The sequence below is a fragment of the Triticum aestivum genome, chromosome 3A (genome assembly GCF_018294505.1).
Source record: "Triticum aestivum cultivar Chinese Spring chromosome 3A, IWGSC CS RefSeq v2.1, whole genome shotgun sequence".
Lineage (NCBI taxonomy): Eukaryota > Viridiplantae > Streptophyta > Magnoliopsida > Poales > Poaceae > Triticum > Triticum aestivum.
In genome coordinates, this window is record NC_057800.1 from 733,959,884 (window position 1) to 734,031,972 (window position 72,089).

At 43.4% G+C, this 72,089-nt stretch overlaps 2 protein-coding genes and 1 pseudogene across 2 annotated transcripts; 1 reads left to right on the forward strand and 2 right to left on the reverse strand.

The window, feature by feature from the left end:
• Positions 1 to 6,884: 6,884 nt before the first annotated feature.
• LOC123059560 (uncharacterized protein At4g00950) lies at positions 6,885 to 8,639 on the reverse strand. Its single transcript, XM_044482102.1, has 2 exons — positions 7,673 to 8,639; positions 6,885 to 7,113 (listed from the first exon to the last, which is right to left on the reverse strand). Exons 1-2 carry the CDS (start codon positions 8,453 to 8,455, stop codon positions 7,057 to 7,059), a joined length of 840 nt encoding a protein of 279 aa, XP_044338037.1. The 5' UTR covers positions 8,456 to 8,639; the 3' UTR covers positions 6,885 to 7,056.
• Positions 8,640 to 23,864: 15,225 nt separating this feature from the next.
• Positions 23,865 to 43,398, reverse strand: LOC123057320 (uncharacterized; annotated as a pseudogene).
• Positions 43,399 to 50,063: 6,665 nt separating this feature from the next.
• LOC123063591 (uridylate kinase) lies at positions 50,064 to 53,776 on the forward strand. The gene is made up of 7 exons (XM_044487424.1): positions 50,064 to 50,361; positions 50,829 to 50,976; positions 51,060 to 51,113; positions 51,370 to 51,461; positions 52,113 to 52,339; positions 53,100 to 53,276; positions 53,353 to 53,776. Exons 1-7 carry the CDS (start codon positions 50,144 to 50,146, stop codon positions 53,508 to 53,510), a joined length of 1,074 nt encoding a protein of 357 aa, XP_044343359.1. The 5' UTR covers positions 50,064 to 50,143; the 3' UTR covers positions 53,511 to 53,776.
• Positions 53,777 to 72,089: the final 18,313 nt, after the last annotated feature.

Consider the following 72,089-nt stretch of genomic DNA (forward strand, 5'->3'; position numbering starts at 1 on the left):
GGGGATCAACTCTCGCTTCCTCAAAAAATTTACCGTGCCAGAAAAATGCGGGAAGTTGATCGAGAGGAAAAAGCATAAAAACGGGAACTTCGGTCGCGGGAGAAGTGCACTGAGAGAAAAACTCCCATAGCGAATCGTAGAGATCTATTCTTAATGTCTAGTCGACTGTAATTTAGCTTTCTCGTTCTTTTTAACATAGAAGAAATGCAGCCCTATAAGCACCTTCAATATACTGAGTCGCTACAAATTTTGAGATTTATAAAGTTGTCACAGACGTCTTCGTAGTCGACAGGAACGTTTCCTTCACATGAATGCACATCATCAGATGCCCTAAAATAAATCCAGAAAAATACGACCACTAGTTCTAGTACTTAAACTCTGGTGGGTTTGGTTACACCATAAGAAACCTAAACATCTGAGCTATGCTCAGTTCGCGATCAATGACAACGTTAGCCGGAACAACATCATACTCACTAGCTCGCTTAACCTGTGTACCTCCCATGTTCAGGTTATCCGCAGGCAGGATTGTAGTAGCTCGTTATCCGCTGGTAGGATCGGAGCTTCATGGTCCAGAGTGAGAGGGCAGACTCTCCAGCTATAACTCCGTGTGTTCGGCGCGTTGGGTACGGTGGATTCCAAGGAGGCACGGTTCAATTCCAGTTCGGTAGTCTAGGTCGCCTCATGTTAGGTGTAGCATCTCATGTTTCATGTTTGACTTCGGGTGGGTGGCGTTCTTGCCGTTTGCTTGGTTGTATTTTTTTATTCTTTGACTTGCTTGTATGGGGATCCCCCCATCACCTTGGATCTGTTTTTATTCTTTTTTTATTCTGTTTCGTTAATGTAGCAAGGATGCCAGAAATAATGACAACACATTGTAAGTGTAACAATTATGTTGGGTAGACCCAACATATGAAATACTGGGAGATCGATTGGTCAATATGTTGTCGGTTCTTTTATTTCATATTAAGTGTAAAAGTTTACATGCATCCTTAGAGCATGATACCGGATGATTACTTCGGGATTGCCAAATTTCACTCCTAACTGAGTGATTATAAAGGTAGCTTTCGGATACACCGGAAAAGTATACCCTGGTGCTTGGTATCTATACTGGGATTTGCCGCTCCGGTGGTGGAGAAATAAACTCTAGCCCGACATGGTACTAGGGTGTGCATCATCGCCTTGCCATGTATGGTGACTAAGGAGTTATTCATGAGGACATCGGAAAACAAAAACGAGAAAAGAGTACAAACCAATAACGAGGATAACTATGTATAGTGAACAAGATTTGATCACGGGGATACTGTAGAAGTCCCGCTTTAGGTTTTGTAACATATCGTGAGACAAAGGGAATTATAGACAATGACAAAAGGTTAGTTCGATAATGATCTAAGTTGATATGTGAGAATAATTATGGGTGCCAGACCCCGCTAATAATTATTAACCAGAAGGTGTTATGGGCATGTCCACATATTATCAAACATGTAGGATCACACACATAACGACTAGAGGTATGCAGAAGTACTATGAAAATGGAGAACAAGACAAGGGCTTCCTGAAGTGTTTTGCATGATCCTAGAAGTGCACACCCGGGAGCATCCCCGAAGGTAATAGAAACTTATAGAAGGGACTAGAAGGTTTTGGAAGGTTCCAAGCGGGCCTATCCCTCGGGCCTTGGTGGACAGACGCCACCAAGGGCTGAATTTGCAGCCCATTGGGTTGCTTTGGGGGGGGGGGGGGGGGGAGCCACCCATAAAGGGGTCCTAGGGGCGGTCAGCCCCTTCCCTGTCCACCTACATATGTAGGTGGGGCACACCGCAGGGCACTCAGAAAGCCCCTCGTGGCTAACATGCTTTCTTCCGTTTTCCTCTTCTATCTCTATGTCTAGATTATTTCTAGTTCGGTACGCCACTAGGTTCTCTCTCTTCCTCTAGTTCTTCCCGTTGTTCTTCGTGGCCGTTCCATAGAGTGTTGTGGTACTACTAGATCGGTATGGCTGGATACCACGAAGGTGTCATTTCTTCGACAATAGAGCGGCGTATCGTCCCGGAGAAATATCTAGTGGCTGGAAGGTATAACCTAGTTGTAGGAATCGGCGAGCTTCATCAGCTCTTCTTCCTCATCATCGTTACGTATAGCACCATAGTGATCCTGGGCTTGATCATGCATGGAATTATTATTTTTTGCGTAGAAAATTGTAGTGGAGATGTAGGTATTCTATTATTTTCCAAACTCCCAAATCCACCGGGGGTGAACTTTTAATCCTTTTTTCTTGCATTTTTTAACTTTGTATTTTAGTTTTTATGTGAACTTACTTGCGTTCAACTTTTTAAATTCATGAAAAATTTAGCCACATGAAGTTCGTTTTGTGGTGGAACTTCATTGGGTTTTATTTTGGACTTCTCAAGTTAGTTTTGTGAAATGCCTTCGATGTTTTTGCACATAAACTTCAAGAAGTGATGGTATGGACTTTCTGTGACTTCGAAGGTGAATTTTTCTCATGCCTCCAAATTTTTGCAAATTTTGTCTCTCTAACTTCCTGGCTTTTTTGGTGAATCCACATGGGTTTATTTTTTTATTGAAACTTTGTTATTTGAACTTTTCTGGATGTTATCACTAAACTTCCAAAAAAATCCACAATTGGTTTTTGGACTTTCTATTCTTTTTTGGCAACTATGAACTTCCATCTTTTAGTCTAGTGAAATTCCAAAGATGTTTCTTCAATCTCCCAAGTTTATTGAATTCTATATTTTAAAATCTATCTGGTATTTCATCTAGACTATCATAATTTTGCAATATGAACTTCATTTTATTTTAACTTCTGCCATCTCTATTTTAGTTTTTTTACCTTTTCTATTTGAGCATGTGAAATTCTAGTGGCAACCTTTTTAGAGTTTTAAACAAAAAGTTCACGATAGTAGGGTAACTTAAAGAACAGACCCCAGCCAAAAAAAACTTAAAGAACAGACATTGTGACTTTTTAAGTGAATTTCTTGAAAAAAATCCCAGAGTATATGCATTTTTGGTCCCCAAACTCTTGGACCCTTTGTTGTGCAACCATCCCGTGTTTTCCCATGTGAACTTTGAGGGTCTTTTAGCTATTTTTATTTAGTGACCTTCTTTTTATTTTTCACGTGACTTTTTCTAAAACATCAAAGTGCTTAGTTATTTCAGCTTGAACCTCTTTGTTTAACTTGAACTTCCCTATTGGTCCGTTTGTATTGAAAATATGAACTTACCTTATCAGATGCCAGTGTGTCCAATTCCAGAAACAAAAGATTTTTTTCCCCCATGCATGAACATCTAAGACAAGTGATTTAACAGAGCATGTAATCACAAAGGACAAAATAAGATATTTCTTAAGAATGTTCTCCCAGTTTGTTCCACAGTATACCCAAGAAGCACAACAGAAGGATGGGAATGAAGACGCCGGTGAAGTAGCACCATGGGCGGTGGCACAGGAGATTGGTGGTACTTGGGGAATTTACAGTGTTGCGGGTGCAGGACTGCCGGAGTAGTGCCATGGATGGGGGACAAGGGCCATGGTAACAGGAGCTCCATAGTGTAATTGGCTTGGGGGCCGGAGCTAGAGCAGTCGACGGGTGGGGGGAGATGATGGTGTAGCAGGGGGAATGCAGGCAGCATAGCGGCATGACCGCGGTCGGGGACCTCAATAGGATCTCTCGTGCTACATGGAGATGAGGGTGTGGTGGCGCCATTAGTGCTGGAGAAGTGTTGGAACCACGCGGGCCGCATCGTTGGGGTGCGGGGCACCGCAGGGTTAAGGCAAGGTAGCGAGGAGCGGCGACTGGATGCAGAACAACGCAAGTGATCCTGGGGCGGTGTGAGTTGCAGCAGCAGCACACAGGATTGGGTCGCGGTGGCACATGGGCACTAGCTAGATGGGCAGCTCGCAGGGTCCGACAGCAGCCACGCATGTCGATGGTGGGGAGCGACGCAGTTGATCCAGGCACGGCGGTAGTTGGAGATGGAGGTGCGGAGGTAGCGCTCGCGGTGGGACAACAAGATGGGTTGCATGCTGGGCCAACAATAGCGAACACGGGGAGGTGGGTTGGGATGTAGGAGATGGGATTAGGGTGGGTTTTTTTCTCTCTCTTTTTTTAGCCTCCTCAGTTCGTTCGGTTTTCCAGATCTCGGGAACTAGGGCCTGCTCATATATAGGGGGGTCGACTGCAAAATATATTACAGTTCTGTAAACAGTTGTGTTGTGTTGCATGTTGTTCTCGCCCACATGGCATGCGTGTTACGTGTATGGATAGAATGTGCATGTTGTGTGGAGGGGTTTGGATTGTGATATGCATTTGCTAGTTAAATGACTAGATTTTCATATCGTCGATCCCGGGTCCCGACACTTGCAAGGTACCCGTACTCCGAAACCCGGCCCCTTTGAACACTATTTGTAAGGAGGGGAGAACTGTCTCCTCACAAGTTTCTTCAAGTGATAGTGTATGGGGCAACCGATGAAATGGAATGCAGACACCTAGTTCCAAACTTTGCCAAAGTTGAGTTCTCACTTTGTCTTCGTGAAGTAAATGAGGCTGCACACTTATTAGCAAGCAATGCTTTTAGTCATAGAACTTCTTGTTTTTGGGAATCTATTACCCCGGACTTTATTTCTCATGCTATTGTAAACGATCTTGCTGTCATTTGAGGAATAAAGTCTTGTTGGCCCCCCAAAAAAGTGATAGTGTATGGGGAGCTCTTTATTACCTAGGGATGCTTTTTTTACGCCTTGACGGATAGCTTTATTGATCAATCAAATTTACATCGTCCGCTAGAAACTTTACAATAAAATCAGGCGGTGCATCCGCCCACAAGGATGGAGTGTTTGCACAACCCCAACTAGCTAGCTCATGAGCAACACAATTTGATTCCCGATTGCAATGCTCCATAGTCACCTTCCCTATGTCCCTGAGTAGAATTACACTCTTTGAAGATTGGAGCTGCCACCATAGCATGACCTTCGTTCAGTTGAAGGGAATCCACCACAACAATATTGTCCATCCTCACCATTACATTGCTGCACCCAAGATTCAACAATAACTTTAGATCTTCGCGTAGTGCCGCCGCTTCTGCTGAAACCACGTCTCTGACATGCAGCAGATTGGCAGTAGTTGCTGCAATGAAACCTCCATGATTGTCCCTGGCCACCGCTCCACACCCACCTGAGTGGTCGCTCTCCTGGAAAGAAGCATCGAGATTTAGGATTTGTTGGTATTACCTAGGGATGCTTAACAAATGATCAAATCTACCCTCATGGTGAATATGTGGGAGGGTAGAAGGCGGTAATCTTTTAGTCCATGAGACTGTGACTTCCCAGTTGGGCTAGGGGGAATTGTGGCCATGGGCAGTGGCGGAGACAAAGGGGGGGGAGGGGGGAGCAGGGGCCTGGCCCCCCCTAACGATCGAGGAAACTACGCATTAGTTAGCCGTAAATGTACCAATTTTATCTACTTGCACGTACTAGCCCCCCCCCCCCCCCCCCCCTAATCTCAAGCAATATGGAGAAAAGAAAAAAGGTCCATGAGAAGCCACGTACTGAACCCTCCTTGTCTCAAGTATAAAAACAGGAAAAAGAATAGGCCCATGAGATGCCTACCGGCCTCTACTAAGTCTCATAGGCCCTAGCGTACTTAGAGACTTTTTTGTGAATCGTGTGTAGTTAGACTCTGCCGTGATTGTCTCAAAAAAAAAGTTAGACACTGCCGTGATTAACGCAAGCAGTTAGCGATAGCGCAATCAATTATTGTATTATTATTTTCAATTCTCATCTTGTACTGTATATGGCAAAATTATATAAACAGATTTTTGCTCTTTTGCTTGTGTGATGTATGACGCCAATTATGAAAATTGTAGATCAGCGGTTATAAAGAGAAAATGTCGTCAAACACCGTAAAAATTATTTCATTTTGATGCATCGTTTGATGGAAGACGACTTCGCTTTGGCATTGCATGATAATCCATATGGAAATAAGGTTTAGCAGCTAAATTCTCTTCCGATGAAACTACTTTTCCTTTTTATTTTACTGACATCGTAGAGTCAGATTTAAACTTATACAAATAAAACATGTTCTACAACTCCTAAGTGATAATTTTTTATAGTATTGTGGTAGATATTTTTACCATTTTATATAGCGTCGAAGTGGTAAATTATTATATAAAAGCAAAATTGTTTTTATTTGCATTGGCCCCTATGTTGAAACCGTAGCTCCGTCGTTGAACTTGCCCCCCCCCCCCCCCTATACTCAAATCCTGGCTCCGCCCCTGGCCATGGGGGTAATTTTTTCATCATATCAATGTTTTCTTCTTGAGCTTGGTCTTCTTTGCTTCTTTGCCTTCAGCTTTCACTTGTTCTTTTATACTCTCTTCCCATTTTGACATGGTCTTTTATTCACTCTTCCTATTTTGACTTGGTCTTTTATTTTCTCTTCCTATTTTTACTTGTTTGGACTTTTGTTCACCGGGGTGGTTTGCCTGGACCCGCGGTAGCTTGCTTGGACTTGTGTTGACTTCGTTTGCCCTTTGTTGACCATCCAGCGACTGCCATGTAGGACTCAGGAGGGATCCAATACAAAAGTTTAGCTATTCCCTCAACATCACATATACTTGGCATCCAGCCATAAGAAAGCAAAGCTTAACATTTAGCCAAACGTAGAAGCAAAATATTCCAGCATAATAAAGGGATGGCAGCAAAGCCTCTGCCTATATATGAAAGCAAAGCTTGACATATCTTTGGCGTGACCATAAATTGACGTATCCCTTTATTTGCGATAAAAGTCCATTTAACGCCAAATACAAGTAATGATAAAAATCCTAGATCCGTACACTATTAGCCTTGCTCTGATATCGTTAACTGCAACCGCACATACAACATTGCTACCTTTATTGCGTTAAATTTGCATTAGGTACATCATTATACATATAAAGCGCATACATGGTTGCTACCTTTGTTGCATTAAATTGGCAACATGTTGCGGCGCATAAAGCAGCTGCATTTTTAGCGATACTTTATCTGTCAGCCATACAGTGATACTCCCTCTATGTAGGCTTGTAGCTCCATGGACTAATCTGCTTGACGCCCTTGCGGATGTTGGCCTGCCAGCAGAAACATTTTTGCATTATTTTATTTGCATGCGTATGTGATGTGAAATAACTGATAAGAACAGGTGTGCACCAAATTTAGTTTAATTTCAGCCTTTTGTGCACTTCTATTCTTCTAGATTCTTGAGAAAATTGTGAATTTTCAGTGCAGCAGATAGCTCGAGAGTGACTAAAACAGCAGTAGGGGGGATGGGCGGATGTTCGCTCGAGACTCGATTTGGGAGTAAGATCCAAATTTTCAAAATTGATAATGTGCCCATGTCATGGAGACCGCATACAGAATGAACTTCAGAAACTTTTCTACCAGATTAGATTGTTGGTGTGTGTGTGTGTGTGTGTGTGTGTGTGTGTGTGTGTGTTCTGTTGTTTAGGAAATGGTAACATGCACAAAAATAGTTTGCTTAAAACATGCATTTGAGCTCGGGGTCAGAATAGGACTTTCGTTTTTTACTTCTTATCTTTTTCATATAACCAAAAGTAATAGCTACAGTAGAGGAGTGCAAACTCTGTCCTAGGAAGAAACAGAGCAGAGAGAATAGAGAAGAGAACTCACCCAGAGATGCGATCTGGACATAGTGGGAAGGCTTCGGTTCCTCCGAAACCTGGTGATCCTCACCGACCCCTTGCGGCCGTCGTCACCTACCTCGCCATCCTCCGAGTCCTCGCGCCCATCGGCTTGCCTGCGGCTGTTGTCATCAAAGAAGTAGGACATGGACGAAGACGACGACGAGGACGCCGACGACGCCGCCGGCGAGAGGCATGACCCGTCCGGCGCCACAGCGTAGAACTGACAGTGGCCGCCCTCCTTGCTGCCCGCTGATGCCGTTGCCGTTGCCGCGCCCTTCCTCCAAACAAACAGGCCCCCGCCGCCGCGCAGACTCATCTGACAGCTCGCCGTCCTCGCGATCCTCCTAACCGGCCTCGGCGGCTTGTTTCCTCCGCCGGAGTAGGGGCCCTGGAGCACGGTCTTGGGGGAGGAGAGCGGGTGCTCCGCCGCTTGCAGCCGCGGCGGCAGCTTCAGCTTCAGCAGCACGGGGCGCGCATGGGCACCGTGACCGTCCTCGTGACCGCCGGCGACTCTGGCAGTCGGGCCGCCGTCAGCAAGAACGACTGGGCTCGCGGTCGCGGTTGCAGCGGAAGGGAGCAACAGAGCGCTTGGCCGGGCTGCACGCAGCTTGGGTTTCCCCGGCGCGTCCTCCCAGAGAAACGGCACCGTGACGTGTGACCGGAACGGTGGCGGGGACGGGCACGCCGGCGAGGAGTCGAGGTCGAGCAGCTTGCTCGTAAGCGACCGAGCGCGCATATGGTAGAGCGTGGGCGCCTTGCCGGTGCTCATCGTCGTAGCCTCTCCCGCTCGCAAGACGATCGTCGTGGAGTGGTGTAGAATGTAAGGGGTGGTCACACACGACGAGTGAAGTAGTGGTAGCTAGGCGAAGGGTAAACGGGGAGCGGGGGCCGGCGCGTGTGGAGGCGTGACGCCGATAAATGGAGCGAAGTCGCGCGGCATACGCATCGCATGACCCGTGAAATGAAATGGACAAGCGTGGAACGGGCGTGGATGGAGAAACCGATGAAATGGCGCGCCTTGAAGTTTTCAGCGAGGGGGACAGTGCGGCCGGCTGATGGATGGAGACGCGCATGACCCATCGTCTACGCCAAATGCAGCGTTACCCCGGCTCCTCACCGGTCCATGCAAGGATGCAACGGACAAACAGACTACTAGTATCCCAGCCAGAAAAGTATGCCGAGTATTCAAAGGGCTATTCAAAATACTTGGCAAAGGGCAAAAAAAACTACTCGGCAAAGCACCATGAATTTAGGGCATCTTCAACATCGACTCTCAAACCGTCCACACAGTTCGGACGTTTCTTGTCATCCAACACGATACTGTGTCGCACAGCTGAGCGGTCCGGACTTACTTTTTTTCGCAAACTGGGAACGAAGTGAGGGACTTTGCGAGTGTCCAGGACGCTGCCACGCCCCTGTCCCATCCAAGACCATCCGCCTTCCCCGCATGCTTTTTCGCCCGACGTCAGCTGCCCGCATTCATGCCGCTGTGTAGCGGCCGCTCTGCATTGACGCCGGCCTAGAGCGGGCATGGCCTCTCACTAGAACAGCATCCTCGGTATCCGCGCATGTTTATTGCCAGAGAGACGTTTACTTGATGGGATGGAGTGGATATCTACCACACTCGTTCAATACCCGCACGTCCGTATGCCGGGCTTGCCAGCTGATAAACTGTTGGAATTTTGCTAGTAGGCCTTTGGCCCAAAGCCCAACTAAAATTCTGAAATTCTCTTGGCCCATTCATACACACATGTGAGTGCAGTGAGTGAGACTAAAGTTTAGTCCCACCCCGGAAGTTGAGAGAGAGTTGCACCTCTTTATAAGGTGAGCTCTTCTACTACTTGTATGAGCATGAGAAGAGAAGACCTATACGCGCGCTCCCCCTCCTCGCTCTCGTCACGACGCGCCGCGCCGCGCTGCGGGTTGCGGGATTGAGCCGAGCCGAGGACAGAGCTATGCACGTTGTCTATATTTTTGCTGCTCTGGAAAATTAATGAGTCATTAATTAATAATTAACGGACGCGTTAATTACTGAACCGTTTCCGATTCTTTTGGATCGTGACGACTCGGACGTGGGGTTTATTCCCACGACCTACCCGGCCTGCACTATATAGTCAGGCAGACGTCTACCCTAACCGCCGCCGCTTCGTATGGTTTCTCACCACCTTTCCAGATCATTGCGCCACCAAGCAAGTCTTCTTCATCCCTCCTTTCGGCGTGCACCGGGAGAAGGGACAACAGGCCTCCGGAACCCCGCCTCTCGTGATCCTGTACGGGAGAGGGGCGATCAGGTTTTTGGGGAGCGCACTCGCGCGACTGCTGGCAGCGACGACTTCGCGAACGACGACTTCTTCCCCGACCTCGGCAACCTCGTCCTCGACGACATGGGTGACAACGTCAACGCCGGCGGTGTTGCTCCCGCTGCACCGTATGTGATTCTATCCTTCCTGTTCGAGATCGTGGTAGAATTCATGTTTCTAGTATGTGCCCTAGATGTGATCTGTTCATCTGCTATGCTAGTTCACATGATTAGTTTAATCTCTGTTGATGTAGTCATGATTTATCTTCTATTTATTCGGATTAAATCTCGTAGTAATTTGCTCATATTTCCAACAATCCAAAAACCTGATTATAGGCAATTTACTCCGCGTGGTTTTGCTGCGCATTTGAAGCCGCCTGCCTTTAAGGGGGCGCAATATAAGAGGTGGCGCACGAGAGCAGTCTACTGGTTTCAGACCATGGGCTGCTATGACGCCACCAAGGGCAAGCCTGAGGGCGATCTTAATCCAGCACAGCTGGAAGCTTTTGAGAAGATCGATACCCTCTTTAAAGGCGCTCTTCTGAGTGTTTTTGATGACTCAATTGTGGATTCGTATATGTTGTTTGACAACGGTAAGGACATGTGGGCTGCGCTCGAGGCCAAGTTTGGTGCCTCGGACGCCGGCAGTGAGTTGTACGTCATGGAGCAATTCTATGACTACAAGATGACTGATGAGCGCGCTGTTGTACAGCAGGCTCATGAGATACAGGCGCTTGCAAAAGAACTTGAGTACTTCAAGTGTGTGTTGCCGGACAAATTTGTTGCCGGGGGCATCATTGCCAAGCTTCCACCTTTGTGGAACAATTTTGCTACTTCCCTGAAACACAAGAGACAGAAGTTTTCCGTTGCGGATCTCATTGGTACTCTTGATGTTGAAGAGAAGGCGAGAGCAAAGAACACACGTGCTCGAGTTGCTGAGGGAGGTTCTAGTGCCCACATGGTACAGAAGAAGAACTTCCAGCCCAACAAGTTCAAAAACAACAAGAACAAAACTCAGGGCAAAGGCAAGTTTGATACAAAGAACAAGCCATCACATTCTACCAACTTCAAGAAGAATTCTCATAAGGGGAAGGGACTTTGCCATGTCTGCGGTGATCCTAATCACTGGGCTCCGAAGTGTCCTAACCGCTTTAAGGAGCGCGAACATGAGAAGAGCGGCAAGTCCGCCAATGTCGTCATCGGTGATACTGATATGAAGGAATCAGAGTACGGTATTTTTTCTACCATCCTTTCAGTATTTCAATCCCCTAATTGGTTAATTGACACCGGTGCCAATGTACATGTTTGTGCTGACGCCTCCATGTTTTCTTCTTACCAGGCCACTGGGACTTCTCCCGTGCTGATGGGGAATGGGTCACATGCCATCGTTCGAGGTGTTGGTACGGTTGATCTGAAGTTTACTTCGGGGAAGACCGTGCGTCTGAAGAACGTTCATCATGTGTCGTCCATCAATAAAAATCTCGTTAGCGGTTCCTGTTTATGTCGAGATGGTTTTAAGTTGGTTTTCGAATCCAATAAAGTTGTAATTTCTAAGTGTGGACAATTTGTTGGAAAAGGCTATGAGTGCGGAGGCTTGTTCCGCCTATCTTTGTCAGATATTTGCACTAAAGTTATTAATAATGTTTGCCACAATAATGAGTCTGATATTTGGCATTCACGACTTTGTCATATTAACTTTGGATGCATGACGCGGCTAGCCAATATGAATTTAATTCCGAAAATCTCTCCTGTCAAGGGCTCTAAGTGCCAAGTATGTGTGCAAGCTAAGCAACCTCGCATGTCCCATAAGACTGCAGAGGCAAGAGACTTGGTGCCACTAGAGCTTATACATTCTGATCTTTGTGAGATGAATGACGTGTTGACAAAAGGTGGAAAGAGATACTTCATGACGTTGATTGATGACTCCACTAGATATTGTTATGTGTATCTTCTGAAATCAAAAGATGAGGCTTTTACTTTCTTCAAAAACTATAAAGCTGAGGCAGAGAACCAACTTGATCGAAAAATTAAACGGCTTAGGTCCGATCGTGGTGGAGAGTATTTTTCCAATGAATTTGATCTGTTTTTGCGGAACATGGTATAATCCATGAGAGGATGCCTCCTTACTCACCCCAGTCAAATGGGGTAGCCAAAAGAAAGAACCGAACTCTAGCTGATATGGTTAACACCATGTTAGACACTTCGGATCTATCCAAGGAATGGTGGGGGGAGGCGCTAATGACTGCGTGTCATGTCCTAAACCGGGTTCCCACAAAGCATAAGACCATGACTCCATTTGAGGAATGAGAAAGGAAAAGGTTGAAACTCTCTTACCTACGTACTTGGGGTTGTTTGGCAAAAGTCAATATACCAATTCCCAAGAAGCGCAAGCTTGGACCAAAAACTGGGGATTGTGTTCTTCTGGGCTATGCTTTTCATAGCATCGGCTATAGATTTTTGATAATAAAATCTGAGGTGTCCGACATGCATGTTGGTACGATTATGGAGTCAAATGATGCAACTTTATTTGAGGACATATTTCCTATGAAGGATATGTCGAGTTCATCAAATCAGGAGATACCTACTCCATCTAGTGAGGAATTCACTGTAATTCCTGAACCCACCATTGCGATGGAACACGTTGAGAATCCTGTTGAGGGTGACAATGGAACTCCTGTGAGGAGTAAGAGACAGAGGACTGCAAAGTCCTTTGGTGATGATTCCATTGTGTACCTCGTGGATGACACACCCAGGACTATTTCAGAGGCCTATACATCTCCTGATGCTGACTACTGGAAGGAAGTTGTACGTAGCGAGATGGATTTCATCTTAGCTAACAGTATCTGGGAGATCACTGACCGTCCTTATGGGTGCAAACCTGTAGGATGTAAGTGGGTGTTCAAGAAGAAGCTTAGACCTGATGGTACGATTGAAAAGTACAAGGCACGGCTTGTGGCCAAGGGTTATACCTAGAAAGAAGGTGAAGACTTCTTTGATACTTACTCACCCGTGGCTAGACTGACCACAATTCGGGTGCTACTATCACTGGCTGCCTCACATGGTCTTCTTGTTCATCAAATGGACATTAAGACAGCTTTCCTCAATGGAGAGTTGAAGGAGGAAATTTACATGGATCAGCCAGATGGTTTTGTAGTACCTGGTCAGGAAGGAAAGGTGTGCAAGTTATTAAAGTCTTTATATGGCCTTAAACAAGCTCCTAAGGAGTGGCATGAGAAGTTCGAAAGAACATTAACTACTGCCGGCTTTGTAGTAAATGATGGTGACAAGTGCGTGTACTATCGCTATGATGGGGACAAAGGAGTTATTCTTTGTCTGTATGTCGACGACATATTGATATTTGGAACCAAACTTGATTTAATCAAAGAGGTTAAGGATTTCTTATCTCGCTGTTTTGAGATGAAGGATCCAGGAGTAGCTGATGTTATCTTAAACATCAAGCTGTTGAGAGATGAGAATGGTGGGATCACACTGCTTCAGTCTCACTATGTGGAAAAGGTCTTGAGTCGTTTTGGGTATAGCGACTGCACACCTTCTCCAACTCCATATGATGCTAGTGTGTTGCTTCGAAAGAATCAACAGATTGCTAGAGATCAACTGAGGTATTCTCAGATTATTGGTTCGCTTATGTATTTGGCGAGTGCCACGAGGCCTGACATCTCTTTTGCTGTGAGCAAGCTAAGTCGGTTTGTGTCAAAACCGGGAGATGATCATTGGCATGCGCTTGAGAGAGTTATGCATTATTTGAAAGGCACCGCGAGCTATGGGATTCACTACACCGGGTATCCAAGGGTACTAGAGGGTTATAGTGACTCGAACAGGATTTCTGATGCTGATGAGATAAAGGCCACAAGTGGTTATGTTTTTACACTTGGTGGTGGCGCTGTTTCCTGGAAGTCTTGCAAGCAGACCATCTTAACAAGGTCAACTATGGAAGCAGAACTCACAACATTGGACACTGCCACTGTTGAAGCAGAGTGGCTTCGTGAACTCTTGATGGACTTACCTATGGTTGAAAAACCAATACCCTCTATCCTAATGAACTGTGATAATCAAACTGTGATCATCAAGATAAACAGTTCGAAGGACAATATGAAGTCCTCAAGACATGTGAAGAGGAGACTAAAATCTGTCAGAAAATTGAGGAACTCCGGAGTTATTACGTTGGATTATATCCAGACGTCGAAAAACTTGGCAGATCCCTTCACAAAGGGTCTATCACGTAATGTGATAGATAATGCATCGATGGAGATGGGTTTGAGACCCACCGCATGAGTTGTCCATAGTGGTAACCCACTCTATGTGATCGGAGACCCGTGAAGTAGAAGTGGGAGACAAGTTGTTGGTCAGCTGGGAGGAGAGTATCCCTATATTAACTATCCCACTCTGTGAAGATGCAATACTCTCCTGATCTGCATGGCAGGTTGATACTTATCTTAATGTGTTCCAAGTGGCTTATTCGGGTAAGCAGAGATGTTGTCCTGCAGAACATCTTCTGAGGAACACACCTATATGAATTTGACTGTTAATGTCGCAGTCTGTGAGAATTGGGTGTTCTCTAATAAATTCATGAAAAGGCCCTGGAGTATGACGTATACGCTCCACCCGCGGGAAAGCCTTGCGGCAGCCAAGTATCGGTAAAAGAATTTGTGTGAAACTAGTCTCGCAGAAAACTTGTAGTTCAAGATATAGTCCACTATTCAAGTTGTGATCTAGTGTAACATAAATCTCTAAGTGGAAGTTGAACTTCACAGTCTCCACTAAGCACCGGTATATAAACAATATTTTGGAACTAAATGATGAGATGTGCCAATGAGACTTTGTGGGGGATTGTTGGAATTTTGCTAGTAGGCCTTTGACCCAAAGCCCAACTAAAATTCTGAAATTCTCTTGGCCCATTCATGCACACATGTGAGTGGAGTGAGTGAGGCTAAAGTTTAGTCCCACCCCGGAAGTTGAGAGAGAGTTGCACCTCTTTATAAGGTGAGCTCTTCTACCACTTGTATGAGCATGAGAAGAGAAGACCTACACGCGCGCTCCTCCTCCTCGCCACGCCACGCCACGCCTCATCACGACGCGCCGCGCCGCGCCGCGCCGCGGGTTGCAGGATTGAGCCGAGCCGAGGACAGAGCTATGCACGTTGTCTATATTTTTGCTGCTCGGGAAAATTAATGAGTCATTAATTAATAATTAACGGACGCGTTAATTACTGAACCGTTTTCGATTCTTTTGGATCGTGACGACTCGGACATGGGGTTTATTCCCACGACCTACCCGGCCCGCACTATATAGTCAGGCAGACGTCTACCCTAGCCGCCGCCGCTTCATATGGTTTCTCACTACCATTCCAGATCATTGCGCCATCAAGCAAGTCTTCTCCATCCCTCCTTTCGGCGTGCACCGGGAGAAGGGACAACAGGCCTCCGGAACCCCGCCTCTCGTGATCCTGTACGGGAGAGGGGCGATCAGGTTTTTGGGAGCGCACTCGCGCGACTGCTGGCAGCGACGACTTCGCGAACGACGACTTCTTCCCCGACCTCGGCAACCTCGTCCTCGACGACATGGGTGACAACGTCAATGCCGGCGGTGTTGCTCCCGCTGCACCGTATGTGATTCTATCCTTCCTGTTCGAGATCGTGGTAGAATTCATGTTTCTAGTATGTGCCCTAGATGTGATCTGTTCATCTGCTATGCTTGTTCACATGATTAGTTTAATCTCTGTTGTTGTAGTCATGATTTATCTTCTATTTATTCGGATTAAATCTCGTAGTAATTTGCTCATATTTCCAACATAAACCAACTCCAACACCACGCATTGACGTACCTGAATGCTTGGCCTCACCGGAATTCTCTATTTAAAGACGGCCACACCCGGCTAATTCCACAACACAACACATCTGCTCCACATCCTCCACCCTTGCACCACATCCGCCATGACTGCAAACTCTAGCGCTTTGTTGGAGAGCCAATCATCGGAGTAGAGGCACAAGGTTGCCGCCCTTGCAGCCACCTGCTAGCAGACCCGCCGTGCCTGGCGGATCAACCATGACATGCTAGTCAGCTCGCCCGAGGTCTCCGACGACGACCCTACGATGAACACGGACTCCAACAATGATTCCGCGCCAGACCCCACACCAGTGCATACCGGCTTGACCATGGAGCAACGCAGGCACACTTCGATACCGCCAAGCGGGGGAGGATCATCCTATGCCGGCGCATATGTCAGTGTTCCAGCAGGCGCATGAGGAGCAATGGTACAACCTGTTTGCCCTCCAGCAGCACCGGCTGGTGGAGGGCCAAATCTACGGCGAGCACGTAAACAAGGGGGCCATGGCCGCTATGGTCGAGCGGAACCCAAACTTCGTCGCGGAGCAGCGGGCGCTCTACAAGGCCGCACGTGCTGAAGCTGCCGCTCGCAACGCAGAGGTGGCGCAGCAAATGCGGCCACACATGCGTCGACGCTGGCGGGGCAGGTAGTCGAGGATGAGAACGCCGACAACTGCGCGTCCTACATGCCATCGTCCAACTGTCAGGGGCGCATGTGGCAGGGGACAGTGACAGACCGTCCATGTCCATCATCGACCACATGTCCACCGACACCGATGACGGATAGGTCGCAGACTCCTCCGAGGATGAGTAGGGCATGGAGGCGGCAAGGCATTGTGTCCCAAGTGGGCCAGTCCGTCTCCCATGTTCTACTCTTCCTCGTGGACCATCACACCTTCACTTCAGGGATCTTGAACCCCACAGCTCATGGAGACGGAAGATGGAGGACGTCGTCGCCGATGCCAAATACAAAGGAAGTGGACGACGGGCGCCGCCATAAGATAGGTTTAGGTCAAGCCGCTTTTTTAATGAAAAATGTCCGAAATGTAATGAATGTCTCCGGTTTGCATAAATTTCGTCCAGTATGTTGAAATGTGGTTTCAATTGTATGAAGATAGCATTAGATGGCCGGCTACTGCATCTGTGTCCGTTGACTGGTCCCTCCCTATCCGCAGACGAAACTTGGAGGTCAATGTTGGAGATGCCCTTATACCGCATCGGCAAAGATGACTTTTGTTCTCTCGCGCCTAAAGCTTCCACCACCACCATCTTGGATACTCTACTAGTGGTTGGGGCGCCACCCTGTGGCGCCGCTTAAGAAAAAGTTATGCACACATTTTCATTTTTTCTTAAATACAGAGTCCTCGCCTCCATCTAAAAACATATCTCAGAAAAAAAATCCTCGCCTTCATCTAAAAAAAGAAGAAAAAATTACCACCGTAACTTACCAGCGAGTGCCACTTTGTATAACCCTCCATTTAAAAAATATCATAGCTCCTCACCTTCATCTAAAAAGAACAAAATACATATAAAAAATCTACACATTCATCTAAAAAATTACAAAAGAGTTCTCACCGCGGCCAACCAGCATGCGCCACGTGGCATAGCTGGTTGGCCGCCTTTCCCGCGTAGCTTAATGGGTTTTACCACAGTAGCTTACCAGCGAGTGCCACTTTGTATAACCCTCCATTTAAAAAATACCATAGCTCCTCGCCTCCATGTAAAAAGAACAAAATACATATAAAAAATCTACACATTCATCTAAAAAATTACAAAAGAGTTCTCACCATGGCCAACCAGCACGCGCCACGTGGCATAGCTGGTTGGCCGCCTTTCCCGCGTAGCTTAACTTTATATAACCCTTCATTTAAAAAGTACCATAGCTCCTCACCTCCATCTAAAAAGAACAAAATACATATAAAAAATCTACACATTCATCTAAAAAATTACAAAAGAGTTCTCACCGCGGCCAACCAGCATGCGCCACGTGGCATAGCTGGTTGGCCGCCTTTCCCGCGTAGCTTAATGGGTTTAATGGGATATTTAATTTCGGAAAACCTAGCAGCCCTCCTCTTTTATTCTCTTGCACCGTCCGACAAATTGATTGTCTCTTTTTAGGGGGAAAACGCCATCAAGACGGTTTATATTGCATGCTCAAATATGGATACATCGTTTGATAAGGTATCAATTAGAAAGTGATTGTCTTTTTTTTTTCAGGGTTATTATAGGTGAGCAGGTGTGGTGGTAGTTTAGTCATAATTTTCAGGGAAAGCGATATACCTCTTCGTTTTAAGTGGCTTTGGCTCAACAAGCAGTCTTGTCTTACCCCAGCTTAGTTTCATTGTGAAGAAAGTGGTGGTGGAAATAAGTCAAATCCAACCCCCAACATGATTTTTTTTGCTTTTAGCTTAATTTTGCAATGAAGCCGCTTTACCTTGCGAAAGAACTGGGCGAAAGAACGGAACATGCGGTCTTTTTTGTTATTTTTGATATACACAAAGAAATATATCCTTTGTGAAGTATACATGGTGATCTGGTTTCTTGTAGGATTCAACAAAGAGCTGCGTGCTTGTAGATGAAGGAGAAGAATATTTATTTTCTTTTGGAGAAAATGCAACCAAAGAACATCTTATAACAGAAATTTACTAAGTAAAACACAATACAATGAAAAGACAGGAAGAAACAGAATAATCACAAAAAAATTACATAACAAATCACATCATCCGTATTCTATAAAAGAACGGATAGGATTTGCTTCTGTTCTCATGGCGAATAGCATTTGCCTCGCTCTCCTTGTTTTTTTTTTCTTTTTTTCCCCGCAAAACAAAAGAGGGGGCAAAAAATTTCCCCGCAAAACAAAAGAGGGAGGCAAATCCTATTCGATACGCTTTGTGCGAAGGAATAGTTGTTCTCTAACTTGGTTCCTCGATTTTAGGAACAGTCCGGAAGGTTCCAGTCAATTTTGTCCGGCTTCGTTGTTTCCTTCACTTGGTTTTTTCTGGGTTTTTTCCGTATTTCCTTCTTTTCGTTTATTGTTTTTATTTTTTATTAACACAGGAAATTCAAAAATAGTCATGATTATATAAAAAATGTTCACAATTCCGAAAACAATGTTTGAGTTTTTCATGAAATGTTTGGAAATTTCAAAAAAAATGTTCATGTTTTCAACACCAACTCACAAATTAAAATAAAATTTACGTGTTTTAAAAAATAAAAAAAATAAAAAATCATGTTTCCAAAAATGTTTGCACATCTGTGTTTTAAACAAATATTCAAATTGGAAATTTTTAAAATACTGATCCACCTTTTTCGCAAAAAAATCAGTTTTTTTTTAAATTGTCTTCAAACAATGTTTGTAAATTTGAAAAAATACTTGTGTTTTTAAAGAAGTTTAGATTTTCAAAAAGTACTCCACTTTATAAAAAATGTTTGAGTTTTCAAAAGATATTCTAAATTTTGGAAAACTGTTTGCCTGTTTTAGAAATGTTCAAAACATTTACAAAAAACAAATCACACGTTTTAACTATATTTTTCATGTTTTAAAAAATGAAATAGAAAAGTTAAAAATCTGGGACCTACACCTCTTGCGTCAGCTCGCCACAGCACCCGGAGGGCTTACAGTGCAACGTAATAGGCTGGCCCAGTCGGGGTTCCCTTATGCAAAAGGGTTGCAATTTGATGCAGTAAACTTCGTATAAGAGCTCTTATCAATAAGAATGCATATACCTTTTTTTTAACACAGTACAGACGCAAACGCTTATACACAAGGGCGAAATTGGGGCTGGGGCAACTGGGGCTGTAGCCCCAGGCGTGGCCCAACTAGCACCTGTACGTCTAGAAGCAAAATTTTGAGAAATTGAGATAGATAGAAGATTAGCCCCAGGCTTCACGTACATGGGTTCAGCCCATTAGCCCAACTCAAGTCGATCCATAGATAGAAAATCAATCACGCAGTACGTCGAAGCTTCGATATAGTTCGTTGGCCAAGGAAAAAAACCTCTGCCGATTGAGAAACCCTCGCCGAGCCGCCGCCGCCCTGGTCAGTCGTCAACCACGTTTCCCCGCCGGCCGCTGCGCTGCCCGCCCGGTCCGGCGTCCTGACCACGTGCCTCTCCTTCTTCTAATCTTCTCGAAATGTTCCTAAATTACAGTGCACGCACACGCTGCCGTACAGCGGCACAGGTAATACGCCATTCCAGCAATTAATTTTTTTTCTAAATCTGTCTCATCTAATTAATTCAGTATCTTCAACAATACTCAACTCTGTATCATCTAATTATTTTTCCTATTTCCTTTTATATCATGCAAACTCGATGAATTGGTGGTGTTAAATCATATTACTTAGTCCGTTTTATTTGAATGTCGTCAGGAGATTATGGATGCGTTTGGTTGAAGGTGTCGTATGAATGGGTTGGGACCGTTCAATTTTTTTGGAATTGAACCATTCAATTCATGTGTTTGGCTGAATATAAGTGGTGAGCTAATTATTTAGGACGGGACCACCAGTCATGCTCACATAGTCATGCATGTAAAGGGTGGTCATTTGATTCGACCGATTTGGTTGGGTGGAACGGTTCAGCATCTTCATGGCATATTCTCTTTTTTTGGCTCGAACCATTCATGTGCTTTATAACCAAACATGTCTATTTTCTGAACGATCCCAACCCATTCATGACCGCCCTTGCAACCAAACGCACCCTATAAGTCCAAGATGAAGAGGACCCGTACAATTGAATCTTTTTTCCAATCAGTTGAGCGTGATGTATTTGCAAGCATTGATGATATTAATATTATACAGTGCTATAAAAAAATGAGGAAACGCAGGGGCTACTACCTTGTGGACTTTGTGTAAATGGTATAATATGTTCTTTTCTTTTTGCAAAATTTCATATGAACAATTGATTTAGTCTATGTCCAATGTCTTGATTTTAAATACTTGATTTTATGTTTGCAGATCCAGATCCTTCTACTATTGCTGGTGAAGAAACGATGGCCTTGAATTAAGAAAGTCTTCGGTAATTTGGTACCAAACCATGTTTGCAATGATGCACTTTGTTAAACTATTTGCTTTTACGGAATTTCTTCTTGTGATAGTAATGAATTTATATTTCGTTTTGAATGTGATTTTGTGCCATACTTATAACACATGTTGGTCTGCGTGGGTATTTGACGATATATTTAGTCAGTTAGTTTTAGCCTCAGGCTTTGAGAAATCTTGGCCCTGCCTCTGCTTATACATACGTGTATACACTCACTCTGTGAGCGCACACACGCACACCCTACCCCTATGAGCACCTTCGAGAGACTAAGCCGGCATATCATCTTGAGATTTACGAACTCACCATAGGTGCCTCGTCGTTGACGGGAACGTCTCCTCCCACTGAAAGCACATCGCCAGAAATTCTGAATAAATCCAGCAATAATGTGAGCACCAGGACTTGAACCTTGGTGGGCTGGGGATACCGCTGTCCCTCTAACCATCCAACGACATGTTGGTTTGCATATAACTCTCTTTTTGCAAGGTATACGGTTTCCCGAAATCACTAATTAAGGAGTACTTCTTCCAAAGGTCACTTCCATCATCATGTGCGCCAGTTGTCGTAACCTAAGTGTTTTCTCTTCTTTTCATAGGTTCGTCTATTCAAAACATTTTATCTTTTAAACCATGCTTCCAAATTCTGATCTACTTACACCGTTAGATTTCTTGCAAAGAGATCTTTGAAACAAGATCCCATTTTAATATTTTTTGATGAATTTTTGTGTGAAAAAACCAGGAAAACCTGGACGAAGAAACCCAAGCTGGAAGCACGAGGTTTTTTCCCACTTTTTTCACTTTTCAAGAGGCATAGTTGTGCCTCTCACGGAAGAAAATCTGTCCCTCCACGAGAAGCAAATCTATGCCTCTCTCGGAAGACAAAAATAAGTTTTTTTTCCTTTCCGAGAAGCACAGTTGTACCTCTCGCAAAAGTAAACATGTGCCCCCACGAGGAGCAATTCTGTGACTCTCACAGAAGCAAATTTTTTTTTCCTTTTCTGAGTGCCTCTCCCGAGAGCAAATCTATGCCTCCACGAGAAGCAAATTTGTGCCTCTCACAGAAGCAAAAGAATGAAAACATGTTTTTCCCCCTTTTCGAGAGGCAAACTGTGCTTCTCGTGGAGCAAACTTGTGCCTCCACGAGAAGCAAATCCGTGCTTCTCGCAGAAGCAAAAAAAAATTGAAAAATAATTTTTGTTTTTTTCTTTCAAAACCTTGAAAAATATATACCAATATAAAAAGACCTAAAAGGGCAGATCCAACTGATCTCGGCCATCGAACTAAGTCAATCTAACGACCTAGACTGCTCCAATGGCGAGCGTTAAACGTGTTTAACGTACAATTAATATCATACCAAATATTGCACTAATCACATGATTAACACACAAATAATAGCATGTATAATATCCACGTGCAATTAATATATTGCCTAAATATTAACGTGTGTTGCACGTGCGCATTTACTAGTTAGGGCAAAAACCAAAAATACCCCCAAAAAGTGTAAAACCCAAAAAACACGTACACAAAAAAATACTGAGGGAGCATCCAACACGCGACACGTGGCTGCGGCTGAGAGCATGTGGCGGCGGCTGACAGCACGCCGTGTGACGCGCCCTTAATTAGCCCACCAAAGGCTCCCGCAAGGGGTATTGGTTAGTTAGTTCGTCCCTAAGTTTGGTCACGTCGAGCACCCCCTAAATGGGCTGGCACATCGCAGGAGGAGCGATGTGTCTTCTAGAGGCCGTCTTTTTTTTCATTTTGTATTACTTTTACTTATATTTATGATGTGGGAAAAAATTAAATAATTCATGAAAAAATTTCATCGTTGAAAATATGCTACTCCCTCCATCCATATATATATAGGACTTAACGCGTTTTCGAGATTGTCTTTAACTATTGATAAGATTAATACTACATGAGATATATGATGTAAAACAATTATATCATTGGAAGCTCGTTTCACGTACGAATTTGACGATATGCTTTGTGTAACTTGCATGTCATATATTATTGATCTAAGATGGGGTCAAATTTAGTCTCGAAAAATGCATTAGGCCCATTATAGATGGATAGAGGGAGTAACATGTTCGAAAAGTTCATGCCATTTATAAAAAATTCCTGTCATTACAAAAGAAAATGTATGTGACATTTAAAGAAAATCTTTAGGGGAAACTTTTAAATTCAATCTAGATTTTGGGTTTCTATGTTACGGCTTGTGGTTGGGTGGACAAATAGTTCAATTTTATAGTTAGATGTCAGATTTATTCCAATGAAGTAAACAATTGATGGTAACTTTTTTATGAATTTCAAGAAGTTTGACAGCAAGTTCTACTGTTGACCTTTGGGTGGAGGGTGTTTGGGCTTCCAAATTGAATTGAAATTAAAAAATTCTCCTAATTCAGGAAATGCATGTGATGTTCTAACAAATTAAACAGAAAAATTTGTCACAATGGCATGTTTTGTGGGCTAGGCTCAAATCGTAGCCAATGGAAGAACATGTTGAAATGTTTGATGGCTGTCAAAGGAGATTTCAAATTTGAAGTGTTTCATTTTTTAATTCAAAAAATAGCAGACATAAAAAAGTGAAACTTTAGTGTCAGTATATGTCATCCTCTAAGAACAAAGTTTACAAGGTCAACGCTCTATTACAGTACGAATAGAAAATATCAAATTTATGTGTCTAATAGGAGATCTGCCTCTCACATGAGGACTTTGTACCTGCCCAAACCCTCCCATTAGAAACACGTCCATACATCGTAAGTATGGAAATTTCATTTTTGGGGACAAACCCAAGCAATTATCCATGATCAACTAAAATATTAGAGTGTGTCCCTCAAAATTTGTATTCATGTTATTTTTTTCATATGCTCATTGCCTTGATGGGATTGATGAAGTACTCACCACATTAAAAACTTGAATGTATGTGAAGTCCCAATAATTATGTAAATGTCCAACTCGAGAAGTATATTGAAAATTTATTGTAGTTTGTAGAGTACATTCTCAGACTAAATTACCTGGTCCACCATAGTACATATGCATACCATGATTATCAACTACATAGCCATCAATACTATATTTTGTTTTATCACTAGTTCCAAGAAGGTCTTTGTGTCTATTTGGAGTGACAAGCTTGTTGTGGATGTCAACAATCTGGATGTTTCTCATAAAAGCTGCTTTTCCATACCCTTCAGCGACAAAATGCCCACTACCCATTTGTGGGGAGTCTGATGAAGCTGTTGGGCCCTGAACAAAACCACCCCAGTATGAGAAAATTCATTTATATTTAATGTGAGAGAAGAGTGAACTTGGCCAATATCCAATCGGTGTCTTTTCTTCACCATACACCAGCCACCAATTCGCCGTTTTGGGGTCCTAAGGAAAATCAAAATGCATGGAAGATTACTGAACACATACAAGGACATAAAATCCTCAATGCTATTATGCTAAATATCTAGTGTGCTTGCAGTTGTTTCTGTTCCTCTGAAGATATATAGGATGCATTCTTCTCATAACATTTTCCCATACCAAGTGATGTACATCAAGACAATGCGTATGTGAATCTCCTTGAATATCAAATGGTCTCCATCATTGGAAGTGCTTATTGAATGTGTTATTTTAATGGTAAGGTGACTGGTAATTTTATTTTAGGCCATGTTCTTGATAATTTGTCAAATGATAGTATGTGCGTATTGGAACACTACAAATAAAAGAAATGTTGGCATTCCAAAATTACACAATTGATATCATATTGAGCTACCTACATTTGTTGTGTGATCAACTAATTCATGTAAGTACAAATTTCCACATGCACCCCCTGTAAATTAAATGTAGAAAACCATAAATTGCATTGAGAAAGAGAGTACCTTGAAAATGTAAATGTCTATCACATATTGTGGTCCATTGTAGACTGAAACCGGAAGTACTCTTCCTCCAAGACCAACACGGTGACTAACTTGCACAAAACCAGGACATACGTGATCGTAGCAGGGCTTGTGTAGTTTGCCATCGCGCTATTATCCAAGTTCATCCAAAGATAGAAAGAAAGTATATCAATTTATATTAATTTGTACTTGATAATATAATGTGTATGATAGTAAATATTATTAATTACCCAAACAACAAGAAACCACGCAAAGCTATCACCAGTGATGCTTGGAGCTACCGAATAACAAGCACCTACACCTTCTTCGTGACCCTTTGGTCCATTATCAATTAGTATCGTTGATTGACTAATATCCTTGCTATCTTTCTTCACCTTTGGCTCATACACATTTATTGTAGCTCATACCCCACACAAATCATCTGAATATCTAATTCCTGCCATCCACAAAAAAAATGTTCGTCAATGTGATAACTATATTAACCACATCAGTATAAGTCCAATACCATATAACAACAATGACAATAACTTAATGGTCTCAACTTGGAGTTAGAGAGACGAATGCATGTCGAACGCTTCAAGAAAGTCTTGGACTAACATGGTGAAAATATGGAATTACTACACATACAATTGAAAGAACATTGACACGAATTAGAGAAACTCAAGTCGATTCATCATATATGCGGTCCCCAAAATGGTTTAGAACGCCATCCATCGTTTTTCGAAGGTTGCGAAAGCTATGTGCAAACACATAGTCACCACAAATGTGTCTCCATAATTGTTTTTATTCTTTATTGTTTTTTCGGCAAATTCAACATGAACTTAATTGCTAATTTGCAAAATAGATTTCATTCATATATAACATGGTGGAAAATGAGTCACATCATGACTTTGTACATGTAGGATATTTGTAACTAATTAAGGGGCACTTTTCCTATTAGGGCACACTGATGTGCCATTGGCATGGGAGCAGAAGAGAGAGGAAGAAGTAGCTGAAATCCCCCTCGCAACGGCTGGGTTTGGAGTGACGCATATGGTGACTTTCCTAGATTGTTATTTTGTACGTTGTTCCACATAATAATTGTTATTATTGTGATCGGCCACATATGGCGAGTATTCTAGACATGCTCTTACTATTTATTTGAAAAAGCTATCTGATGAATTCTATATTTACTCCTCGAATTTCTACTTTTTAGGACCTTTATGTTTGTGTATGTGCATGCACAACGACGGGGCCACGATTAAAGCAAACTCTGGGACAGGTTCTTTGGCAACATGCATAGTTTGGCCCTTATAACTTCCTACAAATACCATAAAAATTCCACTTGCACACGGCATATAAAAATAAAATTACCTAATGTGGAAATTGCCACCATAGCATTAACTTTAGCAGGTCGGTGATACGTCTCCAACGTATCTATAATTTTTTATTGTTCCATGCTATTATATATTCTGTTTTGGATGTTTAATGGGCTTATTTATACGCTTTTATATTATTTTTGGGACTAACCTATTAACCGGAGGCCCAACACAAATTGCCGTTTTTTTCCTATTTCAGTGTTTCGCAGAAAAAGAATATCAAACAGAGTCCAAATGGAATGAAACCTTCGAGAGTGTGATTTTTGGAACAAACGTGATCCAAAGGACTTGGAGTGGACGTCAAGCAACCAATGAGGAGGCCACGAGGTAGGGGGCGCGCCTACCCACCTGGGCGCGCCCTCCACCCTCGTGGGCCCCTCGTGGCTCCGCCGACCTACTTCTTCCTCCTATATATACCTACGTACCCTGAAAACATCGAGGAGCACCACGAAACCCTATTTCCACTGCCGCAACCTTCTGTACCCAAGAGATCCCATCTTGGGGCCTTTTCCGAAGCTTCGCCGGAGGGGGCATTGATCACGGAGGGCCTCTACATCAACTCCATGGCCCGTCCGATGATGTGTGAGTAGTTTACTTCAGACCTTCGGGTCCATAGTTATTAGCTAGATGGCTTCTTCTCTCTCTTTGGATCTCAATACAAAGTTCTCCTCGATTCTCTTGGAGATCTATTCGATGTAATCTTCTTTCCCGGTGTGTTTGTCGAGATCCGATGAATTGTGGGTTTATGATCAAGATTATCTATGAACAATATTTGAATCTTCTCTGAATTATTTTATGTATGATTGGTTATCTTTGCAAGTCTCTTCGAATTATCAGTTTGGTTTGGCCTACTAGATTGATATTTCTTGTAATGGGAGAAGTGCTTAGTTTTGGGTTCAATCTTGCAGTGCTCGATCCCAGTGACAGTAGGGGAAACGACACGTATTGTATTGTTGCCATCGAGGATAAAAAGATGGGGTTTATATCATATTGCATGAGTTTATCCCTCTACATCATGTCATCTTGCTTAAAGTGTTACTCGGTTCTTATGAACTTAATACTCTAGATGCATGCTGGATAGCGGTCGATGTGTGGAGTAATAGTAGTAGATGCAGGCAGGAGTCGGTCTACTTGTCACGGACGTGATGCCTATATACATGATCATACCTAGATATTCTCATAACTATGCTCAATTCTATCAATTGCTCGACAGTAATTTGTTCACCCACCGTAATACTTATGCTATCTTGAGAGAAGCCACTAGTGAAACCTATGGCCCCCGGATCTATTTTTCCATCATACAAGTTTCCAATCTATTTTATTTTGCAATCTTTACATATTTATCTTATTATTATTATCGCTATCAGATCTCACTCTTGCAAGTGGCCGTGAAGGGATTGACAACCCATTTTATCGCGTTAGTTGCGAGGTTCTTATTTGTTTGTGTAGGTACGAGGTGACTCGCGCGTGGTCTCCTACTGGATTGATACCTTGGTTCTCAAAAACTAAGGGAAATACTTACGATGCTTTGCTGCATCACCCTTTCCTCTTTAAGGGAAAACCAAACGCATGCTCAAGAGGTAGCAGTTGGCTAGTACAGGATGTGACACTGGAGCAGCTTTGCAGTGAAGGGGAATGACTGGTTGGCTCGCCGCAAGGGTAGTGGGTAGCTGAGAAAGCATTGGGGGTGGTGGGCCACATGGTCACCGAGTTGGGAGCTAGTTTGGGACACAATTGTCGATTGGAAGGGATTTAGGTAGCTAGCTTTGATTCTTCGTATGCCTGGGCTATGATAGGCTATTGGGCTGAACCATGGGCCCAATAAACAATGCATACATGTAATAGTAAAAATATCCAACTCCTCGGGCCTGGACCTGGGTGCATGGGGTGTGGATCCATCATTGTGTATGTATTAATACAAACACGTGCTCATGTGTGTGTGTGTATTCTAAATTTCTGTGCTATGAAATTGACTATTCCACACTCTGAAACAAATAATTCACCTTACAACCTTCATTTTGTGATTAAACATTATCATTCAAATTAAAAATACTTTGTATTGGAATTATCTTTGAGAATTTTATTTGGTTATTTTCCACAACTGTATTCAACTATATTGTACATTTTCTAGGCAAACAACAATTTCTTGTTAGTAGTACCATTACTATGATAACTAGATCATTATGACAAGCAAAAAACAAAAATGAAAACTCACCTCTAGTTGTTCATCCTTGTTAATCACTTGCTCGATAATATATGATGCTATATGTCCCATTCTATTATTACATAGAATTGGAACCATCCCTTTCGGGCATTCAACAATAGACAGATGTGCTTGTAAAACACCATTTGGGGAGGGAGATTTTATACTTTCTTAAACCGGTACCGAACTTGGTTCCATCTGTTTCATAATAAAACTTTATTACTGGCACACAATCACATATACAAAAAATTATGTAGCTTAATCCATTTCTAATGGAGCACGCATATCATAAGTTTTATTTATTTCACTCTGACGTCCATTGTTTGAAGAAATATACTTAAATAATAGATAAAAATTATGATTTGAATCTAAAGGGAGTAAAACAAACTATGCTATGAAATTCATGTATATGTGGCAACATTCATTGTGTCTTCAGTCATGAATCGACGTCCATTTTAGCCACATAATGTTTGAAACTCATGTCTTGATGAATGTAATTTACCTGAATTTTGTGATATTTCAATAATGGGTGATCCAAAGTCGGTTGGACACTCACATCGATGCAATCATATATATCTCCACCTTCCATCTAGTTTTATGTCCATCTCCTTGTTAGCCACTGAAAACCGATGCTATATATAATATGGTGTGGAATAGTTCTTACCATGATGGTTTTATTAACTTTTCGATGGGCAAGGATCTCTTTGTTGGTTCCCTTTGCATTGTAGCTATATTTATTCCTCTGGTTATTAGAACAAGATATGAGAGTAGAAGGAGCGCTCTAATAGCTTGCCTTTCTTCCATTTTGGAAACCTTGAATGGTCAATTTTCATACTGCATATCAACTATATTTATAGGCATTCTGGCATATCAATAGTTTAATGGTTGTCATTCATTGAATTAATGCCCCAAAGATCAGATTTTTTATATGTATGTACAACCATATATTAATGTCAAAGTGTAAAGTTATGTATCTCAGTATATCATTCACATTTATTTCATAAATCTTAGATTGTTAATGCCATACAGACAATATGAAGTATTTAATGCAGAGAAATATCCATAACTATCCATTGTATTTAATTCGGATATGAAAATGTGATCCTTCTAGCTCTCTCAGGCCCTCAACACTTCTTTTTATGCAATCAAGCATGACGTAGGGATGGCAAACTAGCGAGTTTGGAGGATATATGGCCATATATCCATGAGCCTATTGATTACCCACCCGTGAAAGTATCCATGGGCCACAGATGACGTCCGCACCTGCACCACTAGATATCCAGATGTACATGGATAATCATATCCATGTAAAACCAATAACAACTGTACATGTAACAAACAATGATGGTAATAAAAAGGTCACGTAGCATCATAGACTATAGAAATTAACACCTTTGCACAGCAACACAACTACTAATGTCAGACCAAAATACGATTAATATACATAATGGTCGACACGGAGTTATCACATGTTATATGACCCATGTCAATTTGTGTCTCACTATTCAGATTGTCATCCATCGGGTATCCGTGGATGAAGATATGAATCCATGACCAACCCATATTTCAATATTTTGATTTTTTATTTTATTTTTACTCTTCTGCTTGGGTTTATGTTTTTTTTATTTTTCACTTTTATTAGAGAGGCTTATCTTTGGCAAAGATGGTTTGGCAGAAAGCACAGTTATGTATGTTGGGAATAATGATGTGGGTCCTAAATCAAATAATTACCTGTAGGCCATACTTATTGGGCTAGGTGTTTTTGATAATTTTTCCTCCTGTTGCAACTACGAGCATGTTTGCTATAATACCAAAACGAGGGAGTATAACATAAGATTCGATGTCCACTCGTTTCATCACTAATTAATGCACGGATTATATAAATTTATTCTAGACCTTAGGTGCGTGTATTTTGATGGGCCGGACATTCAGTGACATGGACATGCGCGTATTTTGGTGGATGGGGCAATTAAGGCTTTCTTCATAGTGAAGCACACAACTATGCTTGCACATACAATTTTCACTAAATTTGAATACATATCAAATTTCACTCCCGTTGCAACGCACGGGCATATGTGCTAGTCTTTTTAAAAGATCCAATTATGATGAACCAATTTCTAGTGAGTTGAGTGCACTAGCTTATCTTTATGAATTTTTTCTTGAAGTTCGTGAATCTAAAAACTATAATGAAGTGTTCGAAGAACAAATGTATAAAGTGATTCATGATAGCCCCTTGAATGAAAAGCATGATTGCAATAATGTTATTATAAATTCTATTAATGTAAATTGTGTTAATAATATGCAAACTACAAGCTTGGGGATGATAATTTTGTCATGTCCACTACTTATTGCAATGATCGTGATCGGGGTGATAATGCTTCTTATGATCTTGATAATTTATTTAATCCTCATGATGAATATGATATTGATCATAATTTTTGCAATAATATTGAAAGTGGGTTTAGAAGAGTGTCAACTTTAGGAAGGGAGATTCCCACATACTCGGAGAGTATTCAATCTAATGAAAAGTTTGACAAAAGTGTGTTTGGAGAGGTCATGACTTTAGTTGATGTTAATCCCACTATCTTGGAAGAGTATGAGACTTTTATGCATGTAGATCATGAAGTGACAATTTTATATGATAGCTATATTGTTGAATTTGATTATGGTCCCACATTTAATATTATGAGAGAGGAAAATACGGCTGTAGAAATTTTCGTGTTACTAAATTACATCTCTTCATGTTGAGATCATTGTTGTTTCTTTCTCCTTCCTTGCATATGCTAGGTTCTTTTTGTGTTGATAATTTGTTCACTTATAAAATGCCTATGCATAGGAAATATATTAGACTTAAATGTGCTAGGCACATGATTTATGATGCTCTCTTTATGTTTCAATTATTATCTTTCTTGTGAGCATCATTAACATTTCAAGCCTATCTTAATGGCTATAATGAAAGATCTTGTTGGGACACAACTGACTAGTTATTTTTTCTGTTGTTTTGTGTTCACTAAGTTGTGTTACTGTTATGATTGTGTTTTTATGTTTTAGTTAGTGTTTGTACCAAATAAATCCTTTAGGGTTATGTTGGATGATAGTTGACTTGATTCTGTGAGGAAACATTATGCCAAGTTCTGACATTTTGTAACTCCATGATAACCCAGAAGTATAGGGGATCGCAACAGTTTTCGAGGGTAGAGTATTCAACCCAAATTTATTGGTTCGACACAAGGGGAGCCAAAGAATATTCACAAGTATTAGCAGTTGAGTTATCAATTCAACCACACCTGAAAAACTTAATATCTGCAGGAAATTATTTAGTAGCAAAGTAGTATGATAGTGATAGTAACAGTGGCAATAGTAACAGTAACCGTTTGGTAGTAATTGTAACAGCAACATCGAAAGTAACTTACCAAGATCAATATGTGAAAAACTCGTAGGCATTGTATCAGTGATGGATAATTACTTCAGATGGCATTCATCATGCAACAGCTATAACCTATGGCGACACAACACTAGCTCCAATTCATCAATGTAACTAGTGGGTGCACCCGCGCATTCGTGCGGCTAGAAGTGGATATATCTTTCTAAATTTATAGTTTTTAACATTTAATGTTGGAACTTTGTATTGTTGTGTATTAAGAACTTCCTTATTCATTTGTGTAGCATCTTCCAGTCATATTTATTTATTAGAACTTTCAGTGTAATTAATTCGATTTGAATATTTAATGTCAGTAACTTCATATTATTTTGTATTAAGAAACTTTGTATACATTTTTGTAGCTTTATATGATCATATTTATTTTTGATTTTCTACATCTATTATTCATTTTACCAAATCTTATACCAGATAGACCCACGGCTCTAACTTTCAAGAGAAACATTAAAAAATTCTCAATTATTTGTCACTCATTCCTCACAAGTGTGAACCGGATTAAATAACATGATGTTTCTGAAGCTTTGTGTAGCCCACATTTTTCTTATGGGTATGTCCAGCCCACGTACGACTTTGTTGGAAAGTCAAAAAAATATGTTTGACTGTATTTACATAGTAATACACCAACAATTATGGCATCAAATTAGTAGCATTAGATTCATGATAAAATATATTTTTATTATATACCTATTTGGTTTCACAAGCATTGATATATTTTTGCACAAAGTCGGTTAAATTTTGAGATAGTTTGACCCTCCAATAAAGTTGAATGTACACTCTTTTAAGGACGAAGGGCGTACTTGTTGGGGATATTACTATCAGTCATGACCCGCCCAGGAGGGGCCGGGTCAGCCCCAATGGCGGGTTACGCAAGAAGCCCAGTAAACATTCAAGACGATAGTTTATTAAACCTTATAGAAGGCCCAAGGGCCTGGAGGCGGCTTAAGGCCTGATATTGTAAACCGTCGTATGTAAGGAAAGACTTGTAAAGAAAGGCATGTAAAGGAAGCCACCAAGCCGGACACGATTATGAGCCGGCCGGGACTCTGTAGGCCACCAGGCGTCAACCCATGTATATAAGGGGACGACCCGATGGCGGCTTAAGGCAAGAAACAACAAATCGATAACCAAGCTGGCGAGTTGAGCCTCTTGGTGATCGAAACCCCAGCAATACCAACCCCAACTAGACGTAGGCTTTTACTTTCATCGTAAGGGGCCGAACTAGTATAAAACCCTCTCGTGTCCTTTGTCCCGATTAACCCCTTTAAGCTTCCTAGTGCGATCTGCCGTGACAATTCCACGACAGTAGGCGCCCACCGTGGGGCCAGCGCACGGTGGATTTGAGTTATTGAAGGGCAACTTTGAAGGGCTCAAGGGGTACGCTGTGGGCCGGATGACCAAGAGTCATCGCGGCAAGCTCTACATCGACGAGGAAGGCTGGGGCCCCGAGACTGGCTCAATTGAGTACGGATATCAGGTCCCCTTCGGCGGAATTCACGTCTTCATCGGCCAGATCGGCGAGTCAGGTCCTGAGCCGGATGTCCACACCGGCCTCATCGAAACGGCTCAGCGCGCGAGGACCGCCTGTGTTCAATCTGTCGTGAAGCATGCCTTCGTAGGTTGCGTCCACGGCGGTGAATACTCTGAAGGATCGGTGGAGGGCGGTGAGACGGCCGTCTATTCTAACACTGCATCATCAACGGGCGAGACGGACTCTTTGTACCAGCTGCAGGATGGCATGCTTGGGGGTTGTTCCGATGGCAGTAGTATTCTGGACCCGCTTGAGCCGCCGAATTGGGCCGAAGTCTTCATGGCAGGGACACAGCCCGGGCAGAACTCTACACCAGCGGCGGCAACAGCTACCGGGGCGGCTGCAGCAGGGTCAGGAGACCCCGCGCGCCCCCCGGCTCAGATCTTGATGGACCTCATGGATAAACTGACGACTCTGTTGACTGCCGTGGTAGAGCGGGCGGATAAAGTCCAGCATGATGCAGAGGTGGCACGCGTACGTGAAGAGATGATGCAAGCTAAGGAAAATCTAGCCACAGAGGAAGTCAGGATAGCAGCAGAGCAGGCGGCTTTGGACGTTCATGCTCAACAGCTTCAAGCGGAGACCTTCCGGCTCTCGGTGGATCTGAACGCGTCGAACGAGGTCATGAGGAGGAGGCATCAGAAAACCCAATCACGTCTGCCTCTGACGCTCGATCCTAGGAAGCTTTTTCACACACCCGGAGCCGGGGGAAGTAACCCGCCGGAGGCACCCCGGATTACAACACCCGGCGCACCGGTCCAGCCGTGTGCCATGGATCCACCTCGTATAATTACCGCTCCGCCTCATTACGTCCCAACGCCGCCGGGTCACTTCTCCAACCCTTTGGAAAACCTCATCGTAACATCGGCTCATCTGGCGGCTCTTCTGATGGAAGGTGACTCACCCGCGACAGTTGAAACACGGAGGGTAAGAGAACTTCTTCAAACAGCTCTGGCGCAGCAGGATGGATACTCCTACAGTCGAGACAGGATCCATTCAACTCCTCGCCCAAGCCAGAGCCCGAGTTACAGTAGGCATATGGAATCCACAGATATGTCAAGCAATGCTCAACGCCACAACTGGCCATACAGGCATGAGCCGGTGCGGGCTGGAGCCCTTAACTTGGCGGATCAGGAGAGGATTCAACAAGAGGCGGAACGAGCAGTTCAAATGGTAGCAGATCAGGCGGCTCATCAAACTTTTCCGGCTTATCCAGCAACCTCGGTCGAGGCAGGAGTGGCCACAAGAACCGCAGGCGTTCCTTGCTTGGTGCCGGCCATACGTAATGAGCGTTTGCCAAAGGATTTTAAGGGGCCTCGTAAGGTGCCTAATTACACAGCTGACTTACAGCCCGGGGCCTGGATTGAGAGTTATGAGATGGCTATGGAGTTATTGGAGGTCAGCGATGCAGCAATGGCCAAGTATTTCACTATGATGTTAGATGGAACAGCTCGTACTTGGTTGAAGGGATTGCCACCCAATTCTATCGGCTCATGGGCGAAGTTGAAGGCCCGGTTCATCCAGAACTTTAAAGACACGTGTAAGCAGCCTATGTCAATTGTGGACCTGACCAATTGCAAGCAAGAGGATGGTGAATCCACAACCCATTGGGTGCGCGGGTCAAGGAGATAATACATTCATCTGATAAGATGGATGCCGGTTCAGCAGTCTTAATGTTGGAGAAAAATTGTCGTTTCGAACCTCTGAAGCAGAAGCTGGGGCGGCTCAAGCATGACTGTAATGACATGGGAACGTTGATGGCGGCTCTCATCAAGTATGCTGATTCTGATACTACCAAGGACCCAGTGTCTGACGAAGAAAAGGCAATGAAGGGAAAGAAGAATGGCAATGGCAAGGGTCACCAGCATAACCCGGCGAATCAAGGAGGTAATAAACGTAAGGCTGGTGAGTTTGTTGCTAACACCAATGCACAGGGTGGAAATCAATGGCACAAGGGCAGACAACCCGCTCGGTCGGGCGGGTCAGGTCCCACCCTTGAGCAATTATTGAATGAGCCTTGTCCAAAGCACGACACCCAGGAGAAGCCAGCCACCCACCTACGGAAAGATTGTACGATCATGAAGGCATTTAAAAATTCAAACGCATTTGATGGAGGTCACGGCCCAGGTGGTGGCTCAGGAGGAGGCGGTTTCCAAGGATCGGGCGCCGGCTTAGGTGGAGGAGGATTCCACGGTCAGGGCCATCTTGGTAACCAAGGAGGGTATAATCCGCAACCCAGCCAAGGTAATCAGCAGCAGTAGTCCGGATACCAGAGCATCCCGAAGCAGCTGAATAGTGGGCAATACCATGTATTCACCACTAGCTTATGTAAGAGAGACCAGAAGCTTCACAAGAGGGCCGTCAATGCCATTGAGCCATCGGTTCCACGTTACTTATGTTGGTCAGAGCAGCCTATTGTGTGGAGCAGAGAGGATCATCCACCCCGGGTCGATAATCCGGGTCACTTGGCTTTGGTGGTGGCGCCTCAGGTTGGTGGATACAAATTCACTAAGGTACTCATGGATGGAGGCAGTAGCATCAACATCCTCTACTATGAGACGTTCCGTCGGATGGGATTGACTGATAAGAGTCTTAAACAATCCAACACTATTTTTCATGGTGTGGTTCCTGGAAGTCGGCATACCCAGTGGGCAAGATTGAACTAGAAGTAGCCTTTGGGGATGAGTATCACTCCAGAGCAGAAAAATTAACCTTTGAGGTGGTTAAGATCAAAAGCCTGTATCATGCTCTGTTTGGACGGCCGGCTTATGCCAAATTCATGGCTCGGTCGTGTTATGTGTATTTGCAGCTTAAGATGCCGGGTTATAAGGGCACCATTACAGTACACAGGAGCCGGAAAATAGCTTTGGAGTGTGAAGAAGGTGATGTTGCCTATGCTGAATCTGTCTGTGCAACAGAGGAGTTAAAATTTTACAAAGATCATGTTGACCCAGCAGACATGACGTCACTAAAGAAACCAACAACAGAGCATGAGCCGGTGTTGAAGTTCGAACCAGCTGATGATACCAAGATGGTTGACTTTGTGCCTGGCGACTCATCCAAGCAGTTCATCATCAGTGCTAACTTGGATCCAAAATAGGAAAGCGCACTCATCGAGTTCATCCGTGAGAACCGGGACATCTTCGCATGGAAACCTTCAGACATGCCGGGTGTCTCGAGGGAACTCGCTAAGCACACTCTCAACATTGATCCAAAGTTTAAACCTGTCAGACAATTTCTCCGACGGTTCAATGAAGAAAGGTGCAAGGCCATTGGAGAAGAGGTGGCCCGGCTTTTGGCAGCTGAGTTCATTGTAGAAGTCTTTCACCCAGAGTGGTTAGCCAACCCGGTGCTTGTACTAAAAAAGAATGGCACCTGGCGTATGTGTGTGGATTACACCGATCTGAACAAGGCTTGTCCAGCTGATCCTTTTTCCCTCCCCCGTATTGATCAGATCATTGATGCTACGGCGGGTTGCGCATGTTTGAGTTTTTTGGATGCTTATTCTGGTTATCATCATATCAAGATGGCAGTCAAAGATCGGGAGAAGACGGCTTTTATCACTCCTTTTGGAGCTTTCTGGTATGTGTCTATGCCTTTTGGGCTGAAGAGTGCCCAGGCGACTTACCAATGGTGTGTGTAGAATTGTCTTCACGATCAAATTGGACGTAATGTTCATGCTTATGTGGATGATATAGTGGTAAAATCCAGGAAGGAGGAAACCTTGGTCGCAGATCTGAAAGAGACTTTCGATAATCTCCGGGTCTACAAAATGATGCTTAACCCGGCCAAGTGTGTTTTTGGAGTCCCAGCCGGCAAGCTCTTGGGTTTTTTGGTGTCTAACCGAGGTATTGAGGCTAACCCGGAGAAAATCAAGGCAATTATATCCCTGGCCAAACCAACATGCATCAATGACGTTCAACGACTGGCGGGTCATGTCACTACTTTGAGCCAGTTCATAAGCCGGTTAGGGGAGAAGGCAGTGCCTCTGTATCAGATGATGAAGAAAACAAAGAATTTTGTTTGGAGCGATGCTACAAACTCTGCTTTTGAAGATCTGAAGACACAGCTTGCTGAGCCGCCGGTCCTGGCTGCTCCAGTTGAGAAAGAGCCGCTGCTATTATACGTGGCCGCCAACTCACGAGCTGTTAGTGTGGCTATTGTGGTGGAGCGCAAGGAGGCTGGCAAGGAGCATCCGGTTCAACGGACGGTTTACTACGTCAGTGAGGTGCTAATTGAATCCAAGCAACGATATCCACATTGGCAGAAGCTCGTATATGAGGTGTTCATGGCAAGCCGAAAGCTTAAGCATTATTTTTACGGACATGCAATCACCGTGGTTAGCTATGCTCCTTTGGGAGACATCATTCAAAACAGGGAAGCCACTGGACGAGTCGCCAAGTGGGCGATTGAGCTTGGGTCTCATGGGTTGAAGTATGTGCCACGTACCGCGATCAAATCTCAAGCACTAGTTGACTTCATTAATGACTGGACAGAGATGCAGATGCCAGAAGAAAAACCAGACAACACATATTGGACTATTCATTTTGATGGGTCCAGACAGTTGGAAGGCTCGGGGGCTGGAGTTGTTTTAACCTCTCCTCGAGGTGACAAATTTTGTTATGTGTTACGGTTGATGTTTCCTTGCACTAACAACGCAGCAGAGTATGAAGCTTTGCTCCATGGTCTTCGAGTGGCAAAAGAGATGAGTTTGAGCTGGGTCAGATGTCTTGGCGACTTAGATCTAGTGGCTCAACAGGTATCAGGCAAATGGGATTCCAAGGACCCTCTCATGGCGGCTTATCGCCGGGAGGTTGATGCTGTTGCAGGGCATTTTAAAGGTTATCAGGTGGAGCACATTGACCGTCGAAAGAACGAAGCAGCTGATGCTTTAAGACGGTTGGGGTCTCAGCATAAGCCGGTACCACCTAACACCTTTTTGGATGTTTTGCATAACCCGTCTGTCAAGTTGCCCACAGATGAAGATTTAGCTGTTCCTGACCCGGAGGCACAGTTGGTGGCGGCTCTTCATGTCATCCCAGATTGGACAGTGCCGTTCTTGGCTTACATGACCCGGGGAGAGTTGCTAGCGGATGAGACCCTGGCTCGACAGATAACCCGGTGGTCTAAGTCAATGACGATTTCGGATGGAGAATTATACCATCGCAGCATCTCCGGAGCGTTTCAGCGGTGTGTTTCCCACGAAGTAGGTCAAGAAATACTTCGTGAGATCCATGAAGGCGATTGTGGTCATCACGTCGGGTCAAAATCTCTGGTGTCCAAGGCTTTTCGTCACGGTTTTTACTGTTTGACGGCTCACGCTGATGTAGAGGATCTGGTCAGCAGATGTGATGGATGTCAAAAGTTTGCACGACGAGCGCATGTGCCGGCTCAAGAGCTCCGGATGATTCCAATCACTTGGCCATTTGCGGTCTGGGGGCTTGACATGGTGGGACCTTTCAAAAGGTCTAAGGATAAAAAGACACATCTCTTAGTGGCAGTTGATAAATTCACTAAGTGGGTTGAGGCGGAGCCAGTGAGTAAGTGTGACGCGGCCACGACGGTTCAGTTCATGAAAAAGGTGATCTTCCGTTTTGGTTTTCCACACAGCATTATCACTGACAATGGCACTAATATGTCCCAAGGGGCTATGGAGGAGTTTTGTCAACGTGAGCACATCCGGCTTGATGTTTCTTCTGTAGCTCATCCTCAATCCAATGGTCAAGCTGAGAGAGCAAATCAGGAAATTTTAAAAGGTCTGAAACCCCGGCTTATGGTTCCCTTACAGCGAACGCCGGGTTGTTGGGTGGAGGAATTACCCTCGGTGTTGTGGAGTATCAACACCACACCTAACAGGTCTACAGGTTACACACCTTTCTTCATGGTGTATGGAGCAGAAGCAGTGTTGCCTAGTGACATCCGTCATGACTCGCCCCGTGTGGTGGCTTATGTTGAAGCTAATAATGAACAAGCCAGACAGGATGCACTTGACTTGTTGGATGTAGAAAGAGACTTAGCAGCGGCTCGGTCAGCAATTTATCAACAGGACCTGCGCCATTATCATAGCCGCTGGGTCAAATCCAGGACTTTTCAGGAAGGCGACCTGGTGCTCTGGCTCATCCAGGATCTGTCAGATGTGCGCAAGCTATCCCTACCTTGGGAAGGACCCTTTGTGGTCAGCAAGAACTTAAACAACGGGTCGTATTACCTCATTGACGTTCGAGAACACAAAGATTCACGTAAGTCGGAGGAGGAGACCCGCCGGCCGTGGAACATTGCTCAACTTCGGCCATACTACACCTGAGCTACCGGCTCTCATCATGTACATACTTTAACATTGTATATACCATGATAAGTAATAAAGTAAGACCATCGGTCTCTTTTCTTTTCAAGGATTATGCATCTTTGTTATTTCTTATTTTCAAATGACTATTAAGGAGCTGATCATATTTAAATCAAGTCTCACCTTTTTTGGTCTGGCTTATGATCGTATTCGAATCTAGCTGCAATTATCATGGTCACTTGGGGGCTTCCTATTCAAACATATGTCATATTTGAACCAAATAGAACATAGCTGTCGTAACCCTCTTGATCGGCTCAAGGCCAAACTCACTAGGGGGCTTTTTGATCGTATATGAATCATCGCTTAACCCCTTTTGTGTCCGACTTGGATCGTATTCGAATCAGGGTCGTTAAAAACCTCTCAAGGTCATTTGGGGGCTTCCTGTTCAAACATAGGTCGTATTCGAACCAAAGAGAACATAGTTGTCGGTACCCTCTTGATCGGCGCAACGCCACAGCCACTGGGGGCTATATAGTCGTATTCGAACCTTAGCTTAACCCTTTTGGTCCGGTTTACTGGTCGTATTCGAATCAGAAGCCACCAACCTTTAAATATAAGGTTAAATCATACTTGTTAACTGTTATTTGCCTTTGAGTTTCTTGTTGCAAATAATTAGCATGATCTTCTTCGCCGGCTTGTCTATTTGACAACAAGGCTACCAAGGTATGATGATCATTAAAGTATTCAAAGGTATTGATTTCTCAAAAAGATTGAGTTATCAACTTCATTACCCGGGTTACTCAAGCCGGTGGTCTAAGGATCAAAGGTACAAGTATGGCTATTATTTATATATAATTGCCTGCTGCATTAATTAAAGAGTTAGTTTCAGCCCTTGTCCTTTATTTATATATGTTTTCTGTTTTCTATTATGATAAACATATTGGATATAAGCCGGGTGTTTTAACCCATTCGGTTCTAAGCCGCCAAGCCAGTCTTTTCTCCTGTATCTACAGGGAACAGAGTTAAAGTATTGCAGAAACAATCATCAAATATAATGCATATATTGCCATCAGGAAACACGGAGTCACATACAATGTTTTACGCACGATGGCATAAGCAAGGCATTCAGTGTTTTCACAGCTAAACTATTACACGGCTTTTTATAAGCCAATGAAGATGGTTATTATTCCTCCCTCGCCGGTTCACCGCCCTCTGTTGGCTGGAAGTTGGGTTTTGACCAGTCAAAACCATTCACGGCGACGAATTCTTCTTCATCGTCGATTAGGCCTGCCAGGTCAACTTCCGGGGCAAATGTATTTTCTCTTACAGGCAGGATCAAATCTGTCACCTTGTACGAGGGAGTCGCCATCTTCTTATTTTCAGCATCAAAACCCGGTTGATATTTGTCAATGTTGGTATCATCTCCAAGGGTAGTTGCCTGAGGCCGGACTCCCCGCACGCAAGCCATGAAGTCATCCTGCTCAAAGGGAGATCCGTCTTCCTTCATGGTGGGATAGCCTCTTGCCACGTCCGCCGGGTCTAGGTCTGGCACCCAAGCCTTGGAGCGGCTCAGGGTAGTCAAAGCCCCGGCTCGCGCACAGGAGCACTTCACTTCTTGAAATATGGCAGGTAGGATTGATAGTTTCTTCAAAACGTTGCTGAGCCAGTTGGGTCCTTGATTGACAGGAGATATGGCGGCAAGTGCCCGTTGTGCGCCAATATACAGTTGTTCTACTAAAGTGTACACTGCCTTCAGTTTAATCAAAGGATCTTGGCTCAGGTTCTTGCTTCGTGGGCCTGCACATGTTTTAAAAACAAAGTCAGCTGGCGGCTTATAATCCGGATTAGCAAAAAGTACATAAGATTAAAAACGGACAGCTTACCAAAGATGGCGGCCACCATTTGAGACACCCGGCCCTTTAAGCCGTTCAGCTCTGTTGACACCTCTTCAAGGGCTGCTTCGGCTCTCTCAGCGCGTTGTGTTAGAAGCATTTTTTCCTCTGCCCAGGTCTTCTTCTTGGCAGCCAAACTGATCTTTAAGTTTTCCGTCTCAGAGAGACTTACTTGCAGTTTGGAGTTAGCAGACTTGATTTCTATTTCCTGACCTGCTAGCCGGGTCTTCGCATCAATCAATTGCGAGTTCAGTTCAGATAAAGCATTCTGCAAAAAGAGCATACTCAGATGAGTCAAGATTTCGCTTAAAGTTCAACAATCAAGATTCAAGTCTCAAGTACTTTACAAAAAACCACTTGACACTTGGGGGCTAATGTATGCAATTCAGCAAGTTTCTCAATGTTAAGCCGGAATATTAAGTTCTTTGAATACGGTACAAAACAATTTAAGGTACCGGCTCATTTATGATTAAAAAGAACCGGCCCTTGGGGACTACAGGTGAAGTTTTGTTTTATTTTATTGAATTCAAGAAAATCAAAGGTAAAGGTCTTGGCCTATATGCTAAAGTCTACAGATCATTCCGGTTATCTCATAATCTGAAGACTTGGGGGCTGAAGGAATATAGATAAGCCGGAAGAACATACCTCGTATTTCAACTGCAACTGTTTGACCATTCGATCTCAGAGTCGCGACTGGAGTGCACATGGCTGAGATAGCCGGATAAAATATCGTTGGCATTTAGATGGTCGTAATTAGCAACGTCAAAGCGAACTTTCTGTCTCTCCAATGCTTCTTGTTTCGCAGTACACCGAGCCAGCATGGTTGGATTCCCTGGTTCAATAAAGCGGCTCCCGGTTATCTGAACGTCTTGTGCATACGGTGATGGCAGGTTGGCTGAGCTTGATGGTCCAGTAGCAGAAGGGTTCACAGTGGTCTCATCAAACGACGGCTCAGGAGGATTTGCTTCTGCATCAACAGGCGGGTCTTCTGGAGCGTCGGTTAATGGAGAAGATGGCCTGGCCGGGTTAGATGCAAGCACCGGCGGGTCTTCCACCGGTTTAGCTGCCTTTGCCTTCTTGGATTTAGCTTGGCCACTAAGAGAAATGTTGCAGGATTGTCAGTATAAAGATACAATTTGAACAACTCGGAAAAAGGAGGATTTTTCATTACCCAGGGGCAGTCTTGAAGGCCAGAAATTGCGTCTGCAATGAGTCGCCAGAAGAGTGAGACACCTCCTGAAAAGATAAAACAAAGTTAAAGTAAGGCAGGGGAAAGGATCCATTAAACAGAGTTAAAGACAGAAAGAAATAAACCTCGTTCGGGCGCTTCTGAGGAGTCTGTTGAAGAACAACAGCCGGCTCATCTTCGGTCCGAGCCTGACGGCGGCTTTCATGTTGCTGTTTTTTCAAACGAAAGTTGGGATCCAAGTGAGCTAACGGGTTAGAAAACCTTACTTTACGGATCACTCATAGAATTTTTTGTCTTGGCAAAGGCTCTGAGTCGGAGGAAATGATAGTTACCTCTACTTACGCGGCCTGACTGGCCCCGGTGTCATCCTGGTAATGATCAGTGTTAATAAGATTGTTAAAAAATTGGCCAAGGGAATCAAGGGCTACCTCCGATCAGATGTATCATCAAGCTTCATCCAATCTTCAACAGTGTTCTTCTTTTTTTTTTTTGATCTCCGGGTCGTTTTCTTAGCGTTTATGGCGGCGGCTTTCGCTTTCTTGACAACCTCGTGGTCATACTTAACTTTCCAGAAGTCAGAATTGGCATGCGGACAGGTAAAGATGAAAAGTCAGGCAAGTATTAAACAATACGGCTGGGAAAAATACAAAGGAGAGAGTTCAGAATATTCTTACTTCTGGCACCGGTTTAAGCTTGCAGAAGGGGTTTAACCCAACAATGCTGCAATCTTCGTATTTCCCGTTCACCAAAAGGGTCGACATTGATACAATATCTTCTTCTGTCAACTGAACGGGGCTGTGATGAAGAGAGTCATCCGGGCCTCCACCATACTCATACATCAGCTTTGACCGGCGGCTTAAAGGGATGACCCGCCATGAGATCCAGCAGCGGGTCAGATCAACTCCAGTTAACCCGTTCCCCAACAGAGCATTGATCCTTTTGATGGATGGTATCAGCCTCTTGTGTTCAGCGACAGTAAGCTTATCAAGAAGCGCGAACTTGGAGTCAAGACGATCGGGGCGATAACCCGGCAGTGGCTTCTCGTTTGCTGGTGAGGTGTCCTGGCAGTAGAACCAAGTCTGGTTCCAGTCCTTTGGCTGACTTGGTAAGACAATGAGGGGGAAGATGGCACCCTGCCGGCGCTGAATTGATATGCCTCCAAGCTCTAAGATAAGGTCGTTGGTGCACTCGTTCTGCCGGTTCAGATAAAAGTATTCTCTAAACAACTCCACGGTCGGCTCTTGTTGAATATATACTTCACAGAGTACTTGGAAGTTACAGATGTTAGATATGGAATTAGGCCCGATATCATGAGGGTGGAGCTTGAAAAAATGGAGGACCTCTCTGAAGAACTTTGAGCCGGGCGGTGAGAAGCAACGGTTCATGTGGTCAGTGAAAACGATCACTTCGCCGTCTCTTGGATTGGGCCGTTCTTCTTCCGAGTCAGGGGCACAGTAAGACATGACGGTTTTCGCTAGCAGAAATCCTATGGTGAAGAACCCTTTCAAACGTTCCTCGGTTACGGTTGAGGGAACCCAGTTACAGATGGTTGGTGCTTTGGACGGCATGATGTGCAAAGACGAATTGAAAAGAAAGGCAACATGCCGGTTCAGTTTAATGGTGAGATTGACAGTTAAGTAATGATGATGCAAACAAGTAATGGTGGCTTAGTTAAGGGCTGACATATAAGGAAAATTAAGCCGGCATGGTAAGCCACCATGACTATAGATATTTGAGGAAGGCAAATTAAGCTAAGTGTTGAGACAAACAAGTTTCCTAAATTGTTTGGTATTATTCCAGATCAAATGGCTATTCAAAATGGGAAAAAAATTCTAGACCTAAAAAGTTTAGTGCAGAGGAGTCTGAAAGTTCTAAAGCAGCCTTTGAATCAGAAAAAGGGATCTGTGGATCAAGAAGAGGTACAAAAACACTACCGCGCGAGCATATATATAGCTTTTTGGATCAGAAAAGGCTTGCGGTGGAAGAACTACGATGAAATATGGAGAACACACAGGAGCTCGGAAACCCTAATGCAGATCTGAGAAACAAAGGAGAGAACACTTACGGTTGCAGGTTTTCTGCGGAGGTCGCCACGGTCTCTCTGGATCGGTTCGGGTTGATGCAGCGGCCAAAGTCGACGGAGACGGAGATGAGGCGCGGCGGCGGCAGAGCTCGAGCAGCAGGGGGTTTGCGAGAGGAAGAAGACGGAGCAAGAGAGGAGAATGAGAAGGCCGAGGCATGCCTATTTATAAGGAAAGATGTGAACAGACGGGCGCGCAAATCAAGGAGAGCCGAATAATGGTTATCTAGCTACACAGACGCCTCGATTCTCGGGAAGCATTAAAGATAAAAGATCCGTTGGGAGATGACGTCATGAAAGTTCTTTGCGTTTTCAAGAGATGACGTCACGGCGGGTTACGAAAACTTCAACGAAGATAAGAAGATGGATTTTTGTCTAAGTATTGAAGATTGACAAAGAATGAAATTTAAAGTCAACCTGGGGCCTAATGTTGGGGATATTACTATCAGTCATGACCCGCCCAGGAGGGGTCAGGTCAACCCCAATGGCGGGTTACGCAAGAAGCCCAGTAAACATTCAAGACGATAGTTTATTAAACCTTATAGAAGGCCCAAGGGTCTGGAGGCGGCTTAAGGCCTGATATTGTAAACCCCCGTATGTAAGGAAAGACTTGTAAAGAAAGGCATGTAAAGGAAGCCACCGAGCCGGACACGATTATGAGCCGGCCGGGACTCTGTAGGCCACCAGGCGTCAACCCATGTATACCAGGGGACGATCCGGTGGCGGCTTAGGGCAAGAAACAACAAATCGATAACCAAGCTGGCGAGTTGAGCCCCTTGGTGATCGAAACCCCAGCAATACCAACCCCAACTAGACGTAGGCTTTTACCTTCATCGTAAGGGGTCGAACTACTATAAAACCCTCTCGTGTCCTTTGTCCCGATTAACCCCTTTAAGCTTTCTAGTGTGATGGCCCTACAACTAAGTCCTGGCTCTAGGACATCTGCCGTGACAATTCCACGACAGTACTATCATTTCCTGTCTAAAAAAACATATCACCCTTTCGTCTCGGTTGATCCCCTTCAGGTAGCTCATCCACATGCATGGATGCGCCACCACTTCCGATTGGCAGCTGGCCAAAGAAGATGTTTTGCTAGCTTTCATGAAACTAATCCCAAGATATCCTGGTTGTACTTCTCTCTTGTTTTCTTCAAATTTTTCTTTATGTGGTTACTAAATGTGAACCCTAATTGTTGTGACCTTTATTGGGGACGAGGCCACCAACACTTGTCCCTTGTCTTTTACATTTTAAAATGTAGGGAAAATAACTACGTAAATAAAAAAACATGTTTGATACCATTCATGAAAATTCACGTGTTTGAAAATCTTTATGACACTAGCAAAAGTGCCCGTGCGTTGCAACGGGATGAAAAAATAGCGCCTTCAAATCAAACTACTGAGAATATAATAACTACAATAATTGTACTAACATACTCCAAATTACATTAGTATGCAAATGTTCACATTATTCAATCGATAAATTTGACATTTATCTCTTTAGCTCAACGCCCATGCTCCATTGCTGGGAAAACGTATGAAAACGTGAGGATGTGTCATGCACCACAGGCATCTTGTATGTTTTGTTACACCTACAAAACTTATGCTCACAGAAAATTGGACATCAAGCTAGAGAAAACCCATGTGTTTGCTTTATGAAAATTACAGATTATAGTATCATATTTCGTACTTCGTCATATGACAATAAACAAGAAGTTATAGGATGAATCAACTCAAATAACTCCACAAAATCTCTTGATTATGGTTCAAAGGATGGAAATAAAATGGAAAGCCTTTGAACAAACTTTGCTAGTCAACAACCATTGCACAGATTCAGTTTAGTAGAGTACAATAGTTTATTTTGCATACAACAAGAGTGCAACATTCTAGAAACAAATGTGTCTGTGTTCAACCTAATTGTCAATCACCAGAACCTAATCTTCTCAGAAGTAGCAGTAGAACTTCCACCAAGGCGTAGGCGTGTAACTGTCAAAATCAAATCCATTGAAACCTAAACAATATGCAAATAAGAAATCAATATCTAACAATGTCGTTCTTGTGAAATGTGATCCGAAAATTGTTAATATAATACATAGCAGAAGCGAGACAAACTGAGCAGAACATTAGCCTTGTCCAGATATACCCCCGTGTTGCCACACAGGCATCCTCCAGGGATGTTGCTACATGCGCTAATCCATCTTCCGGGCTGTCTTCTCCCTTGATGGTGCAGGACTGCAGGCAATGGTCGTCCCCCATCCGCGCCACCACGCCAGATTTGGAATAGGTGGAGCGGGTGGTTGGCGATGTTGGTACAACGCGTCTGTTTCCTTCACGACTTGCAACAACGCGCTTACCCGGACCTGTTCCGTCGATCAACAGCCATCGAGCTCTGATTTGGAGGAGCTGGTGGTGAACTCCTCCGTAGTCCGTACTCGTGGTTGTGCGTGCGCCATAGGCCACGCACGATAAAAGAAGCGCCAGTTGTTTTAGCGGGATCAGAGGGGAGTCAGGCGACCAGCCTCGTGCCATAAGAGGAGGACGATCGAGCCCAGGATCTGCACAACCTCCTGGCTCGGGGCACAGATCGAGGTGGACGATCGCCTCCTCCCACCCTTCCAGCCGGGGGTCTCCCTCCTATCTCCATCAATTATGCGACATCGCGAGCGTTACCATCGAAGAGGGGAAAAGTTGTACTCCTTCCCTCCGCATATTTGGCGGAGTCGCCATGAGCGCGATCGGTATCGGTGCGAGCGTGCAGTTTGATCGTGGAGTCAGGTGCCCTAGTTTATATCGCAGTTTTGTTAAAGCACATCTAGATGTGCCATAAGTATTGCACATCTAAGTCATATGTCATTGATCTCACATTAAGATTCGTGTAAATATTTTCTTTTTTTTTCTTTTTCTCTTTATGCTTGATTCACTCACTTAGATGTGCAATAACTAGAGTATATCTAGATGTGCCCTAGACACTTTATATCGATGCAGAGAACCGGGTCTTTCCCGATTGACTGCATGAGTCCGTTACTAATACAATTTTTTTTGAGCATCAGTACAGACACAAGCGCTCATATACACGCGCATACACGCACCCCTATGAATGCACACACGCACATCCCTACCCCTATGAGCACCTTCGAGAGACTGAGCCGGCATATCATCTTGAGATTTACGAAGTCACCGTAGGCGCCTCATCGTCGACAGGAACGTCTCCTCCCACTGAAAGCGCATCGCCGGAAATCCTGAAATAAATCCAGAAATAATGCGATTACCAGGATTTGAACCCTGGTGGGTTGGGGATACCACTGTCTACCTAACCAACTCAACCACAGGTTGATTCGTCGTTACTAATACAATTTGATTGATTGCCCTAGTTTACTTTTTTTTTGAGAAAAGATTGCCCTAGTTTACTGATTACGCTAGCGAGGCAGGAGCTGAAGGCCCAAGTAGACATGGCCCCATTGATGGTCGCAGGCCCAGCCGAGCAACATATGAATTTTCTCAGCGGCAACGAAAAGGTTTTCATGGTATAGATAGATAGATTAGTACCACCTCGGATATATAGAAAAAATATGAGCGAAGTGGACGGACGATGACGGACGAAAAACAGACGAAATTACGGTGGTAAGAAGCAATAGCCCCTTTATTAGTAGATATAGATATAAATATAGATATAAATATAGATATAGATATAGATTTCTCATTCAATGAAAGTATTCAATTTTAGAAGCAGCTTATCCAATGTAAAAAATGTTGGCATAGTTTAATATGTTCGACATTTAAAAAATATGTTCATCAGAGTTTTGAAATATTTATCAAACGTAATAATATTGGCGTAGTTTCAAAAAATATTTCCATACCATTCAAAAAAATGTTTCTGACATTCTATAAAAAATGTTACGGGTGCCAAGAATATTTTTGTGATATTATGGGAAATGTTTGTACATTTTAAAAAGATGTTCATGTAATTTAACTTTTTTTGTTTATTTCAATAAAATGTTCACTACATTTTTAAATGTTGAATATTTATTTCTTAAAAAAATCAAATATCCATTTAGAATATATTTGACAAATGGTCATCCTATATCATAATTCTTTTAAGCCTATATTAATAATTAACAATGTGTATGGAAAAATTTCACAAGTATTTCAAAAAAAAAGGAAAAAATGAAAACCCGGAAGAAAACAAAAAAACAACCGAAGAAAGCCAATGACAACCATTAAAACTGATAAGAAAATCACAACAGGGGAAAAACAAAAAAAATAACATGACAGCTTTTAAAAACCAAACTGATCCATAGAAGCTTTCTGAAACGCACTAAGGTGAGGCTATCGTAAATACTAAGACCTCCTCCCTAGCGCCTTTTGTGCCCGCTAGCTAGCGAACGTGCGTTCTGACAGTTGCTTCTAGAAAAATGCGTCCTAATAGTTGACCGATGACCTTTGATATCTGACCGTTGACTATTGTCTGTTGACTTATTAAAACTCCACGAATTTCTTACAAAAACATCACAGTTTTAAAAAATGTTTGTTAATTTTAAGAAGTTCATGCATTTGAAAAAATCCTGAATTCGAAAAGAATTCACAAAAAGTTGAAAAAATGTTCATGAGTTGGAAAGTATTCAACATTTTATAAAAGTTCATAGATTTGAAAAACTTGCAAAGTTAAAAAATACTAAAAAATGTGAAACAAAAAAGATCTTGGATTTGAGAATTGTTCATGAAATTTTAAAAACGTTCATGGTTTGAAAGTTTTTACAAAATTTTAAAAAATATTTCGCAATTTTCATAGATGTTCACAAAAATGATAAATACAGTTCATTAAAATTAACAATGAAATGATAAAAAAGGATTTAAAAATAATAAAAAAGAAAAACTGAACAAAATTCGACCTAAAAAATTCAAGTAAAATCCATCCCAAGAAAAAACCGATGGAACCTATTAGACGGCTCCCAAAACCGGTTAGAAAAATCCACATAAGCCGGTCCATATATAAACTACACGAATGGGAGATGTGAGTGTGTTATACCTTAGCATGTTAACCGGTGTGCCAAGCGCCAGATAGGAACTGGCATAAAAACCAGTAGAGGAAATAGCTGCCGTGCCCGTCGAGGAAGAATCACGTATATAAATTTCAAGCATAACTTCCATGACAAAAATTATTTTTAGCTGTAAGAGATAAGTTTTTTTAGCAAAAGACAGAAGTTTTTCTGAAACAGAAAAATCCGTGGCGTTTGGGCCTTGCTGGGCGCTGGGCCGCTCTCTTGGCCCGTCAACGGTCCAGCTGGCCCGGCTCCGACCCCGGCGAAAGCGAAGGCACGCACGGGCACGGACCGCTATCCGATTCCGTCCGGTTCAAAAAAATATCTCTCGCTCGCTCGCGTGGAGCAATTCCCATTCCCATTCCCATCCTCCTCACTCCCTCCGGCCACCATGGCGGCCGCCGCCGGCGTGCCCCCCTCCTCCCTCCTCCGCCTGCGCCTGCCCTCGCCCCAGCCCGCTGCCTCCCTGCCCTCCTCCTCGCCGGCGTTGCTCCGGCGCCGCCCCCTCCTCTCCCTCGCCGCCGCGCCCTCGCGCGCCTCCGTCATCGCCGCCGCAGCCGCCGCCGACTCCAGCAACGGCAACGGCAACGGCTCCTACTCCGGTAACGGGTACGCGGCCCCGCCATCCCTCGCGCGGTTTGTTTTTCCATTGTTTTCCCGGCAAGGCCGCGCACTCTGGCCTAATGTCGCCGTGGCGAGTGCGCCGGCGGGGTGTTCGACGGAATGCATCCGCGTCGTGCCTGTTCCTCTGGAGAGTCGAGGCCGGATAAGTTAGCTGTAGCGGACGGTGTCACTGATAGGCTACATATTGTACTAGATAATATCAGTAGCGGTCAGGCCCCTGAATCGACGGTGTGGAATCATGCTCGCGGCCATCCAGAGGCAGCTTATCTGGGTCGGTAGTGGCCTCCTACACACATATCAATTGCGCTGTATTTGTTGTCAATATGGCATATCAATTGCGACTTCTCTCTAGGTCCTGATGCAATTAGCTGCTTGCCTGTCGATTTCATTCGGTTGAAGCACTTTCATGTTTAACACTTTCATGATGCACCCTGCCCTCTTTCATTTGACAGAAGTCAGGCATCACTGATGCCACAGTTCAGCGGCCTTATGCTTGATGAAAGCTCCAGGTCTAAAAGGCCATATAAATGGCAAAGGGTTTTGCTAAAGGTTAGCGGCGAAGCGCTTGCCGGAGATCATACAGAAAACATTGACCCAAAGGTGAGGCTTCTTTTTGGTGCTGTATGTTTCAATTTAAACGGTTCATGTGTGTGTACATCATGTAATTATGTGGTCTGCTGCAGGTTACAATGGCAATTGCAAGAGAGGTTGCTTCCGTCACCAAACTAGGCGTAGAGGTGTGCCATCCGTGCTGCCTTCATTTTTTTGCTGGTTATTTATTGGATTACGTTTATGAACAATGAAACTACTTCGTTCCAAATAGATAGACTGAAACCAAATGAAGTGAATTTGGGGTGTTTCGGTCTGATGGTATTAATTCAACACTTCAATTGCAATGCATTCCAAGCCAGAGTTCTCATGTTATGTGTATATGTTTCTCTTGTCTTCTCTAGTAGAATGTGCTGTATACATTTAAAAGGAGAGTAATTGCAGGTTGCTATTGTTGTTGGTGGTGGCAATATCTTCCGTGGGGCCTCTTGGGCTGGATGTAGTGGTCTTGACCGCTCCTCTGCAGATTACATCGGGTATGAATCATACTCCATGTCTGTTGTAAACTGCAGTATTAAATAATTATATCAACCTCTGGTCAGCTGCCAAATAGCCTAGAAAAGAAGTTCAAATGCCATGAGATGTGCTATGAGCTCGAGCCATGCAATATCAACACATTTTGGTAGGAGCAGAGCATGCTTGTTATTTAATTCGTGCCAACTATTTGGCCAGTTTAATGTTTGTTCTATTATGGTTCATTGTGCCCATTATGGAAGCACATTTATATCTGCTAGAACAAGAATTTCATTTCAATAATCAACTGAATGTAACTATAATTGCATCTTACAAACCATAATTCATGCCAACTTTTTGGCTAGTATAATATTTGTAGCATCATGGTCACCGTACCCATCACGTAAGCACATCCTAGGTATTTCCATTGACTAATTAACTTAACTGAGTGTAACTATAATTGCATCTTACAAACCATTTAGTCCATGACTATATATTGTCTACATTTTTGTGCAAACTCAAGGCCACCTGTAATTTATAACCTAGTTTCTGTCCATTATTATTTTTGTTACAAAGACATTTATTGTTAAGTAACCACATGATTTGTCGTTATAATAAATAATTTGGGGCTGAATTTGATCGTGCAACCTTTTTCCTGCTTTCCCCCAATTCAGTATGATGGCCACTGTGATGAATGCAATATTTCTTCAAGCAACAATGGAGAGCATTGGGATACCGACCCGTGTCCAAACTGCATTCCGTATTTCAGAAGTTGCAGAACCATACATACGCCGAAGAGCAATCAGGCATTTAGAGAAAGGAAGAGTTGTTATATTTGCTGCTGGGACAGGGAACCCATTCTTTACAACTGATACAGCTGCTGCTCTCCGTTGTGCAGAAAGTGAGTTTGTCCTTAATCTTCGCTATGCAGTATGAACCGCTTTAATCATTAAAAGTTGGAGAAATTTCTTTCACATGGAAAAACTGGTGCTTATGAATGGTTCTTGATAGTCCAGTGTCTTCTGGTGCCATAGGTTTAGCTACATATATGTAATACCGTGAAACATTCAGTGTATTTTTTGCATCTTATTAATTGTCATGCTCCTTGCAATTGTGGGTAATGGGACTACATGATTACCCACATAAGCACTCCACTGAGTTTATTTGATGATGTATTAAATATATTAAGTATTAATGAAGATCCCTGTGCGTATTAAGTTGAAAATGAAAAATGACAGTCCAACAAATAGGTTAGAGAAACAATGCATCTATTTAAGCTGGTTTCTTGTTCTAGCTTCAATTTTTCTGGGACAGTTACAGTGTATTTACCTTTTTTTAATTAATTAGTGAATAGCAGTATGGTTACAATCATGGTCAACTTGGCCCAGCACGCAGGCCAGCACAACGTTTAGCAAAAAAACAACCACACAGTACAGATCTACAGTACTGTGCTAACCCATGGGCAACACTGTTGGCCTCTAGTTATAGTGTGTTTACTAATTTCTTTACATAAACAGTGATAAATCACAATCTGTGTTGTGCCTATAGAAACATATTATTATGAGGTATATGCTATTTTTGAAATGAACAGTACTGTTTGAATAGTAACTTTTGTCTTTGTTTATTTTGCCTTGACCATTCGTCTTGTATTATGTGTATAGTCAATGCAGAGGTAGTGCTCAAGGCAACAAATGTTGATGGTGTGTATGATGCGAACCCCAAGCATAACCCAAATGCCCGCATTCTTGAGACAGTGAGCTATAACGAGGTTATCTCAAGAGACCTCTCGGTAATGGACATGACTGCCGTCACACTATGCCAAGAGAACAACATTCCTGGTACGGTGGATATCGGTTTCTGAGGCCTCTTACTGTTTCCGATCGTCGATTTTAATCTTGGTGCTTAATTTTGCAGTTGTCGTGTTCAACCTCCAAAACACTGGCAACATCGCGAAAGCCATCGTCGGCGAGAAGGTCGGTACCTTCATAGGCTGCACAAGGAATCTGGAATATCGCGAAAGCACGGAGGGTTCACTTGATCAAGAAGACAAGGTCTTGGTCAGTGAGTGGTGAATCCAAGAGCTGTCTGTCTCTCTAGCTGGATTATAGAATAGATTAGCTATCCAAGTAGTACCGGTTTAATTGTAATACTCGAAGAAGAGAAACCACTGTGGACATAAAAATTCGCAGAAAACTGCTGCTATGCTGTGTATGATAGAATGTAGGAGTAGTCTCCTGTGGCATGTATGGTGGCTGAACCTAAATAATACTTCTATTGCTCCTGATGGTATTGGTGAGCAACAGAAGGTGAGGGTTTCTAGCCTGTTTTCCTCCGAAAATGCCTGATGGCGCTCGAGCTGCATGGAGCTCGGTATCTGGGCCACCAACATGCTTCGTGATCAGGCCATAGATCATATTTATTGCATGTATTCAGGTTGTCAGTAATATATTTTATGTCGTATTCAGCGACAGTGTGCAGTGCACCGCACTTCTACAAGTACGCAAGCTCATCCCAAGTCCTTGCTGTACATGCACGGCATATGCGTCACGTGCCAATCAGTGCGGCGATGTTCCTTTGGTGTGCAAGCACATCAACACATCAGAAAAAAAAGAGCTCTACATATGCACTTTCCTTCGATTTTTTTTCCGCAATTTTCTTTTAAAATTTGTTCGGGTAGTTGGACTAAAAAAATTCAGACTTTCTGGAATGATCATGATGATCTGCATAGAAAATACGAAATAATCAGCGAAGCACAGAAAATATAGTGTTTTCATGAGCGAATAACTTTTATATATGTTTTTTGTACTCGTGTAAAACTAACAAATGTTGTTGGCAATTCGCCGTTCAGCCGGCATCCGTGTGTAAAATTGTGAATTCCATGTTGACCGGTAGCATCATTTGCACCGGGGGCACCACATATGTTCCATGCATCGGAAAGTATCTTAGTGCATCTTGAGATTTGATGCCGTCGGTGATGCCACTTAAATTATCGTCCTCTAACAAGCAGGAAAATTACAAAAAGAAAATTGAAATTCAGATAGGACTCGCCACATAACTATACTACACGTCAAGTTTTCATATTCATATTAGAAGCACACATGTAAAATTCATTTTCTCAAATACGCACGAGAGTGCATATCGTATATTAAAGGGGAGAAAAAGGTACAGAAACCCAACCACTGTAGTGGGAGTTGATCACATGGTAGCCCACCCGCTATCGGGCGACTCATACGATTTAGAGAACTCTTCGGATAAACCCACCTAGACAGTACATGTAAAATTCCTGTATGGTGAACAAATTTTTTTTTGCTGGTTTGAGCTACTACCATGAACCGTACATGTAAAATTCATGTACGACGAACAAAAAAATGTTAGTCATGTATTTTATAATTTTGTGTCGTGCACATTTACAAAATGTTCAACGTGTATTTAAAAATGGTCATTGTATTCTTAAAAATTGTTAACTGAATATTTAAAAAACGTATGCCATGTATCTAGAAATTGTTTAGCGTGTATTTTAAAAAGTTTTCATCGTGTACTTTAATAATATGTGACCAAATTTTCAAAATTGCATAATTTTGTATAAATACGCGAATACTTTTATTCTTGCAATATAGAACTAATTATTTTTTCTTCAAAAATTTATATTCCCTCTGTTCCTAAATATTTGTCTTTTTTGAGATTTCAAATGGAATACCACATACGGATGTATATAGACATATTTTAGAGTATGCCTAGATTCACTCATTTTGCTTCGTATGTAGTCACTCATTGAAATCTCTAGAAAGGCAAATATTTAGAAACGAAGGGAGTATGTGGGAAAGAAGTTTTTTCATGCACATTTTTCTTAATCGTGCACACATACACATGTGGTGTGCTACCACAAATAGAAACAACGCCAACTTAAAAAAACAGAAACAACTTATGGTGTGCTAGTTTCTTTTTACCTTCGTATGGTGTGCTATTAGCATAATAGTTTTTTATTTTCAAGTATTTCGTAGTAGTTAGGTGCTGACTAGGCAACTAGTGCGCCAGTCAAGCAGATGTGCAGCGCGGCGAACAACAACGAAATGTAAGCGAGCCGTTCATACCAGCTTTAAATGCCCCCAGGAGGCACATAGTGTTCTTTCAATCATACAACCCACCCGCAATCCATGTAGAAAGCTAACATACTACTCCACGGCACCTCTGTATTTTCTGCTGACTGGCGCCAGTATACAACTGAAAATCCACTATACACACATCCCGAAAGACGAACAACTGGCTGAGATTCCGAGCTTCATGGTGCTCGTCCTCCAAAACGCTCCTCTTGTTTTCCTCTCTATTTTCTTTACTGGAAAATTTTTGCGAGGTCCAAACAGTATATTTTATTTTTAAAAACGTAGATAATATTTACAAGATCAAGAGCAATGCCATTTGATATTACATATGTGCCCTCAAATGTGCCGTCCATGTGTGACTCGCATGTGGGCCTAAGAAAAGAGAATGTCCAATGTTTGTGGTGGTACAATACCATGGAGGGAGTACAAAATTTGGACTTACCGGAGAATCTGCAAAGTACCATGGAGCACATGTCTGTTTTCCAAATGACCCACATCTTTTTGGAAGTAGTAATTAACAAGTTGCCCAAAAGTAAATGTAATTTTCAGTAGAAAACGTACATGACATTTGATATTTCAAGCATTTCTTGTGCCAGTGAGGTGGTTCCATCAGTCACGGTATAACTTCCTACAGTATTCTACCTTGACTCTAATCTAAAAGGAGTAAAGAAAGATTCCCTTGGAGAAAAAAACACTTAACACAAAGGTTCAGTGAGGGGGAAGATGCGATTTCAAACTTTGGAAAAGAAAAAGAAAAAGTTGAGTGCTAAAGTGGACAGGGTTCTCCTTTATAAGATTCAAAAACAGTAAATGCAGTAAATGCTTGAAAGTAATAACATACACTTTTTGTTGTGAAATAATTCTTCTAAAATATGAAACAAAGGACATCTCGCAATAATATCGTTTCTTTCCCTCCACATGGGTGATAATCTATTCACTACACTATGGTGGGTGGAGATATCAACCCTGGTCAGCGCCTGTGAGATGATTTCACGTGACACAAAAAGATGCATTAACTCTTCATGACAAGGCATCATACGAAACACCCATATCGATTTCACGAGTCAATGCATTGTTTTCATACGACCCACATAACTTCATTAACCTAATGCATCTTCATCGTTCATTCCACCCTCGATAGTCCAATAGGACCAAAGATAAAACTCCCCTCCCCTGAAGGACAAAGTTTATAATCTATATGCCATAACTTTGGAACTGGTGGAAGAGACAATGTGGTTTCAAAATTCTGAAAAAAAAGCCACATGGTAATGTGGATATGTTCTCTATTCGACATTTTTTTGTGAAGGTAGTAACATCTACTTCTATAGCAAAAATAGATCTAAAATATGAAACAAAGGTCATATCACAGCAATCATTCCTATCTCTCCAGATGGGTGGTGATATATTCACTACACCATGGTAGGTGAAGCTACCAAACATAGGATTTGTAGGTGCTCACAAGATAATTTCATGTGACTCATAAAGGCACATTAACTCCATGCAACAAGGCATTGTGCCAAATGATAATCATTTCACGTGCGGGGCTTATCCGTACAATCCGCATAACTTCATTAACCTCATGTTTTTCATTGTCCAAAACAGACCATACTGCATTATTCTACGCTCCAACAATAGTCTAAGAGGACCCAAATAATACTCATGTCCTTTGAAGAGACAAGTTCTAAACTATATGCCATAATTTGGTACTAACCGAATTTGTAAGCAAGACTATGTGATTTCAAAACAGTAGAAATAAAAATAAAGCCACATGATAATGTGGATGAGGTTTTGTTTTTCAAAAGATTGAGATCTATTTACTATGCTGCAGTAGGTGAACATATCAACCCTAGGATTTTATCAGCACTCGCATGATGACATCTGCGATCACTAGTAGAAAAGGGCTTTGGTCCAGGCCGGGTCAGCCCATTAGTCCCGGTTCAGTCCAGAACCGGGACCAATGTGGGCATTGGTCCTGGTTCGTGAGCCCAGGGGGCCGGCTGGGCCACGTGGGCCATTGGTCCCGGTTTATCTGGACCTTTTGGTCCCGGTTAGTGGGATGAACCGGGACCAATGGGCCTCGCTCCTGGCCCACCACCATTGGTCCCGGTTCGTGGCTTGAAGCGGGACCAAAGGCTCCCCTTTAGTCCCGGCTCATGTCACCAACCGGGACCAATGAGGCCCCTATATATACCCCTCGCTCGCGAGCAGAGCACCCCAGTGCTCTGTTTTTCTCTGGCCGAGGGGGAGAGGGCTTTGTGGTGCTCTAGCTCACCTCCTATGCACATGAGGTGTTCGATGGAATGCCCGAGCCACACTACTTAAGCTTTCTCGTCTCGAAGCTCGACCTCCAAGCTCCATTTTCCTCGAGATTTGTCTAGATTTAGCGGTCCGTCACGCCCTGTCCCCGTCTTCACCGCCGTCGATCACCCGCGCCGATCTCATCACTGACACCACCATGGTGAGCCTCTTGTTCTTATCTTCTTTCTGAAAGGAAAATATTCTTACTTGTATGTTTAGATAGATACTTGTATCATTTTCTTACATTTATTATTGCATCTTATATAGTGCGATGGTTTTGGTATCCGCCCCCGTCGGCCCTCGTCCTGTCTATGATTCGGATGTGGTATGTATATTATCTTTATAACTATTGGTTCATTTATTGTTTATGAAAATTATGCCGACCAACGTGACATAGATTTTATTTATCTAGGATGTATGTGAATCGGAAATGCCAACCGACCCTATTGTCGAGAGGTTAAATTTAGTTGAAGAAGAAAACAATTTGTTGAAGGAAAAAATAAAAAAAATGAGGAGGAGAAGATGATATTGGAGTTGCATGTTGCGGATGTCGTCGATGATCACAAGATCAAGATGGATGCAATGCGCTTGAAGATTAGAAAGATTAGAAAATATGCCATTCATACCGAGGCTTGGTATCATTATGCCGTTGGATCAATTGTTACCTTGGTTGCGATTATGATCGCATTTGTTTTCGCATTAAAATGTTTTACATAGTTTCAATATATGGTTTAATTAATTAGATGCTCTGGAGAGCTATATGTTGTTAGATGAGAACTATGTGTGCACTTTGGTTTTAATGTGATGATGAACTTCTATTAATTTGGACACTTAATTATATATAATGCACGCAGATGAACCGGCAATGGATGTACGGTGACAGACACACCCGCGAGTACATTAAGGGCGTGCATGAGTTTCTCGATGCGGCTGAGGCAAACAAGCAGAATGGTTTTATGTGTTGTCCATGCACTGAATGTGGGAATACAAGGTCTTACTCTAACCGGAAAATCCTTCACTCCCACCTGCTTTACAAGGGTTTCATGCCACACTATAATGTTTGGACGAGGCACGGAGAAATAGGGGTTATGATGGAAGATGGCGAAGAAGAAGACTACGATGACAACTATGTGCCCCCCGAATACGGTGATGCTGCAACGGGGGGAGCTGGTGAAGATCAAGAGGAACCAGACGATGTGCCCAATGATGCTGCAACGGGTGAAGCTGCTGAAGATCAAGAGGAACCAAACGATGTGTCCGATGATGATGATCTCCGTCGGGTCATTGTCGATGCAAGGACGCAATGCGAAAGTCAAAAGAAGAAGCTGAAGTTCGATCGCATGTTAGACGATCACAAAAAAAGGTTATACCCCAATTGCGAAGATGGCAACACAAAGCTCGGTACCGTACTAGAATTGCTGCAGTGGAAGGCAGAGAATGCTGTGGCTGACAAAGGATTTGAGAAGCTACTGAAAATATTGAAGAAGAAGCTTCCAAAGGATAACGAATTGCCCGACATACATACGCAACAAAGAAGGTCGTATGCCCTCTAGGATTGGAGGTGGAGAAGATACATGCATGCCCTAATGACTGCATCCTCTACCGCGGTGCATACAAGGATCTGAACGCATGCCCGGTATGTGGTGCATTGCGGTATAAGATCAGACGAGATGACCCTGGTGATGTTGACGGCGAGCCCCCCAGGAAGAGAGTTCCTGCGAAGGTGATGTGGTATGCTCCTATAATACCACAGTTGAAACGTCTGTTCAAAAACGAAGAGCATGCCAAGTTAATGCGATGGCACAGTGAGAACCGAAAGAAAGATGGGAAGTTGAGAGCACCCCCTGACGGGTCGCAGTGGAGAAAAATTGAGAAAAAGCACTGGGATGAGTTTGCAAAGGACCCAAGGAATGTATGGTTTGCTTTAAGCGCGGATGGCATTAATCCTTTCGGGGAGCAGAGCAGCAATCACAACACCTGGCCCGTGACTCTATGTATGTATAACCTTCCTCCTTGGATGTGCATGAAGCGGAAGTTCATTATGATGCCAGTTCTCATCCAAGGCCCTAAGCAACCCGGCAACGAAATTGATGTGTACCTAAGGCCATTAGTTGAAGAACTTTTACAGCTGTGGAATGAAAATGGTGTACGTACGTGGGATGAGCACAGACAGGAGGTTAACCTTAAGGCGTTGCTGTTCGTGACCATCAACGATTGGACCGCTCTCAGTAACCTTTCAGGATAGACAAACAAAGGATACTACGCATGCACGCACTGTTTAGATGACACTGAAAGTATATACCTGGACAAATGCAGGAAGAATGTGTACCTGGGCCATCGTCGATTTCTTTCGACCAACCATCAATGTCGAAAGAAAGGCAAGCATTTCAAAGGCGAGGCAGATCACCGGAAGAAGCCCGCCATGCGCACTGGTGATCACGTGCTTGCTATGGTCAATGATTTACACTACGTAATCTTTGGAAAGGGTCCCGGTGGACTAGCTGTTCCGAATGACGCTGAGGGACACGCACCCATGTGGAAGAAGAAATCTATATTTTGGGACCTACCCTACTGGAAAGACCTAGAGGTCCGCTCCTCAATCAACGTGATGCACGTGACGAAGAACCTTTGCGTGAACCTGCTAGGCTTCTTGGGCGTGTATGAGAAGACAAAAGATACACCTGAGGCACGGGAGGACCTGCAACGTTTGCACGAAAAAGACGGCATGCCTCCGAAGTAGTATAAAGTTCCTGCCAGCTACGCTCTTACGAAAGAAGAGAAAGAAATCTTCTTTGAATGCCTGCTCAGTATGAAGGTCACGACTGGCTTCTCGTCGAATATAAAGGGAATAATAAATATGCCAGAGAAAAAGTTTCAGAACCTAAAGTCTCATGACTGCCACGTGATTATGACGCAACTGCTTCCGGTTGCATTGAGGGGGCTTCTACCAGAAAATGTCCGATTAGCCATTGTGAAGCTATGTGCATTCCTCAATGCAATCTCTTAGAAGGTGATCGGTCCAGAAATTGTACCAAGGCTAAGGAGTGATGTGGCGCAATGTCTTGTCAGTTTTGAGCTGGTGTTCCCACCATCCTTCTTCAATATCATGACGCACGTCCTAGTTCATCTAGTCGATGAGATTGTCATCCTAGGGCCCGTATTTCTACACAATATGTTCCCCTTTGAGAGGTTCATGGGAGTCCTAAAGAAATATGTCCGTAACCGCGCTAGGCCAGAAGGAAGCATCTCCATGGGCCATCAAACAGAGGATGTTATCGGGTTTTGTGTTGACTTCATTCCTGGCCTTAAGAAGATAGGTCTCCCTAAATCGCGGTATGAGGGGAGACTGTCTGGAAAAGGCACTCTTGGAAGAGACTCAATAATATGCAGGGACGGATATTCTTGGTCTTAAGCACACTACACAGTTCTACAGAACTCTACCTTGGTGACCCCGTATGTCGGTGAACACAAGAACAGTCTGCGCTCCAAACACTCGGAGCAGTGCGACGACTGGATTACATGTGAACACATCAGGACTTTCAGCAATTGGTTGGAAACACGTCTCAGAGGTGACAACACTGTTTGTGATGAGTTGTACTTGTTGTCCAGGGGACCATCTTTGACTGTATTGACTTACAAAGGATACGAGATAAATGGGAATACATTTTACACGATCGCCCAAGATCAAAAGAGCACCAACCAAAACAGCGGTGTCCGCTTTGATGCAGCAACCGAGAGCAGAAAGGACACATATTATGGTTACATAGTGGACATATGGGAACTTGATTACGGACCTGATTTTAAGGTCCCTTTGTTTAAGTGCAAATGGGTCAATCTGTTAGGCGGTGGGGTACAGGTAGACCCATAGTACGGAATGACAACAGTGGATCTGAAAAATCTTGGGTACACTGATGAATCGTTCGTCCTAGCCAATGATGTGGCACAGGTTATCTATGTGAAGGACATGTCTACCAAACCGAGAAAAAGAAAACATAAGGAAGCGAATACATCATACGATGAGCCAAAGCGCCACATAGTTCTTTCAGGAAAAAGGGACATCCTAGGAGTGGACGGCAAGACAGACATGTCTGAAGATTATGAAAAGTTTCATGAAATTCCTCCCTTCAATGTCAAGGCTGACCCAAGCATCCTAATAAACAATGAAGATTATCCATGGTTACGGTGCAATAAGCAAATGACACAAGGGAAGAAAAAGTGAAGACTTTCTCCCGCAATTATTATGATGATACCATGCCAACTTTGTAACACACGAACATGCTACCATTGTCCGTTTTGTACATGCACATGCTATGTGGGTGAAATTATGATACCATCCCAACTTTCAACTTTTTGAGAGTTCATTTGAAAGTGATTGTCCATTTTGTACACGAAGTGCATCAAGTTTTCTCTATAAGCGCATCTATTCTCATTTTTTTCGTAAGTTAATCACAAACTTGTGATTCAAACAATTTTCAGAGAATTCAAATTTTAACTATTCAAATTTGAAAACTAATGTCACTAACAGAAAGTTTATAATTTTGCTAACCTAAAATCAAACAGAATTAAAAATTAAAGCAAAAAACAAAAGAAAATAAATAATGCAAAAAACAAATCAAAAAACAGGAAAAAACTATTTTATAGTAAAGTTAATCACAAAATAAAATAAATAAAGAAACAAAGAAAACAAAAAAACTAAAAAAGTGTTTTCAAATTTGAAAACTAATGGCACTAACAGAAAGTTTATAATTTTGCTAACCTAAAAGCAAACAGAATTAAAAATTAAAGCAAGAAACAAAAGAAAATAAATAATGCAAAATAGAAATCAAAAAAACAGGAAAAAAACTATTTTTATAGTAAAGTTAATCACAAAATAAAATAAATAAAGCAACAAAGAAAACATAAAAACTAAAAAAGTGTTTTCAAATTTGAAAACTAATGGCACTAATAGAAAGTTTATAATTTTTCTAAAACTAATGGCACTAACAGAAAGTTTATAATTTTGCTAACCTAAAAGCAAACAGAATTAAAAATTAAAGCAAAAAACAAAAGAAAATAAATAATGCAAAAAACAAATCAAAAAAACAGGAAAAAACTATTTTTATAGTAAAGTTAATCACAAAATAAAATAAATAAAGCAACAAAAAAACAAAAAAACAAAAAAAAGTGTTTTCAAATTTGAAAACTAATGGCATTAACAAAAAGTTTATAATTTTTCTAAAACTAAAAGCATAAAGAATTAAAAAATAAAGCAAAAAACAAAAGAAAAATAAATAAAGCAACAAAAAAACCAAAAAAATGCCACCTACTGGGCCACCACGGCCTGAATACGACTAGAAACCCTACCATGGGCCAGGATTCAGGCCCGCAGCAGGCCCAGTAGGCCCATAGGCATTGCAATGACAGATTAGGCCTGAAAGCCTGCAGTTGAGAGGAGCTCGGGAGGGTGGGCGTAGCAGCGCTTATAAACCACTCTCGAGCCCTCTCAACTAGCGAGGTGGGACTAAACTTTTGGGCGTGGGGCAGCACAAGGCCATTGGTCCCGGTTGGTGGCACCAACCGGGACTAAAGGGGGCATTGGTCCCGGTTCGTGGCACCAACCTGAAAATTGGCCTTTGGTCCCGGTTGGTGGCACCAACCGGGACTAAAGGGGGGCATTGGTCCCGGTTGGTGCCACGAACCGGGACCAATACTCTGTGTATATAAGCAGGACTTAGGACATTTTCAGTTTCTCATCGACCATTTGCCCCCGACGCCGCCAGGTTGCCCGTGCTCGCCATCGTCGTCGCCCCGCGCCCCTGCCCCGTGCTCGCCATCGCCGCCCGCTCCTCGTCGCCGTCGCCGTCGCCCTGCCCCTGCCCCGTCCCGCCCCCCGCGCGTCGGCGCCCTCGCCGCCCCGCCGTCGCCTCGAGCTCCCCTGCTCGCGCGCGCCGCCCCGCGCCCCGAGCCCCTGCCACGGACTCGCCGTCGCCGCCTGCCCCTGCCCCGACGCGCGCCGCCCCGGCCCGCCCCTGTCACTGTCGCCCACGCCCCTGCCCCGACACTCGCCGTCGCCTGCGCCCCTGCCCGCCTCCTCAGCTTGGTCCGGCCGCCGACGCCCTCCCTTTGCAATTTTTTTTCATATATATGCTTGTTTTATATATATATATATATGCTTGTTTTTTATATATACATATGCTTGTTTATATATATATATGTAATGATTTTTTATAAAATATGATGTTTTTTTCATAGATGATCACATATATGATGTATGCACGAATGTGGATGAAATATGATGTTTTTTTGTTCATAGAACATGATGTTTTTTTAATTCACATATTTTTTTGTTCATGAGAGAGGCGGGGACGTTGAGGGATCATAGATGTATTTTTCAGAATTTTCTATCGTGCATAGACGGATTTTAGACCACGGGAGCACCTGAAAGTGCAACTATCCCTAGGTGGTTTTGGTAATTCATAACAACATATAGCTCATTGGGCTAATGCTATTCCAAGATAATTATTTCAGGAAAGCTCAATGATTGGCATGGCATGGATGTGAAAGTGGAACCCTCAAAATGCTAAGGACAAAGGATTGGCTCAAGCTCAAAAGCTCAAGACTCTTCATTTTATATTTTAGTGATCCAAGATCACATTGAGTCTTTAGGAAAAGCCAATACTATCAAGGAGGGATGAGGTGTTGCTTAATGAGCCTCTTGCTTCATGTGCTTAGTGATATGCTCCAAAACCCTCAACTACTTTCCCATATCCACATTTGACCTAAACCCTAAGCCAAACTCGGTCCTACCGATTCTTCCTATTCGGCGCCATCGAGTTTTCACTTGTCATTAGCCACTGCCAAACCCTAGCAATTCGGTCCTACCGATAAGGATCTCGGTCTCACTGAGATGGGATTGCAAACTCTCTGTTTCCCTTTCGTAACTTTTCGGTCTCACCGAAAGAGCGAATCGGTCCCACCGAGATTGCAATGTAAACTCGGTGTTTCCCCTTTGTAACTTTTCGGTCTCACCGAAAGAGCAAATCGGTCCCACCGAGTTTGCCTGACCAACTCTCTGGTTAGCTAATTACCAAATTCGGTCTCACCGAGTTTGTGTAATCGGTCTCACCGAGATTACATTATGCCCAAACCCTAACCATATCGGTCCTACCGAGTTGCATGTCAGTCCCACCGAAAATCTCTAACGGTCACTAGGTTTACATTTTCGGTCCGACCGAGTTTATTGATTCGGTCCCACCGAGATTGGAAAACTGTGTAACGGTTGGATTTTGTGTGGAGGCTATATATACCCCTCCACCTCCTCTTCATTCGTGGAGAGAGCCATCAGAACACATACACCATTCCAACTCATATGTTCTGAGAGAGAACCACCTACTCATGTGTTGAGACCAAGATATTCCATTCCTACCATATGAATCTTGATATCTAGCCTTCCCAAGTTGCTTTCCACTCAAATCATCTTTCCACCAAATCCAAATCCTATGAGAGAGAGTTGAGTGTTGGGGAGACTATCATTTGAAGCACAAGAGCAAGGAGTTCATTACCTACACACCATTTGTTACTTCTTGGAGAGTTGTGTCTCCTAGATTGGCTAGGTGTCACTTGGGAGCCTCCGACAAGATTGTGGACTTGAACCAAGGAGTTGTAAGGGCAAGGAGATCGCCTACTTCATGAAGATCTACCGCTAGTGAGGCAAGTCCTGTGTGGGCGATGGCCATTGTGGGATAGACAAGGTTGCTTCTTCGTGGACCCTTTGTGGGTGGTTGCTTCTTCGTGGACCCTTCGTGGGTGGAGCCCTGTGTGGACTCGCGCAACCGTTACCCTTCGTGGGTTGAAGTCTCCATCAACGTGGATGTAGGATAGCACCACCTATCCGAACCACGGGAAAAACATCCGTGTCTCCAATTGCGTTTGAATTCTCCAAACCCTTCCCTTTACATTCTTGCAAGTTGCATGCTTTATTTTCCGCTGCCTATATACTCTTTGCATGCTTGCTTGAATTATGTGATGATTGCTTGACTTGTTCTAAATTAGCTAAAATCTGCCAAGAACTAAAATTGGGAAAAGGTTAAGTTTTTATTGGGTCAAGTAGTCTAATCACCCCCCCCTCTAGACATACTTTCGATCCTACGAGTGGTATCAGAGCTTTGGTCTCCATAGCTTTGGTGGTCATAGCCTTGGTTTCACAACCTAGGAGAGTATGGCGTCTAGCGAGGGAAATTATCACCGTAGAGGTCCTTACTTTGATGGTACTAATTTTGCTAGTTGGAAGCATAAAATAAAAATGCATATTCTTGGACATAACCCCGCCGTTTGGGCTATTGTGTGTGTTGGTTTGCAAGGTGACTTCTTTGATGGGAGAGAACCAAACCGTGAAGCTACCGTGGATGAGTTGAAGATGTTGCAATACAATGCTCAAGCTTGTGATATTCTCTTCAACGGATTGTGCCCCGAAGAATTCAACAAAATCAGCCGTCTTGAGAATGCGAAGGAAATTTGGGACACTTTGATTGATATGCACGAAGGTACCAACTCCGTCAAGGAATCCAAGCTGGATGTACTTCAAAGCCAACTTGACAAGTTCAAGATGAAGGATGGTGAAGGTGTCGCTGAAATGTACTCTAGGATTGCTCTCATCACAAATGAGATTGCCGGCTTAGGAAGTGAAGAGATGACCAATAAATTCATCATCAAGAAGATTCTAAGAGCCTTGGATGGAAAATATGATACCGTGTGCACATTGATCCAAATGATGCCCAATTACAAAGATCTCAAGCCAACGGAGGTGATTGGAAGAATTGTTGCTCATGAGATGTCATTTAAGGATAAAGAGGAACTTCACAACAGATCAAGTGGTGCCTATAAAGCCTCATGTGAAGCCCCTACATCATCAAGTGAGAAACAAGACTTCAATGAAGAATTGAGCTTAATGGTGAAGAACTTCAACAAGTTCTACAAGAGTAGAAGCAAAGATAAAAGCTCCAAGTCAAGGTCCTACAATGACAAAAGATCTTCTAGTCGAGAGCGAAACTGCTACAATTGTGGAAGACTCGGACACTATTCCAATGAGTGTACGGCTCCCTACAAGAGAAGAGAAGATTCTCCAAGAAGAAGAAGCAAAGAATCACCACCAAGAGAGAGAAGGAGTAGAGATGATCGTTATGAACGAAGATACTCACGGAGAAGCAAGGATTCGGAAAGGAAGGAAAAATCATCAAGGAGCTACACAAGACGAAGACATCAAGCTCATGTTGGTGAATGGGTATCCAGCTCCGACTCCGACAGCCACTCCGAGAGAAGTTATCACTCCGACTCCGAAGATACTCAAGATGAAGGTGTTGCCGGTCTAGCACTTGTGTCAACCAACTCCTACGACATATTTGACTCACCAAATGAAGGAATTGGAAGATGCTTCATGGCCAAAGGTCCTAAGGTAACACACCCCGAGTATGTTGATTTCAATAGTGATGAAGATGACTTGTTAGGTGATGATTTGCTTGTTGACAACTCTAGTGATGAATACTATGATGAAATGTCAATTAAACATGCTAATCAAGATAAAATGAATGACAATGATAAGGAGAAGATTGAGGCCCTAACTAAAGAACTAAACACTCTTAAGTTAGCTCATGAAACCATCTTCGAAGATCATCGAGAACTTTTAAGAGCTCATGAGAAATTACGCTTTGAAAAGCTCAATCTTGAGCAAGAGCATGAGTTCTTAAAAGCAATCAATGATGATCTCCGCAAGAAAAGTTCTTCTTACATTGCCAAGCGTTTACTCTTATCCACTTACATGCCTCAAGTCAAGTCTAGTAACAAGAACAAGAAAGATTCTTCCTCTAGTAGTAACAATGATCATGCTAAATCCAATATTGTTACTTCTAGTAGCTCTCTTGATTCCACTAATGATTCTCTTAGCCAAGTTACACTTGAGAAATAAAATAGTTTATTGAAGGGAATTATAGAGAAAGGAGTGTACAAAAGCCTTGCCGGGAGTAAGCAATTCGAGGAAATTGTGCGCAAGCAAGGAATGCACCGGAAGAATCAAGGTGTTGGTTTTGAACGAAAGTTCAATGCCAATGGAGTTGAGTGGGAAGAAGATCAATACCCCAAGACAAAGTTTGTCCCTCAACAAGAGAAGTATACTTCTTTCAAGGGGACACAAGCTCAAGATGATCTTCCACCACAAGACTACAAGCAAAAAGGCAAGGACAAGCTTAAAGAGGAAATTGATGCATTTGAAGAAGCTCCAAAGACCTTAGTCAAGTGGATTCCCAAGACTACTTCAAGTTCCACTTCATCAAGTACGACTACAACTCCAAGGATTCCCATCAAGATGATGTGGATCCAAAAGAAGAAGAACTAGAGAGTTCTTGAGGGTGACTCCGCCAACATACTTCACTCTTATCATTTTGGCAAGAACAAGTGCAATCAACTTCCACATCATGCACTAGTTCAAGGAGTCACAAACCCTCTTGTTGGTAAGACAAGGGACAAGGTAACCTAAAAGTTTTCATGTACATCATCTTTTGTGTGCATCACTCTATGTCTATGGATATCCTTGTTTGTTCCTTGTGGGACTAACCCATGTAGGTATTGAAAGTGCAATTCACTCAAATGGATAGCTCCAAGTGATCTACATCAACATTGAGCATCCACATCTTCAACATCTACATGAAGTCATCATCGACAAAACCCAAGGTTAGTTCATCCCTCTTAGGGGGGATATCACATCTAGGGGGAGCTTTACTCTAAGACTTAAGCTAAAGCAACTCTAAAGATGTGAACAAAACAATGCTTTATGTAAAAGTGGTAACCCCACTTGAGCTTAAACGATGAGTATGACCTATGATCAAGTGTTCTCACTTGACTCCTAAGTCAATATACTCATATATAGATGACCTTGTCATCGCAAATTGCTTGATAGATGCTAGAATTGGTTGTGCATGCCTTGCCACATATTTCATTTGCCATCTTATTGTGTGAGCATGCTGGTTGCATATTTTACTCATTCGAGGACATCCACTTGTTGTTTTGATTGTTTGGTTTTATCTTCTTTTGCCAAGTGGATGGACAAGAATGCCTAAGAACCTCCTCTAGCTATCTATGCTTTTCTCGTCTCAAACTCTATTCATGCTGCATCACAAAATTTGATCAAGTCAGATTCGAACCACTCTGTGTGAGGAGCGCTCGGAGTCCCCGATTCGTCATAGACTTAAACTTCCAAAACCTCTTTATGATTCTCGGTCTGACCGATACTCCACTTTCGGTCCTACCGAGATCATTAAGTTGATCTAGGTTTTCGATCTCGGTGCAACCGATTTGAACATTTCGGTCACACCGAGTTTCAGTAACTGCTTGCAGTTATGAATCTCGGTGCCACCGAGTTGTTCCACTCGGTCACACCGACAGGGTTGGGCTATATATAGTCACGGGCAAAATTTTGGAAATTTCTCCGAACCCCTTCGCCCGCGCGATAGCCTGCTCTGCCCTCGTGGTCTCCGGATCGTCTTCTCGCCGCCAGCCGCCTCCAGTCGCTGGTCTTCGTCGCCGTCAATGGGAATTCTGCCCCGCCGTTGCCGCCGTAGCAAGTCTCCGCCGAACTAGGGTATGGACTTGATCACAGTGCTATTCCCCGTCCAATTCCTAGCACATTGTGTTCTTCATGATTCTTGCCACAATTGAAACACTCCCATCCAGTCAATGTGCCCGTAGATTAGCTTTGATTCGAAAATTTTAGGGTTAGGTTTCCACCGAAACCATCTCGGACCCACCGAGTTGAAAAACTCGGTCCCACCGATTTGGCTTATGCCATTGCCCAAGTGAGACCCGGTCTGACCGAGAATTACTTATCGGTGTGACCGATTTTGGAATTCAGTGAAACCCTAGCAGTCTCGGTGCCACCGAACTGTGACTCGGTCCAACCGAGTTCACCAGTTTAGGTGCCAAAACTGCTTCGGTATCACCGAGTTTAAAAATCGGTAGATCCGAGTTGATTTCAGTGGGAAACTAAAACTAAGTTTTTGAATCATTCTTTTGCAAAAATCTCTGCATTTTGTGATGCTCATCTAGTCTATCTCATCTATAAACTATTCACAGGGTCAGCAGTCAGTGCAGCATGTCTGATCAAAGTGATAGCCAAAATATGTCAGAGCAGCAGATGCACATGAGTGAGGGCACTAGTCCCTCCAGCTCTTCTGATGAAGGCAGCAGGAGCACTCCTAGCAATTTGCCAAAGGCTGCCACGAGACAGAGGAAGAAGAGGACTTCAGATTCCGAAGATGAGGACTATGTGGCAGAGGAAGAGGCCACTTCCAAAAGAGTTGAGCCAGCTCAAGGCACAAAGCCAGGGCTGAAAATCAAAAGGCCAGCAGGCAGGCAGCCAATGTCAAAGGCCAGAATGTCAACTGAGAAGCCCATAGAGCCAGTTGCAGCTGAGGGCAAGAAAAGAAAGGAAAGGGTGAAGAAGACTGTGGCTAGAGTGCTTGGCAAAGCTTCCATCATGGAAGAGGAAGAAGAAGAAGAGGTAGCTGCACCAGCACCCAAGGCACCCAAGCTAATGGGAGATGCCATAAAATCAGGGGGAGCTGCTTCCAAGGCCAAGCTAGCTCCAAAGCCAAAGCCAAAGAGGAATACAAGAAGCATTCCTGCAGCTGAGAAGAACAAGGCCCCAGTGCCTGAGACTGTTGCTGAAGAAGAGGATGAAGAGAAAATTCTGAGAAAGCTAAAGCCCAAGATCCCAGACCACAACGATGCTCATCCTGTGGCTGAGGATATGAAGCTCAGGAGAGATTTAGGGCTGAGGAAGTGGAGAGAAGCAGACCCATATGCTTCAAGGAGAAGGACAGCAGTTGACTACAGGTTTCACACCAAGGAGCAGCAGAATTTTTATGAGACAGTGCTGCTAGATAAGAAGCCCATTGTCTCTGATATGCGATGGGTTGATTGGAAATACATTAAGGACAATGAGGAGCACTATCCTGGAGTGCAAGACAGCTTCATAGCTTGTGGAGTAGCTGACTTTGTTGGGCAGAAGCTCACAAAGTGGAATGAGGAACTTATCATGCAGTTCTACTCCACGACACACTTCTACCCAGATGGGAGGATCACATGGATGTCTGAGGGTACAAGGTACCAATCCACAGTTGCTGAGTGGGCACATATCATTAATGCCCCAGAGGAGCAAGATGATGACTTGGATATCTATGCCAAGAAGAAGATGGACCACAACTCAATGTCAAATATGTACAAGGAGATCCCAAATGAAGCACTTGATACCTTCAATTTTGGCTCAGTACATTACCTTCTGTCAGGGCTCCCGACTATCAATTGGATCTTGAGGCACACCTTATTGCCCAAGTCAAGTGATCACAAGATGATCAGAGGCCATGCTATCAACTTGCTACATGTATTTGATGTACCTCAGAAGTTCAAAGTGATGAGCCTCATAGTGGAAACAATCAAGAGGACTGCAGCAGATCAGAAGAGGAGTTGCGGATATGCCCCTCAAATTCAGGAGCTCATCAACTCCAAGATGGGCACGGGCATATATTTATTGGACAAGGAACATTTGCCCATCCGTCCAGATTTTGAGGACAATCAAGTTGTCATGACTGAGAACGAGCCATCATCTGCCCAAGCATACGCAAAGAAGGAGAAGGCGAGGAAGGAGAAAGCTGCCAAGATGCCTACTCAAGAGGAGGCATCTGAGTATTTCTTGAAGACTAAACAAGAGCAGCTTGGTTACTTGATTGCATCCACGCTGAGGATTGAGCAAAGTCTAGCGACCCTCACTCAGAATCAGCAGAGCCTAGAGAGAATCATGGAACAGAAGTTCTATGACTTGGATGTCAAAGTAACGGAAGTTCAGTCTGCAGTGGAGCAGCTCCAGGAGGACATGCAGGAGAGGAGAGGCAGGACTACCACTCATGCCTTTGCCAGAGTGCCAAGAGGTCCGAGGTCGTCTGCCGTGCCAGTTGCTGACACAAGAGCCACCACCTCAGCACCAGCCACAGCCTCAGTTCCACCAGCTCCAGCATCTACTTCAGCTCCAACTCCAGCGTCTACTTCAGCATCTACCGAAGCCTTCGTCCTTAGAGTGATCCGGACTCCACCACCACCTGAAGATCAAGCCTGAGCGTCGATCTAGTGCTATGCATTTTCTAGGAACTTTTTGGTAACTTGTTGCCAAAGGGGGAGAAGGTGTATAGATCATAGGCTTCGAGAGAGAGAGAGTGTTGCCTTTTCTCTCTT

Coding starts and splice junctions, on each gene's coding strand:
- LOC123059560 (XM_044482102.1), bottom strand. CDS start 8,455: ATGAGCACCGGCAAGGCGCCCACGCTCTACCATATGCGCGCTCGGTCG. Junction 7,114..7,672: donor TGTCCAGATCGCATCTCTGG/GTGAGTTCTCTT, acceptor TTCTGCTGGCAG/GCCAACATCCGCAAGGGCGT.
- LOC123063591 (XM_044487424.1), top strand. CDS start 50,144: ATGGCGGCCGCCGCCGGCGTGCCCCCCTCCTCCCTCCTCCGCCTGCGC. Junction 51,462..52,112: donor TCCTCTGCAGATTACATCGG/GTATGAATCATA, acceptor CCCCCAATTCAG/TATGATGGCCACTGTGATGA. Junction 52,340..53,099: donor TGCTCTCCGTTGTGCAGAAA/GTGAGTTTGTCC, acceptor TTATGTGTATAG/TCAATGCAGAGGTAGTGCTC.